Raw genomic sequence first — 72089 nt, 5'->3', positions numbered from 1 at the left:
AGGTTGCAGTGAGAATTGGTAGCCAGGTCAGAGGTCACCTTCAAGGCCACAGCCTGAGTGGAAGGTGAATTTCCCTTTCCCCTGTTAGGGGGCTCTTACTGAAATAAAGAAGGGAAAGTATGAGGAGAAATTGAAGAGACATTCAGCATACAAGGGGGATCAATTTTTGGCTCAAATTTTGGGTGCTTCTCAGGAAAAGATGAACTCCCCTGTTTTCAAGCTGTACTTTTTGAAGGAAAAGAGATTGATTTAGTGAGTCATTTTTGAAATCCACTGAAACATGCATTGGTAGGCTCAGAACTGTGCGGTGGATTGATCCCGACTTAATGCAGTTCAACAATGCTTGTTGAAGCAATCACCGTTAAAAGGATACACTAGCAGTGCTGAAAAGCTGAAGGCCAAATGGGTTTCAACTTTCCTCAGCACTGAGCCAGAAACTCCTCATTTGTTTTCCTTTTCTGAGAATCACTCATGCTATTCAGACAAGGTGACAATCATGCCCGAAGAAGCTCTGTTAAGCCAATTTACATCAGGTGTGCGGGTGCAGATTTTAGAGGAAAGCTATGACTGATGAGAGATTGTTTTCCCAGCTCAACAGAGCTTTCCAGGGACTAAATAACTGAACTATTCTTTCAAAAGAGTCAGGAGGGGACTCTAGTTCCCCTTCTACCACTCACAGGCTGTGGGACCTTGGCCTGTTATTAACCTGATGGGTCTTCACTTATACGATGGTGGAATGCAGGCTGAAATCTGGGGGCCAATGTGAGTTACGATTCTGTTGGTTTCTGAATTTTTTTCTGTTGGTGGCCAGTTGGTGTGCATATGTGGATGATTTTAGCCTTTCTCTGGGTCTGGCTTTATGATGTCACTAACAAGCCCTGGTGGCCACAGCAGTCTGACTGCCAGGTCTGGCCTTGGCATCTGAAGACAAACCCAGGCTTCAGCTCCCTTGCCTCTCACTACTGATAGATGACCAGAGCTATCCTCTGATTCCTTATTAAAAGAAAGAAAGTGAAGAACACCTTGTTTTGGAATTAAAAATAGATCTTGGACTTCTTGTTTCTAAGTATTGAATATTTCAATACAGTAGTATAATGTTTCTATTAATTCTTAAAAAGAATTACCAGACTCAGCTCGTTACTTTTAGATAGGCTATCAAGGCTGTGTGTATCATTGGCTTTGTGTAATGCACCCTTTGTTCTCAGCCATTTTATTACTTTGGGTGAAGATGGACAAGGGAGACTATTTGCTTCCTTTACTACATTGGGTTGTGTGGCTTGTGAAGAGGGAGACTTATTTTAGAACTCCTGTTCTAAAAGAGTTAACAAGAGAGTTGGAGATAAGACATATGAATAAGAAAGAGTTAGAAAAGGAGCTTCATCATCAGTAAATATGAGGCTCCCAGGTGTGGAGATCCTGGGTCAAGACTGGATGGAATATGGAAATACACTTTATAGCCTGTCTCATTACGTATGGTATAGAATTTGTTTGCAAAGCTTTGGTTTCCTCTGCCACTCTGCCTGTTGAGAGTATCTGTGGTCTGTCAGAGCAGTTCAGTCTAGAAGTCCCTACATTTTTATTCTTCATGGCCCTCTCTGGATAAGAGGAGGTGCTCTTTCTACAAATCACCAGTTACTTCAGAGGGGAGCTGTATATTCTTAATTCCTTATTTAATTATCTCTCTTCCCAAATTTCTGGGAGCCCTACGCAGGCAGGGGTCAGGTCTATTTTGCTTACTATAATTTTCTCAATAACTGGCACTTATTAACTGAAAAAAATTGATAATTAAAATAATAATAATTTGCCACTCTTGGGAGACTAAAGTTTACAGTATGGGTTTAATGTTTTTCTTCTACTTGGCTACTCTAGTTACAGTCTACTCTCCCATGGTAGATGTGGAACATATTAGATGCTATTTATTAATTCAATGGAAAATGATTTTGCATTATTATTTCTGTATGTCAAGAATAGTTCTGGGTTCTGAGTTTAGAGGGGTAAACAAGACAGAAAAGATTCTTGCTGTTCCAGGATGTACATGCCATAGAAACAGAAAGTAAATCATAAAGACACATGCATGAGTATGTTCATTGCAGCACTATTCACAATAGCATAGACATGGAAACAACCAGAATGCCCAATAATGACAGATTAAATAAAGAAAATGTGGTACATATACTATATGGAATACTATGCAGCCATCAAAAAGAACAAGATCATGTCCTTTGCATGAACATAGATGGAGCTGGAGGCCATTATCCTTGGCAAACTAGCATAGGAACAGAAAAGCAAATACTGCATGTTGAGAGCACAAGGACATACAGAGGGGAATGATAGACATTGGGGGTTACTTGTGGGTGGAGGAATTAAAAATAGATGGGAGGATGGGAGGAGGGAGAGGATCAGGAAAAATAATGGGTACTAGGATTAATACCCAGTTGACAAAATAATCTGTACAACAAACTCCTATGACTCAAGTTTACCTATGTAACAAACCTGCACATGTACCCCTGAACTTAAAACAAAAGTTGAATAGAGAATAAAATAAAAAATAAAGAAATGAAAAAGATGATTTCAGATAGTATTGCTTACAATTAAATAAATGGCAGCAAGATCATCTAGAGATTGGGGGTGTCTGGAAGGCCCAAGGAGGGACAGTTTTAGCTTCTCCCTGAGTGATTAAAAGGAGCCAGCAGGAAAACGGCAGTGGGGGAAGGAGATAGTCTGGGCAAAGACAAAAGCCCAGATATAGGGACAGGCTTGGGTTATTTGAGGACTGGAGAAAAGGCTAGGGTTTCTGGGAGTAAATGAGTGAGAGTGGGTTTAATAAGACAAAGCTAAAGCGGGAGGCAGAAGTCTGATCATTTAGAGGGCATATAGGCCACATCCACTGGCCAGAGTTCTGGCAGGAAACCAAAGACATAATCAAATTGGGTAACCTGGAGAGTATTTTGACGTGGGCCGTGTTTTAGGAAAAGCAACAGTTAGTGCAGTATCCCGGAGTTGGGGATGGGAAATGGGCAAGGGAAGGAGTCAGTTTCTGACCGTGGAGGGAGGCAGCCAAACTGGAGTGAACCACCAAAAAGGAGGCTGGGAAAAACCAGACCTTTATTTACTCCATGTTCTGGAACTCCCATAAGGTACCTCCCACTGGCCAAGCCAACCAGAAACAGGAATGCAGAGGAGCCCATTGATGCAGACCTGTGGGCTAGCCTAACGGGGTGTGGAGAAGAATCCAGCTCATTCTGCTGACAGGTTTGAAGTTTAATCCTAAGAATAATGGAAAGCCCAAAATCCCCATTGGGAAATTTTGACAACGGGAGTGGCATGAACTAGTGTGTGCTTTGAGTATCATGCTCTGGCTGCTGTGTGGAGACCTGAATGTATGAAACAGAAGTGGAAGCAGGCTGCCCTGTCAGGAGGCCCTGCGGTGTCCGTTGCTGTCACCTGTCCTCCACACATGGAATTCAGCCACTGTAGACTGGCTCGTGGCCCTCCCTGACATGGTAAAGTCAGCTGACCATTTGCTCAGGACCACACATGGGTGTTCCCTGCGGGGGTGTTGTTGGAAGTTCCCTAGTATGATATGGTGAGGGTGAGTGGATGTGAGTCTCACAGGTGTGCAGAGGTTTTCAGTTTGGTCTGAAATGGAGGCTGGGTTGACTAGCTAAGGATGGCTCTCTGATGTAAAACCGCATCAAGTGCTTGAGTGTTGCTATGTGAAGCAGGTTCTATGGTAATGACTGGCAGTGTTCTTTAGGAGGAGCATGGCTTGTATGGCTTCCTCTTGTGCTGTACGGAATATTTGCAAGGCCCAAATTGCATCTGAAACTTTCTAAGAAAGCTTCATGATAGGTTGGTCATACTGGGAAGAAAGTATGTATTTATGTCTATGTACATGTGTGTGTATGTGTGTGTGTGTGTGTGTGTGTATTTATGGGGAGTGAGTAGGGAAAGGGAGGGAGAGGGGAAAAGGAAAATGAGAGGAAGTGAGAGGTTTTGAAAACATTTTGATGGGCCCAGCTTGTCTTCTAAAATATCTTTCAGAAAATGATCTAAGATCCATTCTACCAAATTTAGGATAAAGGTGAAAGTCCTGAAACTGAAAGAACCCAAAACTTTCTCTTCTTTTTGTGTTTCTTGTGTTGAGCTTATCAGCCTGAGACGTTGAGATGCTGTATATACTTTCTGAGGCATCTATAGTTCTGACTCTGAGCGAGGGTCACACTAAAAGTCTATAGAAAGAGTGTGGATGTTGAGTCAAAACCAGATTTATCTTTTGACTTCATCTCACATATAGGGCTATGTAACATGATTGGATGGTTGAAGCTGGAATAGTATATTCCTATTTTCTGTCAACTATACTTTTGATAGCATGGTAGGAACAGGAATGAATGATTTTAGTTTTCCAGTAATTATAAGATGTTTTTAAAACATAATTTTGCAGTTTGAAATTGCTAAGGAATAAATCAAATGTTACTGTTGGATAATATTTTAATACTCTTTTAAAAGTATATTGATCTAAATTGTTCAGAAATCATTGAATTATTAGTTAGTATTCAAGGGATGACTATCACATAATGAGATGGCTTTTAACAAACTCATTAAGACGCATTCAATTGACAAAAAATAAATTGAATGTGGACTATTTGTAAGGCAAGTGAGGAAAACTAAAATGTGTAAGACATAGTCTCTGCCCCCAAGGAGCTTATGTATTGCAATCATTTTTTCATTTCAGTATAATCAGTTGGGAAGCTATCATCTTTTTGCAATGAGATCACTCCTGCTAAACACATAGGAGCTTCTTTGGAATTGTCTTCAGATCTAGTTTAACACATTTGCATGTGTGCATGCATGCACACATACACTCATGGTCAGTCTCAGTTTTTTAGGACAGGGGTCAGCAAAATTTGGTCTGTGGGTGAAATCCAGCCTACTGGCTGTTTGGCATGGCCCCAGAGCTAAGAATGATTTTTACATTTTTAGATGATTGAAAAAAAAACAACAGAGGAAGAGCAATATACGGGGACACATAAAAATTACGTGAAATTCAAATTTTAGTGTTAATAATGTTTATTGGGACATAGCAGTATTTACTCATTTGTGTGTATGAGATAAATAGGTGGGACTTAATTAAACTATTAATTATTTTTTAATAAACTTCTTAATTTTTACTGTTCTCCCTTACCTTTGCCTTTGCTATTGAATTCCCAAATTAACTCAAACTGTATGAATGGCGTTTAAGTGGCCACCACCTTCTGCCCCACCAGTTAGTTACTACCCAATTGTTCCTCCTCATGAGAGAATGAAGTCTGGGCGCGGTGGCTCACACCTTTAATCCCAGCACTTTGGGAGGCCAGGGTGGGCAGATCGCCTGAGGTCAGGAGTTTGAGACCACCCTGGCCAACATGGTGAAACCCCGTCTCTGCTAGAAATACAAAAATTAGCCGGGCGTCATGGTGCACACCTGTAATCCCAGCTACTTGGGAGGCTGAGGCAGGAGAATCGCTTGAACCTGGGAGGTGGAGGCTGCAGTGAGCTGAGATTGTGCCACTGCACTCCAGCTTAGGTGACAGAGCAAGACTCTGTTTCAAAAAAAAAAGAAAAGAAAAGAAAAGAGAAAATTGCCAAGGTATGCTGTGTTAGTCAGGGTTCTCTACAGGGACAGAATAGGATAGATGTATGTATAAAGGAAAGTTTATTAAGGAGAATTGACTCACACAGTTACAAGGTGAAGTTCCACAATAGGCCACCTGCAAACTGAGGAGCAAGGAAGCCAGTCCGAGTCCCAAAACCTCAAAAATAGGGAAGCTGACAGTGCAGCCTTTAGTCTGTGGTCAAAGGTCCAGAGTCCTAAAGCTAAAGGACTTGGAGTCCCATGTGTAAGGGAAGGAACCATCCAGCATGGGAGAAAGATGTAGGCCAGAAGATAAAGCTGTCTAGTCTTTCCACATTATTCTGCCTGCTTTTATTCTGGGTGCTCTGGCAGCTGATTAGATGGTGCCCACCCAGACTGAGGGTGGGTCTTCCTCTCCCAGTCCACTGACTCAAATGTTAATCTCCTTTGGCAACACCCTCACAGACACACCCAGGAAAAATACTTTGCATCCTTCAATTGAATCAAGCTGACACTCAGTACTAACTATCACAAGTCCACCTCTTGTCAACTTCAACCCATACACATCTCCTGAAATCATACATAATCTTCGAATAAAGACAGTAAGGTCATAATTTTGCCTAATATAATACAGCTATCCTTCATACAACTGGAAGCCCACTAATCCTTAACCTAAATGCTATTACATAAAATTAACAACACGTACATTGTGATATAAAGTCAATAAGTCTTATGTCACATGATAAAGGAAAAAGAAATAAAATGATATTTTCATATTACAAGTGTATACATGCACAAACATGTTCTTAACAAAATAAAGAGGAAATACTCATGACAATTACAGTCCTTGTTTCTGCAGCTGGTCATGTGGTCATAGCTGGTATTAATGACTACCTTCTTCTACTACGCATTCTGTATTCCCTTTGCCTTCAGCAAGCATCTCAGCAGGATGTGGTTTTTTACCTGATGGAGTGACCCAAACTTTCATCCTGAAGGTTTTGAGCCATTTGTAGTCCTGCCTGGATTGGGCTGATGTAGTTTCCCATTGACCTTAATCACAGGGTATTGTAATACTAAGAGATGCCCTAAGGGATCTCCTGTATTCCACACATACTCTTCCTTACCTCCTTTGTGGCGTAGTAGACTGATTTCATCTTGATAGTCCTGGTCAACCACCTTAGCCAACACTGTAACTCCCTTCTTAGCCTGTTGACTTAGAGGTAGGAGGAGCCCAAAGTGGCCAGGTGGCAATCTTAACTTCCAGTATAATGGAAGCATTGTTGTGTCTCCTGGTGGCAACATTCCTCCCTCTGGAGCTAAGACCTCTAGGCCAGCAGAACGTAATATTGTGGGAACAGGAAGCAAAATTTTGCCAGTGGGTCACTAGGGGAGATGGTGAGTGGTGCCACTTCCACTTCCACCCCTTGATTCCTTGACCCGTGAACCCTGGCTATGGGAGAAACAGTACCAGATATTGGATGCTGATGCAGAGCATAAACGGCTTTCTGGAGAACTTTGCCCCAGGCCTGCAAAGTATTGTCTCCTAGTTGGCATTGTACTTGTGACTTTAAAAGGCCATTCCACTGTTTTATCAATACAGCTGCTTCAGGATGATGGGGAACATGGTAAGACCAGTGAATTCCATGAGCATGAGCCCACTACCACACTTCTTTAGCTGTAAAGTAAGTGTCTTGGTCAGAGGCAATGCTGTGTGGAATACCATGACGGTGGATAAGGCATTCTGTGAGTCCATGAATGGTAGTCTTGGCAGAAGCACTGCGTGCAGGATATGGAAACCCATATCCAGAGTAAGTGTTTATTCTGGTGAGGACAAACTGCTGCCCTTTCTATGATGGATGAGGTCTAATATAATCAACCTGCCACCAAGTAGCTGGCTGATCACCCCGAAGAATGATGCCATATCAATGGCTCAGTGTTGGTCTGTGCTGCTGCTGGCAAATTGGGTGCTCAGCACTGGCCGTAGCCAGGTCAGCCTTGGTGAGTGGAAATCCACGTTGCTGAGCCCAGGCTTAATCTCCGTCCCTGCCATCATGGCCACTTTGTTCATGGACCCATTGGGCATTGGGTGATAACAGGGGTTGCTGGGGAAGAGGCTGAGTGGTGTCCACAGAACGAGTCATCCTATTCACTTGATTACTAAAATCCTCCTCTGCTGAGTTCACCCTTTGGTGAGCAATCACATGAGATACAAATATCTTCACAGTTTTTGACCACTCAGAGGGGTCCATCCACATACCTCTTCCCCAAATTTCTTTGTCACCAATTTTCCAGTCATGATTCTTCCAATTCCCTGACCATCCAGCCAAACCATTGGCTACAGCCCATTAATCAGTATATAATCGCACATCTGGCCATTTCACCTTCCAAGCAAAGTGCACAATCAGGTGCACTGTTTGAAGTTCTGCCCGCTGGGAAGAAGATTCCCCTTCTCTACTGTCCTTCAGGGATGTCCTAGAAAGGAGCTATAGTGCTGCAGCTGTCCACTTTCAGGTGGTGCCTGCATATCATGCAGAGCCATCTGTAAATCAGGACCTAGTCTTCTCTTCCTCTGTCAACCGATCATAGGGAACTCCCCATGAGGCCATTGGTGCAGGCTGAGGGAGAGAAGGCAGTGTGGCAGGAGTGGAGACCATGGGCATTTGAGCCACTTCGTCATGTAACTTACTTGTGCCCTCAGGACCTGCGTGAGCCCAATCACGTATACAGCACTTCCATTTGATAATGGAATGCTGCTGTGCACAACCCACTTTATGGCTAGATTGGGTCAGAAAGCACCCAGTTCATGATAGGCAAGTTCAGGTCACACAGTGACTTGATGACCCATAGTCAAACATTCAGTTTCTACCAAAGCCCAGTAACAGGCCAAGAGCTGTCTCTCTAGAGGAGAGTAGTTATCTGCAGAAGATGGCAGGGCCTTTATCCAAAATCCTAGAGATATCTGCTATGATTCACCTATGGTGGCCTACCAAAGGTTCCAAACAACATCCCTATTTGGCACTGACACCTCAAGCCCCATTGGATCTGCTGGATCATATGGCCCAAGTGGCAGAGCAGCTCGCACAGCAGCCTGGACCTGCTGCAGAGCCTTCTTCTGTTCTGGACCCCAGTCAAAACTGGAAGCCTTTCAGGTCACTTGATAAATGGGCCAGAGTAACACACCTAAATGAGGAATGTGTTTTTTCCAAAATCCGAATAGGCCCACTAGGCGTTGGGCCTCTTTCTTGGTTGTAGGAGGGGCTAAATGCAGCAACTTATCCTTCACCTTAGAAGGAATATCTGGACAGGCCCCACACCACTGGACCCCTAGAAATTTTGCTGAGGTAGAAGCTCCCTGAAGTTTATTCGGATTTATTTTCCATCATCTGCCAAGCAAATATTTCACCAGTAAGTCCAGTGTGTTTCCTACTTCTTGCTCACTGGGTCCAATCAGCGTAATGTCATCAATGTAATGGACCAGTGTAATATCTTGTGGAAGGGAAAAGTGATCAAGTTCTCTCCAAACAAGATTATGACACAAAGCCAGAGAGTTGATATACCCCTGAGGTAGGACAGCAAAGATATATTGCTGGCTTTGCCAGCGGAAGGCGAATTGCTTCTGGTGGGCCTTATGGACAGGAATGGAGAAAAAGTCATTTGCCAAATCAATGGCTGCATACCAGGTACCAGGAGATGTGTTAATTTGCTCAAGCAATGAAACCACATCTAGAACAATACTTTGCATCCTTCAGTCAAGTTGACACTCAATATTAATCATCACATACCCCCTTATCCATACCTGCGTGTGTCTATAGGAACATTCTGGAAGGCAGCGGCTTTGGTAAAGCCTGATCCCTGGGTCATAGCCCAGCTTAATGGCATGATGACTGCAGTTAATTAACCCATCCATTTAAGAGACAGAAGCAAGAAGCACATTTCTGAGCTCCAGACAGTTTTGAGCATCAGAATAGTTTTAGAAAGAGTAAGATATTTTGAAATTATACAGTGATCTCTATTAAAGTGATAACAGCTGGTACCAACTTCGCAAATCATGGAATTTTTTAAGAAAGATCAACCGCACACTTGTGAAACCCCGCCAGACTAATATCATCAGGGATTATAGCAGAAGCACTTACTACTGTCAAGTCAACACATAGCCTAGTTGACCTTTTATAAATGGATGAAAATAAGTTTAGCAAACCCCAGCAAGATATATTGAAAGATAGGCTGGAGGTGAATGGTAGGAGGTCTGAGCAATTTCACTAACCCAGCCAATCAGCAGTAATTGGTAAAGTGCCTTCTCCCCTGAGAGCCTGGGGAGATGTGTGGCTGCCCATTGGTGAGCTGGTGATTGCTTGGAGGGTTTTTATCGACTCTCTTTGCTGCTTTTTGGGTGTATTTCTCCCACGAGCTTTAACGATAATGCCCATGAATCTGAACCTCATGACTGGTAAATGTTCTCTGGCCTTGACAATAAGTGTTTCAGCTTTGCTTCAATGTTTGTTTTCTGCCAGTGCTGTGGCCTGGATGCCCTGCAGTATCTATCTTGCAGCCTGAGGCCATTACTGGGCAGCACGTTGCCATTTTCTCCAGCATTATTTCTTTTAAATATTTCTCACTGAAAATGAGCCACTTTGAGATGATTACACCATAGTCATCTGTGGGAGCCATAAGCAATTTTGTCAGTGTGTGTCTAATTTCGGTCTCCCGTTCTTTGTCCTATGTAAGGCACATCTACAGGGCCCATCTTTCTCCGGTATTTGGATACAATTCTTTAACCAGTGATTTTACTTTTTCCTCTGCTCACTCCCAGCTAAAAATCATCATTTACTTAGATCCCATGGTATGAAACATGTTTCACAAGTGTGAACCTAAGCTTGGTACTTTAACTGAGCACACATCTCACAGAAATCCCTGAGTGGCCTCCCAGGAGACTGAAATCTAAGGGCAACAGGATCAAGCCCTCACAATGAAATGGGACGCAGGCTTGCCCATCTTTCTCTGTGGCTAAGTAATGAGGCTTGTTATTTACAGTGCCCTCTTTACTTGCTGACTCTGTTAGCGTTTTTCTTTTCAATTTGGATCTCGGCCCACATGGTGCCCCTCTCACGAGGCACGTGCCATTTTGATTTTAAAGTAATAGGAAGAATGCTCCAGCGCTGCTTGTTGGTGATACAACTCTCAAACTGTCCACAGATTGCCAAGTAAGTGAAATGTTTTGACAGAGAGAAATATGTGTTGTCAACATTGCTTTACCCATGGTTGAGAAGAAAAATTGAAACGACTTCGGCAGGGTTCAGACGTTGATGACTGGAATGATCTCCTTGAAACAAATGACTACAGACCATTTTGTTTTCCTTTACGCCTCATTCTTCTCTAATGAAATGCCCAATTACAAGCATAGCTTATGTGCTTAAAAGAAAAAGCTTAGAAAGGATTCTTGGATGGAGCAGTGCCCGCAGTAATCCTTCACCACAGGAGAAAATCATAGTATCTTTGTAAGGAAACAATATCATGTTGTGACTTCCAGTGGCCTGCATGGCAGTTTTAGAGGAGACCCAAAATGAATGTAACCTTTTTAAGATAGAAAGGTTGTGTGTGTATTTCTGTGTGTGCCTCTGTGTGTGTGTGTGTGTGTGTGTTTGTGAGTGACAGACAGACAGAGAGAAACATGATTTATTTGTGATATGTCAAATGGCAGATACTGGTTGGAAATAGAAAAGAAAAAAGAGTTCCCAGTAGAGTGATACATTTAGGACAACTTGTGAATTTGTCTCTGGGATTAAGCGGAGTATGGAACTATGCAGCTGTGTGTTGTTCCTAGCAAAATGAGGTTCCCTCTGTTTCTCTGGCAGGCAAGTTCCTATCGAAAGCTTATTGGGAGTGGGAACTCAGACAGCTTGCAGAGCCCTGCTGACCATTATCTTCACGTTCAGGTCTGCGTTGTGGGAGCTACTCTCTATTTTCTTGCTTAGTGAACACTCTTGACAAAAGAAAATGTTGACAGCTTTGCCTTTCTTGAGAATCACTAAGGAAACATTTCATCTTGTCAGTCTCCTTTCATGTGCTGTGCAGGAGAAGAGAAAGGGAATATTGCTTTGGATCATAACCTTGACTTTCAACATGCATTTAACAATTAATATTTTCTTGAGCACCTACTATGTGCTAGAGTATTTGCTAGTCATTACCAGTCAGACAAAGATGAATGGAGCTAAGTCCCTATTCTTAGAGAGCTTAGCACATTCTCATTTTAAAATCAGTTGCCTCATTAGAAGGGCTATAAAAGGGATACAGATAAAGTAATAAGGGAATTTGTATCATTTGGACTTCCTCACATGACTCACTCCATGGCTTCTGGAACTAGGCAGATCTGAGTTTGAACATTATTACCCATGACATTGGCTGGCACAGTGTATTTTAAGCTATGTCTCCATTTCTGTCAGTTTTTAAATGAGGATAGTGACACCTACCTTGCAGGGCTGTTGGGATGAGTAAATGAGATACTGTGTTTACAGTGTAAAGCAGTGCTTGGCACAGGTGAGTCCACCCGGAATGGCAGCTTCCTTCCTACCTCCTTTATGCCACGCTGCATCCCCTGTCAGTCATACAGATGCCTCTCACAAACCTGCCTGCACCTTACAAGTGAACCACAAGCATTAAGATGGCTTCTTGAGGCTGGGTGTGGTGGCTCCCTCCTGTAATCCTAGCACTTTGGGAGACCAAGGTGGGTGGATCACTCGAGCCTAGGAGTTCAAGAATAGCCTGGGCAATATGGCAAAATCTCAGCTCAACCAAAAAAAAAAAAAAAAAAAAAATTAGCCAGGCGTATTGGTGTGTACCTGTAGTCCCAGGTACTCGAGGCTGAGGCAGCAGGATTGCTTGAGCCTGGGAGGCGGAGGTTGCAGTGAGCCGAGATGACAACACTGCTCTCCAGCCTGGGTAAAAAAATAAAAAATAAAAATAAAAATAAAAATAAAAATAAATGGCTTCTTCAACTGTGTTGTGGCTCTGGCATGTAAAGAAATCTAACACATGGTAGTGACCATATAATAGTGAGGATGTTTTTTAAAACTAATTTTCCAAAATTTACATGCAAATGATTCTTGGCTTCTTTAAAGAATGATAATACATGAGAGGCGTTAGTCAGAGGCTGCCCACCAATATTCCGGCCTTTCTCCTGCCAAAAACCTGGCACGGTTCTACTCCTCCAACACTTTGGAAGTTGGATATGCCATGTGACTTTATTTAACTAATGGAATGTGAGCAGAAGTGACTTGTGTCACTCCCAGGAGAAAGCTTTAAAAGATCCACTTACACTACCACCACCATCATGGAAGCAAATGTTGAGATGGGGCTTGTGTCAGCCTAGACCTGTGCGATATCACAAGGAGTAGAGTCCTTGTGATAATCCATGTGAAAAATACAGCAGGGGTGAGAAATGGATTTTTTTTTTTTTGCATTGTACCACTGAGATTTTGCAGTCTTTTGTTCATGGTCTGCCTAGATTAACATAGGAGATTATACACCTATTTCAACAATTCTGTTTTTGCTTAAAACATTGAAGTGATTCTTCTGGTGGTATTGCTGTCAGGGGCAGCATTTGACAACCACACTCTCAGTGTAAAGCCATACTTGCTTTCTGCCCTATAGTAGTATTGCCAGGCTTGACCCTCTGTTTTATTCATTAGATTTGACTCTGCATCTGGTGAAAAGAATAGATTGGACATCATTGAGCCTATTGGGATGAATACACCCTTCAGAAACAGTGGCAGGCAGAGGCTGGGCAGCGGGGGATATGAAGGCAGTTTACCCAGGGTGCAGGCAATAAGAAGATATATTGTCTATAGAAATGTTTAAAGAAATAGAACTGATTAAGATACAGTATCTTTTGTATTACCATCACAAGTCTATAATTCTAAACAATTTTAGGGAGAAAATACTCCTCCCTTCCCCACTCCTGTTTTCCCCCCTCCTTGCGCAACTACTCAGAAAGCATTTGCAATGAGATTTCAAAACTTGAAAAACAGAACTGTGAATTAGAATGTGTTGTGTTATTATGGCAAGTGTTTTGAAATGGATAGCTTTCACGTGGAATATTTATTTAAAAGAAAAAAGAAAAATTATTCTATTTTAGGGTTGTTCTTGGCACATTAATTTGGACATTGGCTTAGGAATATGTAGCTAGTCATATGAACGTTTATGTAAATCTTTCTGTCTAAATTGTTATATCCATGAGGGCGGGGCTGGGCCTCGTTCATCCTTAGGTGTTCATGGGGTCTGGCCAGTACTGTAGTCCGGTACACATAATTGCCCCCCCATATATATATAGACTCAAACTAGGCTGGCAGTGAAATGATATATTTCTTTTGCTTTTTTTTCAGTTATGTGTATGAGAAGCAGGGCGATATCTCCGGCCCACTTCTTTGACAGGTTCTCTTGTTGTTGATGCTGAGAAACTCCAGGAGCCTGCTATTTGGAGAGAGAAATGTGTTCCAGCTGCTGGTGCTAACAAAGATCTGAGGTTATACACACAGGACCTATCACCCACACCCACCCGATTGGGAGGGGTTGCCTCTCCCTGTGTCCACACATATGCCTTGAGTTGCTCTTCAGTGAATATCACTTTTCCTTTCATGTTTTTTCTACATGCTATTATCTGTATGAAATGAAGACCAAGAAAGGATGGGAAGAAGGGGAAGAAAAATTTTGATTTATCTCAGAAACTGTACTCCGAAGTGAGAGTCCTGGTTGCAGGTAGGATTTTGTTGGTGATCATTAGAGGGATGGGGGCTGAAAGAACAATTTGAATGTTGCCTATTACTCCAGGCTGGGCTGGGAGTGGGAAATATGAAGGCAATTTGCCCAGGGTGCAGGCAATAAGAAGATATATTACTTATAGAAATATGAATGAATATAACACTTGTAAAGATTATATAGTTGGGATTGGCCCACAATAGTTGATAATAACGAGAAGTTCTTGGAGACCAGATCATAGTGAACTCGGCCTTAGGGAAATAATTATCGTCTTGAACTCTGATTGTTTTATGGGTAAGTTATGGTATTGAGAGGTGTGTGAGGGGATGCTTAGGCCAGAAGGAGTCTTTTTACCATTTTGAATGTCCACCTTAATGTTTCCTGGGTGAAGTTCCAAGATTTGAAGGGAGCATGCACAGCCTCTGGCCTGTATGGAGTCCATCCCATCTTCCAAGGGTACTTGTAGGTGGAGATTAGTCTTGGGTAGGCCATCTTGTGAATTGGAGCCAGTGTTCAGTGCTGGACAGATGTCAACTGGAACTTTCAGATATAGCCCAAGTTCTGGGACTATGAGAAGCCAAACAACCCAGGAATTTTCCTTTGTACTATTTTCCAGAAAAGGGTAGAGTCATTTTTGAGCTCCTGGGGTAAGATGGTAGAACGCAGAGAAACTAGAAAGTATCTACATTTCTCTATTGCAAGCTCTGTACATCTAGATTTGACAGTAAGAATTTGGTTGACTGATATGTAAGTGCTTTTGCACTTACAGACGTGACATGAGATTCAAATGAAAGGGACACAAATGTTTGGTTTTGCTTTTACTCCTTGAGAAGAAATCCTGGACTTTACAAGTACCCTTTCTAGAAAGAACAACTGAGTGAGAAACCCTAAACTGATACTGAATAAAGCAAGTATGTCTCACAGAATATCTGATTTAAAAAAAAATTCCTGCTTTAGGAAATGTGTGTGTGTGTGTATATGTATATATATACACACACATATACATATATATACATATATGTATACACACACAATCATACATATATAGATTATCATCTATATATGTATCTATATATATTTCTTGGTTGTCTTATATTAAGCTTTGATAGATAAGTGGACTTAGGGACCATAATTACCACCATTTTCCTTATAGAACGTCTTTGAGTAACTTAGACTCTGATCTCTTTTGTTTTTGTCCATTTGCCATTTGTTATTCAGACAATACAACCCCAAGCATGACCTTGGGCACGTTACTTAACAGTTTTAAGCCTGTCATCTATAAAATGTCAGGGTTGGACCCAGTGACTTCTGAGGTCCCCACTTGCACCAGAAGTCTCTGATTTGGTTGCATGGGGAGACAGCTGTCACAGTTGAAGCCATGTGTGCCTCTCCCACATCATTCCCTTTCTAGAGCTTGCATTTTCCTTAGTGCCTGAGAAATACCATTTTATAGATGCATGCCTTAGAATGCTATTTTCTCTTTTCATTGTAAAGGAAGGTTTTAGACTTGGCAACAAACGTTCTGGATAGAATGGACAATTAAAAACATGATTGAAACATGATTTTTAGGTATCCACGTTATTTCACAAGCTCATTCCTTTCATCTCTACTTTGTCAAGGATTTAGGCAGCTTGTTTCTTTGACTTTCATCACACATCTTTTTTTCTTCCTGTTCAAAATAAGCTCTGTTTCCTTTTTCCTGGCTAGATGAAAGCCTGTGGACTCTGTGCTTCCTGATATCAACCCAACGGTGGTGGTAGAGGGGTTCACATCACTCCAGATAGTCAGTTTCAAAGAATAATAGTTTGGAGACTGTGGGATGAAAAACCAGCTTGAGTTTTCCTCTTCAGATCTCTCCAATACACACTGTCTGTGTATTATTTCAGAACACCCATTCAAAAGTAGACTGTTTCCTTCCCTGACTTGGCACCAAATCAAGAAGTGGCATATAATGTATTGTTGTGTTTATTATGCATCATTTTGCTGCTGACACTGTGGCCATCAAATATTGGAAAATTTACAACCACAGAGGTCCAGCCATCATGCCTGAAGTGAAGGACAAAGTACTCTGTTATTCATCTTCAGCTCTGGCCCTTTATGATCCGACAGTGAGCTATATACTTATCAAAGTCAAAATAACCTTCACTTTAGAAAACATAGTTGTCCTTAATTGCCAGAATAGGAATGCATAAACAGCCTCTCTCTTGATAATGGAATGGAGGCTGAATTGATGTCAGTTTTAAGTATTTTGTAATTTTCCAATTGTGGTGCGCTCAATTAAGTTTTAATTCACAAATTATGCATGTATTATACTGGCAAAGAGAAAAAATATTTGTAGTTTTAAACTATACAATCTGAATATGTTATACACATTTGTGCTGTGTTTTTGTTTTTTTTTTTCCTCTGAGTCAAAGCTATGGCTGGTAGTCCTATTTCTATGCCCTGGTATATAGCAGTTTAGAGCTTGGATGCTGAAACTGGAAAGATGTAAGTTTGAATCCTTGGCTATCCCTGGAACACAGGCAAATGCCTTAGTTTATTCCTCTGTAAAATAGTAATAATCATAATAGTACCTACCTTCTAGACAGGAGTATTAAGAATTAAGTGAGATTGTGTATGTTGAAAGATGCTTAGCTCAGTGCCTGGTACATTATGAAAACTCAAGGAATATTTGCCATGATTGTTATTACTCCTTTCTTTCTATTATTGTTAAAAACAGCAGTCCATAAAAAACATGTATTTCCAAGACCTTCATATCAAAGAGGCAGGAATGAAATGTTACTAGCATTTTATAAATATATACGTATGTTATGGTACTAGGTGGCTTTTGGGAGACATGTAGTTATAAGAGTGAGACAGAGATGACTCAGAAACCAGAAGGCAGCATTGAAAATAGTTCTTACTTGAAAAGGCATTTGTTTAATATGCTTACTCAAGATATATCTTACACAAGATATAAGATATATCTTAGAATTAGTTAAATCTATATAGTGGCTATATGAGCATTTAAAGTTACAGATGTTTATTTGGAAATAAGCAAGTTTTAATATGTGAATAGTAACCCCATGTCTACAAGTTGCAGTGTGGCCAAATGTAAATGGCAGAACAAATTTAGGAAATGAGCTCTAGCTCTATTTTGGGAAAGACAAGGGGAATCTCTGGAATTTGGTCTTTGTTCCTAGGCTAAGACCTGGAGGTGATTTTAATTGACAAGTATCTTCTGAGCAGTAAAATCAGGATGACAGCATTTGCTTTCCTGGGTGGTAAAAAATCCTCTCTAAAAATGGTGGGTGAGTTGCTGGTGAATGAAGAAATGGGCTTGAGAAATGCTGGGAAATAAAATGACTGGCAACTTTAGTTTCAGAGCAATAGGCCTGTGAGTTTTCTTTATTGTTATTTTTGCTGTTCTTTCTGGTGTCATTGTAAAATTAAGTATAGACAAATGAACTGTTAATGGTCTAGAATTTCAGACCAATAGTCTGCCCAGAAACCACAAGACAAGCAATAGGGGACTCTATTTGATATGAAAATTACAGTAGGATTATTTTTATCTCTTCCTTTCCCCTGTTTCTTCTTTACCTCTTTAATAACGACAGGTAAAACTGATACCAAAAAACAAAAGTCTTACCCAAATCCATTGTAAAGTTCTCATTCAGGTGTGTATTACATAAAAATTGCTTAGCTTTCACAAGAACCACCATTCTGAGAAGAAGAACCATGATGCATATTAATAGGTGAAGAGAGCTTCCTTGGGAAGGACCATAAACCTTGGAGGCCATAAACTCTGGAATTGGATTCCAGAATGAAAGAGCTATGAAAGCCCAGAGGGCAGGGTAAGTATGTGTTGGGACAAGTAAATAAAATGTTTTGTCCTGAATTGCAAAGTACAGTCAATTAATTGTCTACTGGGCTCTGCCACCTCCACCCCTGTTTCCTTCTTGTAGCCTACTTGTTGCTTTCTGAGTGTGACCCTGTAATTAATGAAGACTATAAAATTTAATGAAATGGGGTAAAATTTTGGCTGGATAATTTTTCTTTAGTTTCATTATAAATTTTAAAGGGATGTCCTTGGCCAGTGTTTTGAACTGAACAAGAAACTGTCATCAAATTAATGTGTTCACCTTCAGAGGTGCGGCTCTCTCCAGAAGGTCATGCCTTGTGGACATAGCTGTCTTGTGGGGCTGTAGGTGAAGCCCCACTCTGGCTTTTTCTACGTATACCCAAGAAGCCTAGAAGCAGTTGAAAATCAGCAATATGAAAGTCAGCTTTCCAAATGGCCTCCTTCTTTCCTGACATTGCAATCTTAAAATGCCTTTGTCTTTCACAATCTTCATAAGGTCACGAAGGAGTGTTTGTTACCAGATTTATAGCTCTGATATGTTCACATACACACTGGGTCCCCACTAGAGGTTCTGCCAAGCTTTGGGGGCCCCACATAGGCCTCCCACAGTTCAGTCGCCGCACACATGTTTTCTGAGAGAACTCGGAGCTGCTGTCTATGTGCTCATTTTCAGTCTATAAATCCTCCGCACTCCTGTGACTGTTTGCTAGGCCTCCAGCCAGTACTATATTGTATGTGTGAATGCCACATTTCCCGAGAGAGCTGAGCAATCCTGCCTGGTTGGTGTGGACAAACCCCCAGGTGCTGAATGGGGATGGGCTTTAGCTTGTACAATGCTTTCCTTTGACCAGTGTTCCAGGGAAGAGCCCAGGCTCTTTGTGTACAGATGCATTGAACTGTCCCAACAGTGGGTATATGAACGTTCTGCTTTACCTGCAGAAGAGGGTGATGTGTTTAATTTGCTTAGGGTTTAATTAAGCTGCAGACACTTAAAAAAATTCGTTAGAATGACTGGGCTTCCCACGGTTGGCAGTAACACCGTGAAGTCATTTTCTCTAGAAAGTCAAGGCGTTGCTTTAATAAAGAGTTGACAGTTTTGGATGAGTCCTTGGAGACAGAAGAGAGAAAGGCCACATATTAGTTTTAATCACATGACTCATTTTTCCACTGAGATTTTAACAATTAGTAAACTCTTCACATTTAATATTCTGAAAGCAGAACAAGCCAGTAGGGAACTTGGGGTTGAAGGGGAAGAAATAGACCATGCCAATTTGTCCCATCAACAATGTAGGACAGGAAAGTTAGTGAAGTAGAGGTGAGGGGTGCTAATCAAGGGGAAAATGAGGCATCCCTGCTTTGAATTCCTCACTTAGACATAGAGATGGTACCTGTACAAGCTCAGGAGGGCAAAAGGAGGGCGGAAGGGAAAAGGGTCTCCAGGATAGATCCTGGACCTATAAATAGAGCTTATTACTCTTGAGTAAAACAATAGAGCTCCCCTCCTACTTCATTCAACAAGTCCTTATAGATTTCTTGCTCTATGACAGAGATTGTGTCCTGGAGATCCTGGCTGGTCATTTTCAGTCACGTCTGCATCTTTATTAAATGTTTCCATCGGTCCACATGTGCTAGGTGCTCCAAGAGAGTTAACTGGAGCCAGCAGTGGCCTCCTTGAATTTTGCAGAAAAGACGAGATGGATATACTTCTATTTCAGTGTTCAGTGTTTAGAAATGAGCAGTCTTGCATTGTTATGCAAATTCCAAGGTAATAGAATGTTTATAAATTACAATAGCTGCAATTACAGGAAAATTTGTTGGCACTTAGTTATGTTATTGTGTTCACTGAAGATTATAGCTTGTTACTTTCTGTTCTAATATACTTTACCCACTTAAGTCTTGAAATAGAAATGAAATGCTGGTGTATCATTTTGCAAGAAAGATATATATGTTTCTTATATTGCATTAGACAGGTTAATATGTTTTTGCATTTTATAACAGGGAACTTTATTAGCATGATGAAATTAATGCATGCAGGGCAATATCTTCTGAACTAGTTGTTACCAGTAGATAAAGTCTGATGTGGTAATTGCTAACTGAATGTTGGATCAGGGTTATTACTGAAGTAAAATCATTCACTGTGGGATGATCAGAGCTACAATATTGTGAATGACAAAAGAGCCATAGCCACTCTCTGGTTTTAATTAGCTAAAGAGGTGTCCTGGGTGGTTTCGAAAGGCTTGTCTTATCAATATTGTTACTTAGAAATGATTTACAATATTCTTACAGGGTCTGCTAATGTTTCTATCATTAAAGTCTATCATTTCCATTATGAACTCTGTTGTTGAAGGCTTTGCAGGCATGGCTTAAATATTTATTTCAATACCATATGTGTGTTTGTGTGTGTGTGTGTGTGTGTGTGTGTGTTGTGTTTGTGTCTGTGTGTCTGTTTACAACATTTTCTAAGGTCTTGAAATTCCAGGAGTGGCTGTTTATGGATGTACCATTATTGATCTTATTTATTCATATGACAGTGCCCAGCTTCAGTCCCATGAAGAGATATAAGCCTAATTTTTTCAGAGGAAATGACTTCTCTGCTTTATCCATTGATTTTTTAAAAAATGTTTGAAAGTGAGTTTTGATTACCTGAAAATCTGCATGAGCAGATCTGATGTAATATACCTTCTGCCATTTAATTATTTGGTTTGTTCTAACAGTAATGCTTCAAATGTTAATAAAATTTCCAGAAATGTTTATTATCTGAGGTGGTCCTAAGTGAAATGTTCATATTTTCAATTCCTGAATAAATACAAACGGAAACATTTTTGAAGGAAAAAAACGTTCTTTAAGAGGTTACTGCTTACATTACAATGACTACATGCCTGAGAAACGTGTTTGCCAAGTAATATAATCATGTTTCCTGGTCCCTGCATTTACACCATTACATCGTTTCCCAGGTGCGACTGAAGGACTATGGCTATGGTAGCTGCCCAGGAAGACTGGCCATCCGATTCATGCTTGTGCAGTCCTTGGACTTTTAGATCTACCAGGTACCCACAACTCACGAAGGTCTTTTTCTAGGGAAGTGATAAACTTTCACAGAAGTTTTGTTTTGAATCTGAAGGGACCATATGAATTACCTATTCTTATTTATGGCACACAAATGAGAAAAATGAGACCAAAAGAGGTTTAGTGTTTGTCTAGAGACGAGTATCTAGTTATTCAAAAGACCATGAATCAGAATGCAGCCTTGCCTCGCAGTATTTCTTTGTGATAACTGCTTGCCTTGCCTTGTTATTGCATAGATAGGAAGGTTTCTAGTGGTTTTCAGAGCTCTGAAGGCCATTAGAGATTCTTTTGCTCTGTTGCTAGCTTTCCTTGATACTGACATAGTGTTACCATAAAATCTCCTGTTTTTCTTCCTGGTTCTCAGGTAGAATCCTCTCCCAGAAAAGGAATCTTATTGGCAGTATATTGAATTTTAATGTGTATATTTTCATATAATTTTTTTTTCACATTTGGAGAAGCAATAGAACATGACTCATTTATTTTTCTTAAAATAGATACTGTGTTAAAATGATTCTATGAAAAAATCTGAAAGAATACATATGAGGGAATATATACCATATTTAGAACTACAGTGGTGAGCTAATTTCCAGTTAACAGAAGATATGAAACCAAATTTTCATTTTGAAACAAGTTAACTCTAATTACTAAATTCAAAATTTATTTTCATAAAAGATTTAAAACATCTGAGTAAGAAATACTTTTATTCTTTTTAAATATATTTATGCTTCCAAATGTCAGCTATTGCAAAATATGCCTTCCCATTAAATCTCTTATTTACAGTTACTAGAAGTCACACATGTTTCAGACCAGTCACAAGAAAGTTTTTGAAGAAGCGTCACTCAAAGGTTTTTTATCAGTTGTAATAGGGACAGATATAGCATGTGCATGAGTGTAATGCTAGCTTCTGTAAAAACACTTAATGTGCATAGTGGTCCAAAGATTATAGAAATGTATTCCTCATTCAATAAAGTCCAAAATAGATATCCTTGGCTTATGACTAGCCTTCTTCCAAGTAGTGAGTCAGAAAACCTAGTCTTTTTCCATCTTGCAGTTCTGTCATCTTCAATATGTGGCTTCCCATGTCTGTGTGCACACTCTGTGGAAAGAGTGGTTGGAGAAGTCACATTGACTCCTCAACCACATTGGGCCCATTGCCTCACACACATCCCATTGGCAAGAATGTGTCACAGGGTCCCACAGGGACTCAGGAATGTCAGTTTTGGCTGGGCAGCTGCTACTCATTAACAACTCTGTATTTTGGAAGGGGGAGAAACAATTTGGCAGAGTCAGTTTCCTCTGCCGTAATAACTCACCCACAATCGACACTCAAGACACATGATAGTTAAAGACTAGTATTAGAAATGAAGGTTTGGATAACTTCGTTCCGAAAGTGCAGACATCCGTATTCATTCATATGACAGGTTTTGGCAATGGCTAAGAGTGGATTGACTCAGATGGACAGCCTAGGCAGTCTAATTGTGTAGTGTCCATTCAAACTGATCATTTTTAAATATTTGTTTAATAACTACTTAGCATGGGTGATGAAAATTATTTACTTTTAAAAATGTACACTTATTTATGTTCAAAATATGAGCCTTACTATATATAATATCCACAGTAGATAGCCTGATGGAAGACTTATATATGATACATATAAATTTGATGGCATATATTGAAGTATATATATTATATACATACTTACTTTTATATATATCTATAATAAAGTAAATTAAATAATTAATTAACTCAGTCCAAGGTCAAAATTCCACACCTCCATTATTCAGTTATGGAATTTGAGCAGGTTGTGACTGCCAGTTTACTTGACTCTCAGTGGGATGAACTGTCAGCCTTCAGGGATGGTGGCTTTCTGCAGGAAGGTACAATTTACATCACAGAAACCTCAGACATAATGGGCCCAAAGGAGCTGAGAAAAGATTTTCTTGCCACTTAAAGGCACTATCAATTTGAGTGCAAGCATTTTCATTCCAATTTAGTAGTTACTATAAAAAGGATGTTGGAAATCCAAAAATAACTTGTACCATAGTTCCATTTCATCCCAATGACATGTTAACGTCAAGATTGCCCACCAGTTATTCCAGTTTGGAACTTCGTCACTCTTTGCCAAATTATTCCATAGGTTTGCAACTTGACAGGATTCACTAATGGCTTCTGGAGAGGTATATTACTTCTAGTACTTACAGAACTAATCAATGCCTGAAAGAACTATGAATCTGTCTCTACATAGCAAAGTGATGCCTGGAAGATGTTTTGATGTCACAGTTCTCTTGAGGTCATAGGGTGCCTAAAGTTGTATTATGTTGGCTGTTTACATTCCCTAAAGCAATGCTCCTTAACTGTGGTGGTACATTGGAGGACCTTGTATAAAGAACTGATGCCCACCCCTCTTCCTGCCCCAGTGGCTCTGATTATCCTGAGATGAGACCTGGACATTGATAGTTTTGTTTGTTTGTTTGTTTTTTAGTTATCTTCTTTTAAAAAATTCCGCAGGAAATTCAGCAGAGATTGAACATCCCTGACCCACAGTGATGGCTTCTTGTACTATTGTTTAATGGAAGGAGATCCTTTTAGCAGAAATCACTCATGATTTAGCAGTCTAGGAGCCATCATGAGAAAAGAGTTGGAGTGGATGGTTTTGATGCAGATGGTCTCAATACGATGGCTAAGAGTATCTCTCAGATGTTCTGCTCTCACCCCTGGGGACTAACTCTAACATCATAGTTTATGTTCAGCCTGACACCAGGGAACATATGAAAAGCAAATACACTCCAGCACTCCAGCAATGTATATATTACCCAAAAATATGAGATATTAGTTATTTCTCTTTAACCAATATGATTTAACTAATATTGAGTGGCCTCTGCTTATGTTATAAGTGAATGCTTCATCATTTAATCATTCATTGTTTCAAAATATTTATTTATCCTTTTGTGTATCAGGCACCAGAACAGTCCTATAAGCCAACACATCAGTGTCTTTATAACCAAAATTTACTGTGGAAACAGGCAAATCATTTTTGTAGAGTTATTGTTTGTACCTCAACATCTTTGAGACAAATGCTTTAAAGCATATTTTTGGATGGATTTTTTAACAAAGGAAGTCTGCCAGTTTTAACTTTTTGGGACGAAATGTATTTATGAATACTGGCTGTAGTTATTCTAGAGTTTCTTTTATAATTACAAAATTCTGCAGTGGTTCTTAACCCTTTGTACTTATGACACACAACTTCCAAATCAGAAATTTCTGGCTCTATACATGAAGGCAATAAAAGATGAACAATGGATAAAAAATCAGTACAGAATTATTTATAATAGAGAAAATTAATGAAGCAAACATACCCTCAGAAGGGGGTTACTTAAATGGTATGGTACATCCATATGACAGAATACTACAGAATGGATTAAAGCTTTTTAAAAGGAAATGGAAAAATGCTCATAATATATCACTTCAGAAAAAGCTGAATGTAAAACAATAGCAGTAGTATGATGCTTTTTAAAATGCATATATATTCACATTGACTGTTTTTCTCCATCCCTGGGCACTTCAGGGTGGTAGCACAGTAAAGGAAAGCAATAGATTGCCTCAGTTGTCCTGAATGCTTACCCAGGCACAGGGAGTCTGAGTATCTGCTTTTCTCAGACCTGAGTTTCCAATTTCTGGTGATTTCTTCCAAATACAATGCTGGAATATCTTGGGCAAAACAATATGGATGTGTAACTAAAAGATGTACCAGCTGGCAATGACTCAAACCAAAGTGATGATAGGTCACCAGCTATTTTACTTAGAAGTCATTTCCACTTACCACATCATTCCAGGTGGCACCAACCCCAGTGAAATCCCACAATAACTTTTTCCCAGGGGAAACTCACTAGACCATATATACTCCCATTCCTTATTAGTGTTTTTCTCATTTGTGGTTGGTTTTTCTCTTATTTAACATAAGGTGGTGGTTCTCAGAATAGAGCTCCCTGGACCTGTAGCATCAGCATCACTTGTGAATTTTAACATTTAAAAATTTTTACTAGTTAGTAATGAGGTCTTTCTTTCCTTTTGAATTCTCCTAATACTGTTTTCACTCAAAAATGTACAGGATTATGATAGCTAGAATGTACATAGCTCTTAATTTATGTTGGACACTTCTCTAAGTGCCTTCCAAATTTTAACTTATTTAATCTTCATAATCACCATATGAAATAGGAACTACTATTTCCCTATTTTACAGAAAAGGAAAATTGAACACCAGGAAGATGAGTAACTCATCCAAGGTCATACAACTCTAAACATGCTCATAGGAGAAATACTGGAAGCAAATATAAAATATTAGCAGTGATTATATCTGGTTATTTCCAGGTATAGGACCACAGATGGCTTTACATTTTTTTATGTGCTTTTCTATATTTTCCAAAAACAGATACATATTACAGTTGTTGTCAGAAAAACATCCAAAATGTTATTGAAAAGAACTATGACAGACATTTCAGAGAAGACCAGGAGTAAGGGCGTACCAGAACAGAAGAATAAAGAGCTGTAATTGAAAAAACTTCTTCCTCATGACTGGATTCTGGAAACTACTGAGCAACTGAGGAAATGAAGAGCCCCAGGCGTGGGTGCAGGGAGCATCCAAACTGGAAATCCAGGGAGGGCATGACATTGAGCAATCTGATCTTTCTAATGTCTTAACAGGTTTTGCAACTTATTATCTTTGTAGGTAGCTGTGGATAAGGGCATTTTATCACAGTATTTCCAGGAGACATTTGATAGAACAGAGCCCAGCTCTCTGTATCCAGGGTATAAAAAGCTTCGCCATAAAATAATGCCCTGACTCATCTTTAATTAGGTGTGCAGTGTGGGAAAGAAATTAGTGTCTTCCTGTGTATGGGAGGTATGGAGAAACAGCTATAAGTTTTCCAAATAGTCCATTATTAACAATCTGCACTGAATCGATTGGTACCCACAGCTCAGTCAGTGCTTAAACAAGCTGGACGATAGCTGAAGTAATTATGTGGGGTAAATTATTGCCATTGTAAAATGTAATCAATGTTTTATTTCAACAAAAAGAGATCTTTTTCTTGATTTCTCTTTTCACCCCACCTTTCCTCAGCTTTATCTCCTTGCCAGAGGTCTGGAAGAAAGATTTTTTTGTTTTCTCTCCCATATTGGCAAGAGTGCTTCAGCCCCATCTGAACATAGCAAGACAGGACACATCTTGTAAAGGTTTTCCATTTTAATATTCCTTAATGACCAATAATGAATTCTTTATAGTGAATCTGCTGTTCTCATGAAAACAATTTAGATGGTTAAAAAAATCAATCATTAATGAGCAGTAAATGACAGCTCCCCAACAACACAGCTGTATTTTTGTAAAAGTGATTAAACATTGTCTGCATTCATAATTGCATGCTTAATAAAAATGTTGAGCACTGAGTCAAGCATTGTTGCTAATGATGACAGATTACGATGCTACAAATGCTTTGGAGTTATGGGGCTAAATTTTCAAAGGCAGTCCCTGGAACAGAATGCACACAGACCCACTAAGTATTCAATTTGCATGGGCCATTACCAGGTTTGTGCATGGCATTTGGGAGCTTTGCAGTTGAGACTCTTTTGAAAATCTGGCCCATTATGACAGAAAGCATCTGTAATTAACAGTAACTGATCTCCCTCTGCCCAGCCTTGGTAAAAGGTATAAAATGCTCTGTGTGTGGTTTCTTGGAGCCCAACACCCCTTTGATGAAAAGCCCTGAAGCCTGAAAGGAAGGCAAAAGGAGTCCGTAGGGGCTTAATTCAGCCTTACAGGCAGGTGTGTAAATCTTATCAGCAGGTAAGAGAAAGCAGGCAAGTCATACAGAAGAGGACTTGGTGAAGTCTCATCTCTGAGCTCCTTTCACATATTACTTGCCCCTCTCATTTTGGCTATAAATTTGCTTGCTAAACCTTGGAATTCCTGGATTATTATTCATAGGATTCATAGGACTAACTAAAATCTGAGATTGTCCCATGGCCCAGTGTGGATTGTTAACTGTGTTGAGGTATGAATTTCAATCTTTAGGAAGCTATGAGCAGTGTGAGTCACTCAGTGATTGAGCAAGCTCCATCTGCTGCTCAGTTTGTCTGTACTCTGATCAGGTATGAGGCAATTCCATCTATGAAGCTATGCATAGCTATAATTTCTGAGAAAAATTGCATGCTTTTAGAAAATTTATGAATTTCCTCAAATTTTTTCTTGGAAATATCTTGTATCTGTCTGGGATGTTGAGGATCTGTTGTACTGTTTGATGACATTATATCTTGTGCTGTTATTTATTGCATTTTATATAGATATCTTATTTTGGTGATACCTTAGCTTAGAGAACAGGGATCATTTGTATTATGCCTTTGACTTCTTCATAGCATCTCACTCACTGCTGTTTTTTCTGGATCAGCCATCCCTTGTCTGAGCAGAGGATTATAGAGTCTCATAGTCTGCAAATCAGACTGGCATATGGTTAAGAACATGGTTTTAAGATGCCTCGTTTGAAATACCACTCTGTCACCCAGTAGTGACATTCTACATCTCTTAAGAGCCTTGCTTTTTCTCATCAGTAAAATAAGAATAAAATTAGTAGTTACATGTGAGAGTTTTTTTTGTGAGGATTCAGTGAGATAAGTATATGAAACTCTTAGCAGAGTGACTAGGACTTAGTATGTGCTTGATAAAAGTTCGTTGTTCTTGTCTTCGGTTGTTAAGGCCACAGCAGTTAAGTTCTGTAGCTGAAGCCAGAATCTCTTTAGCTGGGCTGAGTCATTCTCCACAGAACTAAGGGGCAATAAGGTGCTGCCTTTAGTCCACATGATCAATGACTGTAGCAGGCAAATGGTAACCTATATATTATGGGCTGAAATGTGTTCCTCTTACACCTAGGAAGTTACATGCATATCATATAGAGGAGAAAGAGAGAACACCAGCTCAGTCAGACAGGTCAACCCAGAGGCATGACATGTGTCACAGTCAGAGGGTCCTACAACCCTAGTCCTACCATCAGAAATCACATACAGAGCTGCTACTGTAGGGCCACATTCAGGACTGGGTTTGACATGTTGATGGGGCAGAACATTTTGGAGCCTATGCTGGCAATAGAGAGTCAAGCATCTGACTTCTTCCAGGGACTTCTGCTCTCTTAGGGGGCCCTTTCTGTTTCCAGCTCAAGCTGCTTGTGCCTCAGTCTATAGGCAGTGGAATCTTTCTTAATTAAATAGCAGAGTCTGCATATAATTTAAACATTGTACAGGCTCTGGTACTGCCCTGCCCCCTCTTCCCCTTAGGGTGTTTGTCCTCTAAAGACTTAGGGCCCTCATCACAGTCCACAGTCAAACAATGTGTGCAGAATGAAGGTGAACGATGAAGGGAGAATGGACTCGTGTTTTTGGTTTAGTTCTTTTCTCTTCTACCCCAGTACCCTTTGGATCCTTTAACGTAAAAAGTATAAGAGAATTAAAACTAAAGGCAGAAATGCAGGTGTTACAAATTTTAAATAATCTCATGAACGTCCAAGACTTTTAAATCATTTAAAAAATGAAGTGGTAGTGGAGGGTGTGTGGCTTCTGGGATTTAATGAAGAATTTGAAATTATAATTTTCATACCTGTCTTTGATTTAATGCCAAATGTCTTCATCTGACAAATGAAAACTATCTGATTATTACCTACTTTCTCTTTCCAGATGAAGAGTAGTAGCTGCTAAATTATTGTCAAATATTTTAGAAATATGAAATGCTGTACAACAATAGTAATTTCCATGGTAATGGGCAAGAACCAGGTCTTTATACCCCATTACCACAAGTGATTAACAAGAAGATTAGAAGATTAGGCAGGATAGTCTGTCTTTGGGGGCCATTGTGGAGACTGGCAAATGCCTAGGTTTGCAAATCTCCTTTTTCTCTGATTGATAATAGAGTAACCTCATGTGTTGTTATATGTGGATATTGCTGCACGAGACAGAACTCATGATTTGCTGCAACCCAATAGTAACTCTGCTCTTTGAGTAGCCCAGGCAATGTCCCTCCTTAGCCCACTGCTCCCACCTCATTTATCCTGCTCCCTGCTACTTCTTGCCTTTTTTTCATATTGTCTCCCAAGCTAAGAATGGGCCCTTTGTTGTTCTTAGTTATGGCAAATTCCACACAGAGAACCCATCTCCAAACAGTTCAATCTTGTGCTACAACCTCTAATGTGGCAACAAAACCTATAAGACTAACCATGGACCTGGGGCCAATTTTTTAAAACTCTGAGGCTCAGCTTCCTGATCTTCAAAAAAAAAAAAAAAATGAATGTGATATTTACTGCTCAGGATTAATATAAGACTAAATAAAATAATGTGAACAATTAAGGGTCAGTAAATTTTCTGAGTCTATGGACTCTCTTTGACTAATGGGACCTTTGATGACACCTTCTTTGTTTGAATTCACATTATATTTACAAGATTTCAATGTGTGACACATACCTCAATGCTTGAACAAGAAGTTTCATGTTATCCTCTTACTGTGTTACATGTATAAAAAGCCCACATCCTGTGTTTCTCAAATTGCCTTCTGGAGAGCAGAGGAGACATTTTAATTGAACATCTACTGGGAATCTAAGTAAGGCATAGAATCAGATTTTTAGACCTAGAAGGGAAAGCAGGGATGTGTTGAATTTTCCAGATGGCCACCACGATAACTCCTATCCTTCGTGCTTTCCTACGATGTCAGGAACCTGATCAGAAAGTGAAGTCAAATTCTTCTCCCTTGAATCTGACTGAACTTGTAAATGCTTTAACCAGTAGAGTGGAGGGGATACTATATGATTTCCAAGGTTATAGAATGCAATGCTCTTTCTGTCCTGTCAAACAGAATCATCACATTTTGGAGTTCTCAGTCCCATGTACAAAGTCCAACTATCTGAGGCCACCATGCTCTGAGGATGTCCAGGCCACCTGGAGAGGCTACCAGATATGTGTATGAAGAAGTCGTCTTGAAAGTGGATCTTCCAGCCCAAGTTATTCTAGCTACAGCTGTTTGAGTCTCCTCGTGCAAGCCCCAGACATCATGGAATGGAGAAGAGCTGAGCCACTGTGTCCTCTCCAAATTCTCAATCCACAAAACTCATGAAAATAATAAAATGATTGTGTCTTTGTGCTACTAAATTTAGGGAAATTTGTTATTCAGCAAAGATAATTAGAACAAGAGACCACAATTTGACTATCATGTTTCAGAAATGACACAGATCCAGAGAGGTTAAATAAATCATTTTATTCAAATGAAGACTTAGTGGTAGAGTTATTCTTAAGTACTGGCTTTAAGATCCATGCGCAATTCACTACTACATCATGTACCTTCTTAGCTCTTGACATCAGCCCTGAATATTTGCATAGTTAAGACTTGACTTTAGGCTTCTGTACTCAAGGGGCACACATTCTAAGAAGTATTATACTCATATAGTAAGCTATGAGGAAATTAATTACATTATAAGCCTAGCAGAGAGGATTCTGCTGCAGACTTTAGGTAGTGAGAGATATTGGAAACTCCCAGAGAAAGGACAGAGATGAAGAAATGGAAATAGAGAAAAAGTGAGAGTTCTGCAGAGATTGAAGCCTTGCAGGGGAGGGAGGGGTAAGCAGCAGAGCATGGGGGTAAAAGTCATGAGACACTGGTGGAAAAAGAAGGGTTGAAGTTGCTTGAACTCTATTCAGGCAAACAACTGTGCGCCGACAAGAAGAAGGCTGATGAGCAGCTTTAGACTGTCTATAGCTAAAGGGGAAGTGAGAGGCAGGCAGCATATGGAGCAGGAAAGAACAGAGGGAGCCAGCATGTGGGGAGAGAGAAAGTTGAGGAGAGAGATGGGGAGCCCAAGCAAAGAAATAGGAAAACAGTTGGTCCTAAGTGTCCAAAGAAATTAGGAAGATTGGAGACACTGGGAGATGATGAGAGAAATAAAATAAAACCACAAAAAAGTTCAAGGAAAACATTTGGAATGCAAATGAAAACAGTAAAGTGTGTGTAGAAGAAACGGAAAAAAATGGAGGTTGAACTACATTTGAGGTGAAAACAGTAATTGATTCAATTTTTGATAAAAGAAAACAGTTTGGATGAGAGTTTAAGCAGCATGTCACATTTTGAGTTACCTGGTTACTAAGAGGCCACATTGTATTTCGAAGATGTTTCTAAAAGTGGAGTTTGATTTGTCTTTTTATTGTAAGAGAAATTATACATACAGAAACTGAAAAAATGGATGGGCTAGGAATTGGATTTTCCTAGACTCCTAGAAGAAAAAAAAAATAGCATTAAGGAGTGAAAGTCTCTAACTATAAGGAGGCAATAAATTCAATAGAGGAGTGCATATGACCAATGGCTGTATTTGAGACCAAAGAAGACCAGAATGGTAATTTGTCCATTGACATCCTGGAGCTCCCTCCAATATGTAGAGACCTTCTAGCCTTTATATTTATTAGTACTTTAAGCCTGAAATATTGATAGTGACAAAGAACAAGATGGTAATGATGATGTTGGCGGTGGTAAGGATAATGTTTTCTATAAGCTGGACATTGTTCTAAATATATATATATATTTGTCAAACACTTTGACAAATATAAATATATTTGTCAAATACATATTTGTAAATATATAAGTATATATTTATAAATATATGAATATATATATAAATTTATATTTAGAAGAATATATACATATATACTGAAATATATATAAACACAGTATATATATTTCAGTATATATATACAGAGTATATGTATATTTCAGCATATATACACACAGTATATATATTTCAGTATACATACAAAGTATATACATTTCAGTATATATATACACAGTATATATATTTCAGTATATATACACAGTACATACATATTTCAGTATATATACACACAGTATATATATATTTCAGTATATATATACACAGTATATATATATTTCAGTATATATACACAGTATCTATATTTCAGTATATATATACACAGTATATATATATTTCAGTATATATATACACAGTATATATAGATTTCAGTATATATATACACAGTATATATAGATTTCAGTATATATATACACAGTATATATAGATTTCAGTATATATATACACAGTATATATAGATTTCAGTACATATATACACAGTATATATAGATTTCAGTACATATATACACAGTATATATAGATTTCAGTACACATATACACAGTATATATATTTCAGTATATATACACTATATATATTTCAGTATAAATATACAATATATATATTTCAGTATATATATACACTATATATGTTTCAGTATATATATACACTATATATATTTCAGTATATATATACAGTATATATATTTCAGTATATATATACACAGTACATGTATATTTCAGTATATATATACACAGTACATGTATATTTCAGTATATATATACAGAGTACATATATCAGTATATATACACAGTACATATATATTTCAGTATATATGTACATAGTACATACATATTTCCGTATATATACACAGTATATATATAGTTCAGTAAATATACACACTATATAGTTCAGTATATATACAAAGTATGTATATAATTCAGTATATATAGACAGTATGCATATATACACAGTATGCATATATACACACAGCATGCATATATACACAGTATATACATATACACCGTGTATATACATATACACCGTGCATATACATATACACCGTGTATATACATATACACCGTGCATATACATACACACCATGCATATACATATACACCATGTATATACATATACACTGTGCATATTCATATACACCTTGTATATACATATACACCATATATACATATAAACTGTGTATATACATATATACTGTGTATATGTATATAAGCGATGTACATAAATATACTGTGTATATGTATATATACTGTGTATATGCAGATTGTGTATATATATACCGTCTATATATATACTGTGTTATGTACTGTTTATATGTATATATATACCGTGTATATATATACTGTGTGTATATATATACCGTGTATATATATACTGTGTGTATATATATACCGTGTGTATATATACTGTGTGTATATATACCGTGTGTATATATACTGTGTGTATATATACTGTGTGTATATATACTGTGTGTATATATACTGTGTGTATATATACTGTGTGTATATATACTGTGTACATCTATACTGTGTGTATATAAACTGTGTACATATATACTGTGTGTATATATACTGTGTGTATATACACGGTGTATATATATATACTGTGTGTATATACACGGTGTATATATATATACTGTGTGTATATATACTGTGTAAATATATATACTGTGTGTATATACACTGTGTAAATATATATACTGTGTATATATCTACTGTGTATATATATACTGTGTATATAGACTGTGTATATATATACTGTGTATATATATAGACTGTGTATATATAGACTGTGTATATATATACTGTGTATATGTATAGATTGTGTATATATACTGTGTGTATACATACTGTCTGTATATATACTGTGTGTATATATACTGTGTGTATATATACTGTGCATATATACTGTGTGTATACATACTGTGTATATATCTACTGTGTATATATACTGTGTATATATATACTCTGCGTATATACTGTATATATACATACTGTGTATATATATACTGTATATATATACTGTGTATATACATACTGTATATATATAATGTGTATATAGATACTGTATATATAATGTGTATATATACTATATATACTGTGTATATATACATTATATATACTGTGTGTATATACATTATATATACTGTGTGTATATATACTGTGTATATATACTATATATACTGTGTATATATACTATATATATACTGTGTATATATACTGTATATATATACTGTGTATATATACTGTATATATATACTGTGTATATATACTGTATATATATACTGTGTATATATACTGTATATATATACTGTGTATATATACTGTATATATATACTGTGTATATATACTGTATATATATACTGTGTATATATACTGTGTATATATACTGTGTATATATACTGTGTATATATAATGTGTATATGTACTGTGTATATATAATGTGTATATGTACTGTGTGTATATATAATGTGTATATATATACTGTGTGTACATATAATGTGTATATATATACTGTGTGTATATACTGTGTATATATACTGTGTATATATGTACTGTATATATACTGTCTATATATGTACTGTGTATATACATACTGTGTATATATGTACCGTGTATATACATACTGTGTATATATGTACCGTGTATATACATACTGTGTATATATGTACTGTGTATATACATACTGTGTATATATATACTGTGTATATACATACTGTGTATATACATACTGTGTATATATATACTGTGTATATACATACTGTGTATATATACTGTGTGTATGTATACTGTGCGTATATATACTGTGTGTATGTATACTGTGTATATATATATACTGTGTGTATATATACTGTGTATATATATACTGTGTGTATATATACTGTATATATATATACTGTGTGTATATATACTGTGTATATATATACTGTGTGTATATATACTGTGTATATATATATATACTGTGTGTATATATACTGTATATATATATACTGTGTGTATATATACTGTGTGTATATACTGTGTGTATATATACTGTGTGTATATATACTGTGCGTATAAATACTGTGTACATATATACTGTGTATATATACTGTGTACATATATACTGTGTGTGTATATATACTGTGTACATATATACTGTGTGTATATATATACTGTGTACATATATACTGTGTGTATATATATACTGTGTATATATATACCGTGTGTATATATATACTTTGTATATATATACTGTGTATTTACATACTATGTATATATACTGTGTATATATATACTGTGTATATATACTGTGTATGTATATACATACTGTGTATATATACTGTGTATGTATATATATACTGTGTGTATATATACTGTGTGTGTGTATATATACTGTGTGTATGTATACTGTGTGTATATATACTGTGTGTATATATACTGTGTATATATATACTGTATATAGATACTGTCTATATATACTGTGTGTGTATATATACTGTGTGTATATATATACTGTGTGTATATATACTGTGTATATATATACTGCGTGTATATATATACTCTGTTTATATACTGTGTGTATATATACTGTGTGTATATATACTGTGTGTATGTATACTGTGCATGTACATATACTGTGTGTATATACACTGTGTATGTGTATATACTGTGTATATACACTGTGTATGTGTATATACTGTGTGTATATACACTGTGTATGTGTATATACTGTGTGTATATACACTGTGTATGTGTATATACTGTGTGTATATATACACTGTGTATGTGTATATACTGTGTGTATATATACACTGTGTATGTGTATATACTGTGTGTATATATACACTGTGTATGTGTATATACTGTGTGTATATATACACTGTGTATGTGTATATACTGTGTGTATATATACACTGTGTATGTGTATATACTGTGTGTATATATACACTGTGTATGTGTATATACTGTGTGTATATATACACTGTGTATGTGTATATACTGTGTGTATATATACACTGTGTATGTGTATATACTGTGTGTATATATACACTGTGTATGTGTATATACTGTGTGTATATATACACTGTGTATGTGTATATGCTGTGTGTATATATACACTGTGTGTATATGCTGTGTGTATATATACACTGTGTGTATATGCTGTGTGTATATATACACTGTGTGTATATGCTGTGTGTATATATACACTGTGTACATATACGCTGTGTGTATATATACTGTGTGTATATATACGCTGTGTGTATATATTCTGTGTGTATGTATATACTGTGTGTATATATTCTGTGTGTATGTATATACTGTGTGTATATATACTGTGTATGTATATACTGTGTGTATATATACTGTGTGCATGTATATATTGTATATATATACTGTTTGTATTTATATACTGTGTATATATGCTGTGTATGTATATACTGTGTATATATATACTGTGTATGCATATACTGTGTATATATATACTGTGTATGTATATACTGTGTATATATACTGTGTGTATGTATATTCTGTGTATATATATAGTGTGTGTATGTATATTCTGTGTATATATATACTGTGTGTATGTATATTCTGTGTATATATATACTGTGTGTATGTATATACTCTGTGTATGGATATACCATGTGTATATATACTGTCTGTATGTATATACTGTGTATATATATACTGTGTGTATGTATGTACTGTGTATATATATACTGTTTTTATGTATGTACTGTGTCTATATATATACTGTGTGTATGTATACTGTGTATATATATACTGTGTATTTATATATACTGTGTATATATACTGTGTATGTATATGTACTGTGTGTATATATCTATACTGTGTATATATGTACTGTGTGTATATATATACTATGTGTACATACTGTGTGTATATATACTGTGTGTATATACTGTGTGTATATATATACTGTGGATATATATATATACTGTGTGTATATATATACTGTGGATATATATATACAGTGTGTGTATATATATACTGTGGATATATATATACAGTGTGTGTATATATATACTGTGGATATATATATACAGTGTGTGTATATATATACTGTGGATATATATAGTGTGTGTATATATATACTGTGTATATATACTGTGTGTATATATATACTGTGTGTATATGTACTGTGTGTATACATATGCTGTATGTGTATATATACTGCGTGTATATATACTGCGTGTGTATATATAATGTGTGTATATATATGCTGTGTATATATATACTGTGTATATATAGTGTGTATGTATATGCTGTGTATATATACCACGTTTATATATATACTGCGTGTATATTTATATACCGTGTGTATATATACTGCGTATATATATACCGTGTGTATATAAATACTGCGTATATATATACCGTGTGTATAGAAATACTGCGTATATATATATACCGTGTGTATATATATACTGCGTATATATATATACCGTGTGTATATATATACTGCGTATATATATACCGTGTGTATATATATACTGCGTATATATACCGTGTGTATATATATATACTGCGTATATGTATATACCGTGTGTGTATATATATACTGTGTATATATATACCGTGTGTATATATATTCTGTATATATATTTTGTATATATGTACTGTGTGTATATACACTGTGTATATATATACTGTGTGTATATATACGCTGTGCATATATATACTGTGTGTATATATATGCTGTGCGTATATATACTGTGTGTATATATATGCTGTGCGTATATATACTGTGTATATATATGCTTTGTATATATACTGTGTGTATATATGTGCTGTGTATATATACTGTGTGTATATATATGCTGTGTATATATATGCTGTGTATATATGTACTGTGTGTATGTATATATGCTGTGTATATATATACTGTGTGTATGTATATATGCTGTTTATATATACTGTGTGTATGTATTTATGCTTTGTATATATGTACTGTGTGTATGTATATATGCTGTGTATATATATACTGTGTGTATGTATAGATGCTGTGTATATATATACTGTGTGTATATATAGATGCTGTGTATATATATACTGTGTGTATGTTTATAGGCTGTGTATATATATATTCTATATGTATGTGTAGATGCTGTGTATATATATACTGTGTGTATGTATATATGCTGTATATATATATACTGTGTATGTATATATGCTGTGTATATATGCTGTGTATATATATACTGTGTATATATATGCTGTGTGTATATATACTGTGTGTCTATATACTGTGTATATATATACTGTGTGTATATATACTGTGTGTATATGTGTACTGTGTATATATATACTGTGTATATACACTGTGCATATATATACTGTGTATATATATACACTGTGCATATATATACTGTGTGTATATACACTGTGCATATATATACTGTGTGTATATATATACACTGTGCATATATATACTGTGTGTATATATATACACTGTGCATATATATACTGTGTGTATATATACACTGTGCATATATATACTGTGTGTATATATATACACTGTGTGTATATATACTGTGTGTATATATACACACAGTGTATATATATACTGTGTGTATATATATACACTGTGTGTATATATACTGTGTGTATATATATACACTGTGTGTATATATACTGTGTGTATATATATACACTGTGTGTATATATACTGTGTGTATATATATACACTGTGTATATATATACTGTGTGTATATATATACTGTGTGTTTATATATACGCTGTGTATATATACTGTGTGTTTATATATACGCTGTGTGTATATATACTGTGTGTATATATATACGCTGTGTGTATATATAGTGTGTGTATATATATACGCTGTGTTTATATATACTGTGTGTATATATATACACTGTTTATATACTGTGTGTATATGTATACACTGTGTGTATATATACTGTGTGTATATATACACACAGTGTACTGTGTGTATATATATACTGTGTATATATATACTGTGTGTATATATATACTGTGTATATATATACTGTGTGTATATATATACTGTGTGTATATATATACTGTGTGTATATATACTGTGTGTATATATATACTGTGTGTATATATACTGTGTGTATATATATACTGTGTGTATATATACTGTGTGTATATATATACTGTGTGTATATATACTGTGTGTATATATATACTGTGTATATATATACTGTGTGTATATATATACTGTGTGTATATATATATACACTGTGTACTCTGTGTATATATATACACTGTGTATATATATACTGATTTAATTTTCCAACAATTATTTCAACTTAGCTAAGTACCTTTAATTATGACCATTTTATGGATGAGGATACTGAGGCACAGTTCTCTTTCTTTGTCTTCATTATATCTCTGTCTATGTCTTTCTATGTAATTGGGAAAAATTAGAAAGAAAACCTATATGATGGCCAGTAATAAACAGCTGTCTCCAAGATCCTGGTCATCCTCAGAACCTTGTCAGCCCTACTTACCAAGAGTCTGCTTAGCAGTGAATCACATGTGTATCCCCATGTCCCATATTCCTGATGTATTTGCTTATTAATGGAAGGATTGCTATTAATTGAATGGTTGTTATTTCTGATTGTGAGAGAGCAGAACATTGTAAGCCCACGTAAAAACCGGGTTTTATTCTTCGGTGGCTATCTGGTATAAAGGACAGAATAGGAAACTTGTATTTGAGCATGGCTTTGAGTTGAGTCTTGGCTCCAGTTCTTACTGTCCATTTGACTTGGCAAAACTTATTTATCATTGTTTTATTCATTTCTAACATGGAGATAATAGCATTCCCTTTGCAGGGTCATTGTGAAGATTAACTGAAATGAGAGATATAATGGGCCTGGGAAAGTGCTTGGGAATTAGAGGTTCAATACTTGTTACTTATACTTTATTATAGGACTGACAGTTGGTGATTACAGATACTCAATATTAATCAAATAAAATGTTGATAAGGCTTTTGTAGGTGAGGCTTAAAATTTCCTTAAGTGTGCTATTATTATACATATATAATAAGTTTATATATGTGCAATTATATACATATTTAATTATACACATATAATTATACATGCATATAATACGTATATACATATAATAGGAATTTATATATGTATAATTATATGTATTTATAATTATATACATGTACATGTATAATTATTAGAATAATTAATAGAAAATTATGTATGTATAATTTTTTTCCTGTTTTCATGTGCACATGGACTATACATCTCCATTATAAAATGACCCCTGGAAGAAATACTGGAAAATTGTTATGAAATTTAGGCGAATAAGTAAAACACACCTTAAAGTGAAAAGTGTAAAAATATTTTAATTTCAGAAACCCTTCTGTGATAGACAGAATAATTACTTTCCAAAGATATCCACTCCTAATTTCTGGAATCTGTGAATATGTTAACTTACATGGCAAAAAAGGTCTTGCAGATGTGATTAAGTTAAGGTCCTTGAGATGGGGAGATAATCTGGACTATCTGAGTGGTGCCAATCTAATCACATGGGCCCCTAAAATCAGAGAAGTCCTTAGACTGTGGCCAGAGAAAGAGATATGATGACGGAAGAATGGTCAGAGAGATGCAACTTTGCTGGCTTTGCAGATGGAAGAAGGAGCTATGTGAATGGCCTCTAGAAGCTGGAAAAGGAAAGGAAATACTGTGTATTCTCCCCTAGATATGTAGACTGTCTCCCCTGCTAACACCTAGATTGTAGCCCAGTGAGACCCATGTTGGACTTCTGATCTACAGAATTATAAAGTAATCAATGTGTTGTTTTAAGCCACTGTTTGTGGCAACTCAAGATGCCTGTTGGGAAGCGTCTTCACTCTGCTCATGTGATGGTTAATACTGAGTGTCAACTTGATTGGATTGAAGGATACAAAGTATTAATTCTGGGTGCATCTGTGTGGGTGTTGCCAAAAGAGATTAAGATTTGAGTCAGTGGGCTGGGGAAGGCAGATTCACACTTAATCTGGTGGGCACAATCTAATCAGCTTCCAGCGAATATAAAGCAGGCAGAAAAATGTGAAAAGGAGCGAGACTGGCCTAGCTTCCCAGCCTCCATCTTCCTCCTGTGCTGGATGTTTCCTGCCCTCAAACAATGGACTCCAAGTTCTTCAGTTTTGGGGCTCTGACTGGCTCTCCTTGCTCCTCAGCTTTTAGACAGCTTATTGTGGGACCTTGTGATCGTGTAAGTTAATACTTAATAAACTTTATAAATATATATACATGTATATATGTATATGTGTGTGTGTATATATATCCTATTAGTTATTAACTGACATGATCTGTCATGTAAGTTCTGTCCCTCTAGGAGAACCTTAACACAGGTCATTTCTTAGCTTGTATGAGAAGGGCCTCCCTCCTAATAGAGTCCTTGTGAAGATGTTATTGCTGCCTCTCTTTGGAGTGTCTTCATAATGACCTTATTTTCCCATGGCTGCCCCTTCTTGACTCACAGATGAATTCTTCACAGTCATATTTGCCCTCTTGTCACAGTTGATTTGAATAAAGGAGGTTACTTGGCCCAGTGTGGGCTAATCAGAATCTCTTTCCCAGGACTTTGGATTTGGTGGAGGGGGTGTTAGTTTCAGCCTCTACACATGGCTTGAACTGAGATTCTATAAACCAGGGCGCTGGGTGGTGGCCATAGGCAAGGAGAATGTAACAATCCCTGAGGCAGATAGAGCAGAGCAGAGCAGGGGATCTAAGAACCAAGATCAAGAGAGTGGGTGGCCTTGTTCCTACTGGCAACAAAATTTTTACTCCTACTAGGGCTCAGGCACCTTCGTGTCCCAGATTCCACAAGATAGCATTATTCCATTATGAAAACCATGCTATTTTCCCTTAACCATGCTAAGAGGGTTTCTGTTACTTGCAAACAAAAGAGCCTGGACTAAGACACCTACTGTGATGGGGGTGAATCAAGAGGATGGAAAAGAGACTATATTAATCTCATCTTGGGTCCTCATTCATGCCTCATTTCAAGGAGGCAAATAGAAATTCAGAAAATTTTATTATCCAACAGGACAGGGAGCATTTTGTACATCTTTGACTGTAGCTGGAGCTGCTGGCAGGCCTGCCTTTGTTGGAGTTGAGATCCCTGGCCATATAATGCTCCTTTAGGCTCTAAGGTATCTAATTCTCACATTCAAAATTAATCTTGGCAGAGGAGTATTTTTAAATCAGAATTTTGCAATTCCAGCTGACCTATCTTCAGCAAACTTAAACATGAATGTATAGCACCCCATTCAGCTTTCATGCTTTTCAGTAGTTACTTAATTTTGAAAATATATCTGGTGAATATTGTGGTTTCTTGCAGTAGAGCTTGAAACCAGAAGCGATGGCTTTCCTAATTATCATTAACTTATAGAGTTTCAAAAGAAATAATAAAAACTATGTAATCCAACTCTTTAATTATACAGACAAGGAAATACGCTAAGTAGTGTTAGATGGCTCATTCTGCGGTCCTTCACTGGGTCCATTTGTGTATTTATATGAAGAATTCCCAAACTTAAAAATTTAGAGAATAGGTTATCAGTTAGAGAACACAGAAATCTTTGGATTAAAATATTTGTGTGAATACCAAGTACTTTTTATAATGCAAAGAAAATGTTTTTGCCTGTCTCTTTATGAATTGAAATTGTTTCTGTAATGCCAAGTGTGCCCAAAGAAATATAATTCTTTTGATGGATTGGATGTTATTAATAGGAAGTTAGATAACTCTGAAGATAAAGTTTCCATGCACCCATTAATCTTTTTCTCCTTCCCTTCCTCCTTTCTTTCCTTCCTCCTCTCTCTCTCTTCTTACCATCTTTTCTTCCTTCAAGTTATTATTCACTGAGTACCTGCCATGTGACTAACAATTTCTGAAAGCTGGAGATGCAATAGTAAATGATACACCCTCATGGAGTCCTCCTCTTGTGGAGACTCTGCCTTCATGGTGCTTACATTTGACTTGAGGAAAATAGAAAATAGATATGTAAATACATATATAAGATTATTATGGTTAATAATACAGTGCTATGAAGAAAATAAAACATAGTAATGTGAGAGAATAATGGGCTAGGGCGACAGAGTGTGTTTTCTTAGAGTAAGAAGGTAACATTTAGTTGATCTACTTATTCTACCCATTTATCATCTACATATTCTCTATATTCTGTGATTACATAAGACAACAGACGACTCTAACCCACAGAAAACAGTGATTAAGTTGCTTTCCCTGATGACAGAGTTCATGATTTTAAATCCAGTTTTTTTCTGTTGCCTCTATTGCCACCTCAAAAGAGGATTGAATTGAAAACTTGTTCTCAAATAATTTGTATTCAACTTGGGGAGAGAAAACACAAATTGTGGGGCAATAAGTCAAAGTACTGATTGGTTTCTTCTCCTTTTGCACAATCCTTAACAAATCCTTCCATTTGTATCTCAAGGACTTCTCTGATGGGTTCTGCTCTCTCCCCTGGATCGCCCACACATGGACATGAGACCAATCAGAAACATATCCTGTGAAAACACAACCATTTTTCTGGGAAGCTGCTGGTCAGTGTAAGAGAAAGATTCAGATACACACTTTTGGCATTAATTTTCCCAAATTGAGGGGCTAGACTGTAAAACCTTAACTGTTTCTGCATTGGACACCTTCTGTCACCAGTTCTAACTGTAAGGAAACTGAGTCACTGCTTACTTACTGGTCTCATCACAAAATGTTGAATATCACCAATTACCAGGAATCTTCTCTTCTCAAGCATGTGGAAGAAAGGTCTATAGTAAAGGTCTGTTCAGATCTGATCTATTCTGTCTATTGGCCCAGGGGCACGTAAAACCTACAAATAGAAGGGTGGAAGTCTCAGGAACTAGACAGATGGTGACATGAAGGGGAAGCTTTGATTATGAACAGGATGGGCAGAATATCTTTTGAAATAATCTCATTGTATTGTGTATTGTCCTGTTGGCTATCTGTTGCCACCATAATGTCTCATACCAAATCTCCCCACAAAACAGCAGCTTAAAACAATAAGCATTTATTTAGTCTGTTGGTGAGTTACACTGAACTTAATTGAATAATTTTGGTCTCAGCTGGGCTCACTCATATGTCTGGTGTTGGGCTTTTGGCTGGTATAAGGTTGCTCTTGCTGGAGCTCCCCAGCTCTTCACATGCTTCTCATACAGTAGGCCAGCCCATGAATGTTCTCATGGCAATTGTAGAAGCACAAGAGTAAGCAAGGTCAGTTTGCAAATCCTTCTCAAGTAAGCATCTTATAGGCCAAACAAGTCTCATGACCAATTCAAGTCAGTGTGGACAGGAACTGCAGATTTACATGGTAAAGGACATAGATTCAAGGAAAGTTGAAGAATTGGCACCATTAATCAGTAACATCCACCTTATTCAGGGTTGAAATGTTAATGGTTAGTTATTTACCAAATAGTCTAGGCATAGTTTAAAGGGTACATTGGAATGATGAGAAACTGGAGGCAGGAATTACAGACAGGAACCTGTGAGGGGGACAAGGGCGATGCCTCAATCTGGGTGACTGGGGAAACGGGAAGTGGAGGGGTGGGAGACAGCTTGGTTGGATGCGGAGGTGGAGAGGAGATGAGAAGAAAAGATTGCATCTGGAGTCAGCGACCTGGAGGGGCAAGTAACCCACCCATGCCTTGTAGGTGCAAGTCTGGAAATTACTTGTGTAAGAAAAGAGAAGCTTGGTGACATGGGGAGGTCAGGTATGTGGGAGAAGGAGCAGCAAGAATACAACATGGTGGGGGTGGTGTTTGATTAGAATTGCAAGGCAGGTGGAGGATAACGGCTATGAGTGCTGGATGGGGGCATAAGCTTGGGCATATTTCAGCTTGTAGACAATAATTTGGATCCTCCATGTTGGAGAATTTGAAATTTCCCAGGGCTCTAAGGAGAGTGTGTATGTGTTACTGGTTAGTCTCTAGTGGTCTCTAGACTGGAGCCTTATCAAAGTGTCATGCTCTTGGAGACCCCTAGGTAGGTGGGAGCATTATGGCATGCCCAGATCATAACTCCCTCCCCCCACCACAGTTGCCAGGCCCTGCTGCAGGTTTAATCAGCTACCAAGTTGGTTTTATTTTTATCCCCAGTCTCCTGCTCCAGCTGATATTCAGGTACTCTCTGACTGCCTTTTTTTTTTTTTCAGTCCCATCTGATTCAATGAACAATTGCAAAACCTGGCAATCAGGATGAAGCCAAGCATTCTGAATCTTAATTTATTTTTCTGTTTTTCCAATAAAAAGGTCTTCTAAAGACTCACAAAGTGGAAAATATTTTGAATTACTTTCTTTGACTGACTGTGCTTGAATTTCTCAGGATCACCATTGATAACATTTAGAATGATTTCTTGGACACGGCACTAGGCTTAAAATAGTTTGAAGGCTTCTGGGGCAACTCCCTGATATGAGAAGTGATTTGTTACCTGTGTTAAGGAAGAATCAGATGTCATGTTATACAAGGTTAATGAGCAACAACTGTTGTGTAGCTTGAGTGTAGCCGGTACCTCATACCCTAGTTTCTCCTTGCTCCAGAGAGAGCCACAGTGTTGTAGGTAAAATAGAAGTTATTAAATACAGATATTATTTTTTCTAGGTCTTAGGTGTGCCCAATCCATCTTTGTCTCCTTTGTCCTTGTGAGGCAACTCCTGCCATTTGAAATTATCTGAGTCTTTGCGAAGGGCCAAGTTGTTTCTGCGGTGTCAAGGAGACCAGAAAATAGAACCTAGACAGCAAAACAAACCCTTTGTGGGAGTGGGTATATGTTTGAATGTGGAAAATCTGAAACCACAAAGATTTCCTGCTCCTTCCTGGAGCTGACTTCTGGGTTTTGCGAGGAGGCTGTTGGATGGCTGACGTATTTCTCCTCTCTCCAGTCTAACATTTAAGGAGCCATTATATAATCACTAGTCATGAAATAACTGTGGTTGTGTGGCAGTATTTCACAAAGTATGGTCTGTGGGCCTGAGGCATCAGAAGCACTTATGTAAAAATTACTGGGTCTGGGTCCTGGAAATCTACATTTTTAAAATTTAGTATTCATCCCAGGTGATCTCATATTCCCTGATGGATGAGAATATACTATCCTTAGGGGCAAATTACATTTATTTGTTATTATTTGTATACTTTGGAAGACTATATAGCAGCAGGATCAAATAATGTTTGAAAATATTATGCTTGTTTGTGGCTGTGTAAAACAATTTAAGCTGGCTCCTGACTTTAAGGGTATTATCTCACAGCCGTTTTTTGTTTCATGATTGGTTATGTTAGTAGGGAATGACAAAAATAACTAGCTATTCACTTATAATTCATGCTCTGCTTTTCATAGTGTAGAGTTGTTCATGTGAAGTGGCTGCACAGCCATGTACCACATGGCCACTGGCATCCAGGAATGGCCTGTGACTAGTGCTCCCAGTAGAATGAAACTGAAGTGATGTGTGTCCATTTTTTTCCTCTTTTCCTGGGTGCAGAGGCCCAAGTGAAGGATAGATGAAACCTGGATCTTTGAATTACCGTATATCTACAGTACCTGTTTTGAGGTTTCCCTTGGGTTAGAAGTAAGTCTTCATGGTGCTGAGCCATGGAGATTTGAGGTATCAACAGCTTTTGTCACCCAGATAACTCAGGGGGATTGGGCTATTACTTACAGGTTCTAGATGGTAACTATGTCCTTTTCCAGCTCAAATTTTAAAATGCATGTGTTTTACATACATCTAGTTCTCTTTTGAGAAGTAGGAATCATCTCTTAGAGGAAAGAGCACCATTCCCAGAATTAGGGAAGTAGGTTCAAGTCTCCCAGTTCTGCCACTTACTGGCTGTGCAGTTTTAGACAAATCATTCAATTGCTCTGAGCCTCAGCTTTTTCTGTTATTTAGTGAGATACTAATACTGTATGATTTGCCTTCGAAGGTATGTTTGTGGAAGTTAATTTAGGGGAATGCCTGTGAAAACACTTTGTAATTTATAAAGTTCTAGTATACAAATGCAAGAGATGACTTGTTTCTTTTTTTTTATAGAGTTAGTGCTAAATGCTATTTCTGGCTTTAATACTTTCATCAGCTTCCTAAGTCTCAGCTTTTTCCTCTAGAAAATAGGGATTTTCTTGGACTACTGTGGTGATAAAATGAGACAATGTATGTGATGGTGAAGATCCCAAGACCCAACATATTTCAGGAACTCAGAGGAATGTTAATTTTCTTCCCTGAAGTGCTGTGTGCTCAAGGGAGGCAATTTAGGGAGAGTCCATGTAGGATGAGGATAAATATGAACAGTGTTCTCCTGTTGCTTATATTTTACTCACCTCTGTTGATTGGTGGGGTGATTTTCACTGTATCTTCTATCCTGTCCTTCCCAGAGCTTGATCATGACCACACATCAGTGGGAAAGATGGCTGCAGACGACCTAAGGGCTTGTTTGTGATGTTGTGGGCTTCTATTTCTTCTCCTACGAAGATGGAAACTGGAGTCAGTGTGAGTCTGATGGAGCACTTACTGGAGGTGCTGGCCAGTCAGTTCCCTGATGTTCAGACACCTGGCGTTCTGGAGTGCTTTGTCAAGAGTAGTTATTCCCCTTGGAACACTTTGTCTTCTTTTCTCTGTTTCATCTTCACTTGGCTTATTCTTTGCCCCAGAGTCCTTTTTACTTGGAGTGTCCTCAAGCTAATTTACTTACTACAAGTTCAAGACTTGAAAAACTGGTTCTATAATACGTTTTTAACAAAGGGAATGATAACTTCTTCAGTTTATTTGTATACTGTACTGCCCTTTTCAAAGTGCTTTCACTGGAGTTACTTTGTTTGCTCATTGTAGGTTTCATAGTCTTCCAGCAGCCACTCTTCCTTTTGCTTATCCAAGGTGCATTTATTGGGCAGGTAAAGCTGCTGGGAGGATGAGGTAGATGGGGTAGGGAACAGAGAGCTAATATTTATTAATCATGCATTTTTGCCAAGCTACTTTTAATGGAGTTTGGTTAACTTAATTCTCTCAGTTTTTCTGAGGTATCTCTAGTGCCTAGCTAATACTTACGGGTGTTTAAAGGCTTAGCAACTGTAACGTTCAACAGAGTTTAAAAAACTTGTTCAAAGTCAAAAAGCTATTTGGTGATGGAGATGGGATTTAAATCCAGGTCTCTTTGTTTCCGAAGCCCTTGCTCTTTTCCTAATGTTACTATCTCTAGGAAATCGATCCAGGAACATAAATAGTTGTTCTCCAATTAGCCTACACATTCAGTTATTTGGGGAGCAAAGACACCAACATTTGAGTAGTAAGACAAGGAAAACTTCCTTTTTTCTCTCTCCTTTCCTCCCTTTCTTTCTGCCGCAACATTTTTTGAGTGTCTACCATGTAGCTTCCAGTGTTCCATGCTCTGAGATGCAACATCCCCATCTTGCAGCTAATATTCTAATGGGCGAGACAGATAAGTAATTTAATGTGAAGTATTGATAACTGCTCAGAGGAGCAGTGAAGCAGAGGATGATAGTGATGTGTGGTCAGGGAAGACCTCCCTGGGTAGGTGACATTTGAGCAGAAACCTGAGTGAAAAGAAAGCCTGCCATTGGCAGGGGTTGGGGTGTAGACAGCAGGTGGGAGCTGGCTTAGTGTTTTGTGAGTTCAGAGTATGCCTTGGTTGGAGTAAGCACTAGGAGGGTGATGAAGTGAGGCTGGAAAGTTCAGTAAAAGCTTGTGAATACTTTAGATTTTATTATGAATGAGGGTGGAAGCCATTCAAGAATTTTGAGCAAAGAAATGATAGTATTTGACTTACCATTTAAAAAGACTAACTGTGGGTATTATGTGTGGGTAAGATTACAGGGGGCAAAAGCCTAAGCTGGGACCCCAATTCAGAATCGATGGCAGTTGTCCACATATGATGATCGTGAATGGTATCAAAAATGAGTACTTCAACAACATTGCATTCTTTTACTTTCAGTTCTTATCTTTGGATTTTTTATTTCAATTCCTTATAAATATCTTCAAATTTATTAAATTCATACTGAGTTCAAGAGATGGAGAAAAATCCCATTTGTGTCTTTATCTCTTTCTTTAAGCCTTTTCCTACAATCTATATTTTTTCTTTTTCTTTTTTTACCTAAACCAAATTACACATTGTTCCACTTATCTAAACAGTAGGAGACAGGAATCAATTGCTTTGGTTTTCTGATAGCACAAACCTAGCTGCAGATCCGAAACAGAATGAACTGGCGTTAGAGTGATAGCAGGGCAGCCTGCCAACAGCACCCTTTCTCAGTGACAGCTAGCCGGTGCTGGGAATGGTCTGCACAAAGGCCTGAGTTTGTAATCAACTGCAAACTTGGACTCTTTCTATTTGGATAGCACTTGCTCTTCTCCAGCTGAAGTGGGTGATTGCATTGGGACTATTATCTATCAAATGCCATGAAGAGCTATTAATATAGGTGGAATAATTGAAGAAACAGACTTGTTGGAAAATGTAACTACTTTACACATCATTGTAAATTGTTTTCCAGGCTATACTGGTCTCCCTTCAGCCGTGAAAACATTCGGATGTTAAAAAAAAGGATGCGTCTTGAATACTTAACCATAAAAGTAAATGAGATTGCTTTAGACTGCTTTGTTAACACTGGAACCATCCACACATGGAAATTATTACCTACCCTGTGTTTGTTTGAATGTTGGTAGATATTGTCGTGCCAGCTCTGATGTCTGTTAGTCTAATGTGTACTTCTGTGCAAACAAGTGAACAGCTCAATATCATTTTTCAGGAACATTCTTTCATTAAAGAATGAATCTTTTCTAAATACCATTACTACTATTTTACATTTTCTCTCTAATTTATGAAGGAGTTTTGAAGCTGGATTGCGTTCATGTATAATGACTCTCACATTGCTCTGAGGGGTGAGTTGTGGGAGTGATAGAGCATCTGAAAGCTGGGTCTTAGGTACATCTGGGAAGAGTTTTAAGCAGGTCAGCTGCCTTCTTTACAGTGATTTCTCCATATGGATGGCACTTTGTATAAAAATCTATCTGTCCAAATTCTTCTTTCTATTCAAGGTCAAGCTCAAATCTCACCTACTTTAAGCAGTTATACTTGAGTAATTTAGTACATATAATCACTCTCCCTTCTCAGTGAAGAGGTATGAGAATAGGTATTTTCTTAGCAACTACTGTGATGGATTGTCACATCTCATCTAATGTTTACACAGCTACTCAGTGAGGTGGGCATTATTGGGAAATTAGCTGAGGTATGTATGCTCACACAGCTGGGAAGTGGAAGAGTCAGGATGTGAATTCACATCTGTCTAACACTAAAACTCTTTCTACCATACCTTGTGACTTCATAGAACTTTCAATGTGGACAGAGCATGATACATATACTTTAACATTTCTTTTTATACTGTTTCTTTGTACTTGTAGTTGTTTCATATATGGGTTTTCTATTTCTAGCAATGTTTTAATGTCCTTGAAGACAGTTAGACAGTTCTGAGAGATACAAAGAAGACATGGCCCCTGCCTTATTGTAGGTTAATATAGAGTATAGACCTGAAAAGAAAGATATCTCCAAATCCATTATAAGAGGTCTGATGGTGGCGGGGCATAGTGGGTCACGCCTATAATCCTAGCAATTTAGGAGGCAGAGGTAGGAGAATCACTTATGCCTAGGAGTTCAAGAATAGCCTGGATAACATAGTGAGACCTTGTTTGCTCAACAAATTTTAACAGATAAAACAATTAGCCAAACATAGTGGTGGTGCATGCCTGTAGTCCCAACTACTCAGGAGGCCGAGATGGGAGGATCACTTGAGCCCAGAAGTTTGAGATTACTCTGAGCTGTGATGGCACCACTGCACTCCAGCCTGGATGACAAAGGTCTGATGGAAGGAAGTCTATGGAGGATACCGAGGCAACACAAAGGAGGAGATGGTCTCTTCTACCTGTGGAGACTGGGGTAAGAGTGTGTGGGAGTGGAAGAGAAAACACTCCAGGCAACAAGAAGGCATTGGAGGTATGAAACAGCCAGGTGTGGTGCATAAAGGCAAAAAAGCTAAGATTGGTTGGATCATGCATTAAAATGGCAGGACTAGGGGGTTAAAGAGAAGAGGCTAGAGAGAGAGAGAGTTGGGAAGAAGGCAGGAAATGGGTTTCTTTAGTGCTTACTGAGTTTGAATTTTGTTCATTTCTATGCCATCAAATGCTTTTAATCAGGGAAGCAATATAATCCAAACAAAGAATTTTGATTAAGTCTGTATACAGCAGGGATGGATACTATTTGAAAGGTGTTTGAGTAGTAGACAGGTGGGCAGTTGAGAGACTTTTGCAGTTGTCCTGGCAAGAGATGATGAAGGTCTGGATTAGATGAGGAGCAGTGGGAATGGAAGGTAGTCCCTACAGTCAAACTCAGTGTATTGTTCTACTGTCAACTACCTTGAATACTTCTTGTGGGCAGGAATCATTTCATATTTTCAGTTAATGTCACAGTTCAATTCCAAGCACATGAATCCCCCTTTTAAATTTCCCCTTTTTAGTGCATTTACTAAAAAAATTCTGCAAAGGATCTGAGTTGGTATGACTTCAAAGCATACAAATGTTTTTGCGTTTGAACTGTTCTATGGTAGGAAGTGAAATTTAGCCCTGTTTCCTGCAATATCCCCATGTGGGCAGAGTTACTATCATCATTATTTGGTTTTGGAAGCAGTGATTCACAGATGAAAATAACCTTGGAATTCGAAAGAAAAATCGGGAGGAAAATCAGAAGTATTACCAAAATAATTTTTTCTTCTATCAGGACTCTAGCTATTTATGTTTTCATATAAGTAAAACTGAAATATAGTAGCAAGTGTTAAAGCAATTTAAGTGTTTCAAGCTCTTAACTGAGTGTCCTTGAAGCCTATAATGTTTGTGGTAGGTAGTTCCATTGCTGTAAATCTGTGTTGACAAGTGCAAATTTATACTAACAAATTAATAACACAAGTAAGAAAAACAAATCCCAGCTCTGAAAACATTGTATTAGCTATAGAACTAATAATATCAAGAAAAAAAAACTGATCAAATGCTTTCTGACCATTTTCTCTCTTGATTAGACTGAGCTGTGTATAGATGAAATTACAACACTTGGTATTTTCCTCACCTGTGTTTTTCACTTGTGGAATTTATTCATCACATCTGTCTATGATTTGTATATCTAGAGAAAGGTTTTAAAGGTGAACTAAAAACTTAAATATACAGCTATGACAAGGCTTCACATTCTGTCTCTGCACTGTGACACTTTAAACCTCCACAAGTTATTTATCATCCAGTTTCCAGTTTCTAGGTTTCTTCTTTAGACCTGTGATAGCTTAGTAAGTGAATATTTTCTTGTTTTACGTCCTCCATACTAGATCTCTTGAATCTCCTTGAAAGAAGGGATTATATCTTGTTCAGCTTCAATCAGTTTTTATTAATAGTAGAATGTTTTGGCATCTAATAGGGTCATTTAATCAATACTGGTTGAATAAGAACAGATGTCCCCTCTTTTAGAAAAGGGAATAGTTGTTTTTGAGGTGAACAGATGTCCACTCTTTTAGAAAAGGGAATAGTTGTTTTGGGTGAAAAATGTAGGTATTAGTAAACTGAATCGACAGAGATCATTGAGAAAGTGGGAAAATGCCTGGCATGATGTATGATATGTTGAATTTTATGTTTACTGAGTTAGGCAAAAACACCGTTAAAACCATTTTGATGTGGATCTTAAGGTTTTTTGACTTCTGAAGTTCTAGATGAGGAATACTTCTTTTTAAAAAATAATATCACTTAAAATTCAGATTTGTAAGAACAACTGCTTATACTTATTTCCTAAAAAGAGAAACCCTACAAAACCTTAATTATATGTATAGATAGCTATACTCTGATGGTTCACATGCATATCTCACAGGTTATGTTGTTACCTCTATGTCTGGTAGGTAGAGGTGAAACAGCTAGGACACCAATCATCCCCTCGATCAACTGGACTACACTATCTTTTCAGGCTGTCTGGACTACAGTCTCCATCCTCTCCTCCTGCTCCATGTGCAGTCTGCCTGTGCTAGTTTCCTACTGCTGCGGTAACAAATGATCACAAACACACTGGCTTAAAACAACACCCACAGTTCTGTATGTCAGAATCTTTGTAGGTTTAATAGGGTTCTCTGCTCAGGGTCTCCCAAGGGCCATATCAAGGTTTCCGTCAGGCTGGACTCTTTCTGGAGGTTCTGGGGATGAATCAGTTTCCAAGCCTATTCAGATTGTTGGCAGAAGGATCTTTTTTTTTTTTGCAGTGTGGAACTGAGATTCCCATTTCCTTACTGGCTGTCAGCTAGGGTCCACTGTCTGCTACAAGGGCCCCCTGAGTCCCTTCTCATGTGCCCCCCTCCATCTTTCATCCAGCAGTGTTACACTGAATTCTTCCTCTGCTCTGACTCTTTCTGACTTTCCCTTTGCCTTCCTCCCTGTCATAAGCCAGAAAACGTTGTCTGGTTTTAAGGGCTCATGTGATTATATTGCGCCTACCAAGATAAACCAGTATAATCTTCCCATCTTAAAGTCAACTGACAAGTGGCCTTAATTACATCTGCAAAATCCCTTTTGTCATGTAACAAACATACTCCTGTGTGATATCCTGTAGTCACAGTTTCTGGGGGGTAGGGCAGGGCATTTTTAAGAGGCTGCCTTAGAAATCCGTCTATTGCACCCCCTAAAAAACAAACAAACAAACAACAACAAGAAAAACTTTGCCAGATAGAGGCCAGTCAGTCTTCCGTAGAGGGTATCTATAGCTAACAGTCCATTAGCAAAATGCTGTCACTTTGTGTAATGCCCCTGTGAATTCCTCTTAGGTCTATGTTTCAGAGTAGTTCCTGGAATTGAGACTTTCTATTATATTTTATTAATATCAAAATAAATTACCTAGCTAACAATAAGAGGACTAAAACTTAGGGCACATTTTCTGTGAATATATGAACTTTTTCATGCACAGAAGGTATCAGTTAATTTTATGGTCCCTCAGCTATGTTACTGGTACTTATAACACCATGTGCCATGTAAATACCTTTGAAAATGTCATACCATGGTGTAGCACTGAATAAGAACATGAATGCAGATGACTGTCCAATCCCAGGCAATAGAATTAGGTGGTGGAAATTACCACTTGTGGATAAAGCTTGTTTTTTTTTTTTTTTAATCACAAGCTAGGACAGTTTTCAGGAACAATTCATATTTTATGAAGAACTGTCACTGAATATCCACCATCATCATCAGCTTCCAGGTGACAGTCAAGAGAAGTTGTTTGACTTTTAGTAACTAATTCAATAAGGAAATTAAAAAAACCCAACAATTGTGATCACATAAGAAGTGCAGATTAAACACTTGAAATTATACTATCAGTACTAAAGTTGCTATATAGAAAAAGATTTGAAAGTATGGGTTAAAAAGTGTGGCATCATGATGGTATGATGGCCAAAAGTGATGATGAAGAATCTTTAGACTTTTGAAATGGAAGAGCATTTCTACTCAAACTGATTTTTTTAATGTAAAAGGCATCTTCTAGATTTATTTTTATTATAAGTGAGACAGAGCTAATTTATATATAAAATATCCACACTGCTCTTTATGAATGGTTTTCTGTTCATTTTCAAATTAGGAGTTTTATTACTGATCGAACTGATCTTCATACTGAAGAATAAAAGGGTTACTAGTTGTTTAGTATTTATCAGTTAGTTTTAAATTTAATTGTGTATCCATTCCCCCAAAAGGTCTTGTTAAGTTGCTGTGTCTTACAGTTGATGGGAACTGAGAAGTGAATAAGAGAACACAGAGCCACACATTAAAAGTGCCTAAAAACAGATACAGGTAGTATCTGTATGAAATATTTGACACAAAGAAATTTATACTATTTTATACATTATACATTCCCCCCCCGCCACTCACCCCATTGTCTGTTTTTCTGGCTTGTTTGTTTTTAGGGTATGTACTTTGGAATGAGAAAGGAATTTTATAACAGTAAAGAAGGTATTATACTGATTTATTAAAATTTAAAAATAAACTGTAAGTGGTATAATATGGATGATTGGATACTGACCTGAGAAGCAATTTCCATATGTAACTTTTAATGACATCAGTATTATGACCATTGGTGAGATACTGTATTCTGCAGACATTTTTCTCTCTCCAACATTGGAGATGATGGAATCTTCTCTACATCTTCCTGCATGAGACTACTTGTAAGAACAAAGGTGGTTGGTGCTTATTTAATGCACCGAGTTCTTTTGTAGGGAACCTTTAAATCACTATTTTGATTTAATTCTGAATCAGTTTTATTCTTGAACCGGGAAATCATATTTTAACATGAACTTGCAAATAGTTCAGTGCTTCACTCCCAATTCCTATTTCAGCATCCTTCACTGAAGCACGAAGCAGAATCAAGCTGTTGCTATGAAGCTTGTTTCAAGAGCTCAGAAATACTCCAGGGACTCCTTTACTACTGCTTTTCAAAGAGGCCTTTTTTTCTCTCTTCTCCTTTTCCTGCAAAGAGGGTTATATCCAGTACTCAAGGACATGGTAAGGCCAACAAGGACTGGAGGAATCTCCAGGACTATGATCTCTTGAATTGTGAAATGTGACATTCTGATTGCTAGCCTGCCTTTCTTCCCACTCCACCAAATTGTAATACTTCTTTTCATGCTACAGTTTTGTAAAACTTTACTGTGTAATAGAAATTGTCTATTCATTTTTAAAGAACTACACTCCCAGAGCAATTGACATTTGTTTTGTTTTAAGTCTTCTGTGTAAAGGTTCATCAAATTCTCATTAAAGTAACATTTTTGGAGTATATTGTCTGTTCAAAGATCTTAATTGACATAAAAATTTTCTAATTAATGGGCATCAAAAAGTGTCTTAATCTGTCAGTAAAGTTGACTTTTACTTCAAATATATCATGTTTAATTTTTTTTCCTCTGTAAGGTAGGAGCCAAAGGTTAAATACTTTTAAAAAGCTTTAAAAAGCCTGTATTGATATTACTACTACTAATTATAGATAGGGATGTAGGTCCAAAATTAGTACATGGATTTAATGCATTTTCAGTAAAGTTAGGAATAAAAATAACATCACATATTTCATTTTATTTGAGGTAGCCAAGAATAGCTATTTTCCTTTAGAAACTTCAACAGAAGGAAGCTTTTCAACTTCACAGCATTCTTAGGGAAATATAACTGTCGTGTTTCATAGAGGACATGGAGTAAGAGAAAATAAGCTATTTTTTTTAAGGAGGCAAAAGGAGGCAGACTTTTCAATTATATTTATGTTCATTCCAATAGATCATAAGATTTTCTTCTGAAAAGAATATTAATCTCATTCTACATGGATTATCAGCCTAAGACATGAGTACATGCTGTGGAAACAGAAATATGTATGAAGGGATGTATGAAACCACAGAATAAATGGAATCCACATTCTTGAAGTAGCTACAACTCTACTTGAGGGTAAGTAATTCAGTATTTTAAAATGCAAAAAAGTATATATTATGAGGTAGAAACTAAATCTTCATTTTTAGGATAAAACATTTGAATTCAAAGGGACTTTCAGCATGTCGGGAAGCAATTCTGACACAGGAATAATGTATTTTATCGTCCTCTGAAGCAAAGGCTTTTTCAGTGGCAAAGCTTAAGAATGCTGATCTGCATGATGGGAAAATTTAGTGTTGGCAGAAGAAATTAACTAATATGTTTTTCTATTGTCTGAAAAGGAAAATAATGCTTGGCTTCAGGTATTTGGAAATACTGCACATTCGGGCTAAGAATGAGATGACCATTTTCTCATTTTCAACTAATTATTTCAAGATACCAAAACAAAACAAACAAATGCCATTGGTGAGTACCTGCTATATACAAAATGAGCTGTATGTAGTGAAGTGGCCAGGAAAGGCAGAGTTCACAGCCATAGGTAGGGCAGGCCCTGACCACCCTTTAGGGGAGCAAGAAAGGTAAACCAGGTGGATGAAATATATCCTATAGCATATTGTAATTGGTAAGTGGATGCAAGTGGTTTCTTAGCAAGTCAGAGGCATTGGGCTGTCTAAAAGAGGTAAGAAGATTATACTGACAGAGAGGTGGAGCAAACAATGAGGTGTCTGGGAGGAAGCATCTGAAGAGCTGCAAGGAGGTCTGATTTATAGTAGAAAAACTGAGTCCCCAGGAACTGGGGAAGTGACTGGCAAGAAGAGGACAGGGCTTCTAGTCTAGAGGAATCAAGGCATAGGACATATTGCTTACCTAGAGATTCAGTCAGGGGTATGGGATCCAGCCTGGGTATAGTTTTTGGAAGGCTGCTTACTTGATTGGGTTGGAGTGGGACTAACAGCAAGTGTGATTTGATGCTGACCCTTCAGTACTGGCCTGCGTAGCTTAAAACAGTTACCCTGTCTAAGAAGGAGATTGATTCCAGAACCCAGAATAAAGCAGAGAATGCAGATGGTGGTCACATGGGTTCAGGTAAGGAGTAAGGAAAGTCACTGGCCCTTCTCCAAGTGCTGTGCAGGTGCAAAAGTTATTTAATTTTCTGTTTCTCTCTTGAATGAATATGTTACCTATTTGGTGGTATAACACGTAAACTCATTCATATTAAATGTCAATACATGCTTTAATGTTTTAATCAATGAATGTACTAAATAATTTAAATTTACAAGGGATTTTGGAAACAGATCCAACTTTAAGCATGGCAGGAAATTGATATTTGGACAAGGAATGTTAGCACATTCTTAGATCATACTCAGATTTAAGGTAAGACTACTCTATTTTTCAAACCAATCTAGGTATATAAAACCAAATCTAGTTAGAATGAGAATACTAAATTAAACATAAGTTTGTTATTCAGATATTCCATGTAGAACTGTGGGATGAAGTGCAATCAGCTGTGACTAGTTGGAATAAGGACCTGCCTTATCCCATGGAGAGTTAGAGAATCTGTTCCAACAAGGACAGAAGGTCCAGTTGGGAAGAGCTCTGGAAAACAAAACTCTCTGACAGCGCTCTTGAAAGCTCTGCTGGCAGTAAGTATGTACTTGCTTATGCTAGATTCGAGCTTAGTGTGGGAATCAGGATCTGAACACAACTCACCCCCTTCCCTGTCCCATTCAGTTGACGCTCTTGGGGTGTAGCATGCTGCTTGCTGCACGTGAGTCTGTGTTTTGCTCATGCCTGGCAATAGCTGCTTGGAGCCTCACCTCTGGAAGCTGATGATTTCAAGTATCCAGACCTGTCATGATGCTGTCCAGGAGGGGAGTCAGGCTGTCATCATCTATTAGACAGCCCCCAGCTGATACACACAAGGCCAGTTACTGAGTGCCCTTTTCTCTCAAGCTTTTGATTTGCATCTCTTGGTAGGAATTGGGATAAGACACACGTTCAGAATCCAAATTGAGGCATTCAGTTGCTCTCCTATGCATTTGGTTTAATTTGTTTATTCATTATCTTGTAGTTTGGGCAGAATTTGCAAAGATTTTACAATTTCATGAACTTGCATGGAACCATTGCTTTCTTTAGTATGACTTTTCCATGGGTCATAAAAACTGAGTGGCTGGGCACTGTCTCCTCATATTCATTGACAAGAAATTTAAGTAAACTGGATGAAGCTAATCTTTCTTACTTGGGACCCAGTTTGAGTCTTCAGCAGAAGAATATAAGGCCTGCCTCTGAAGTGCTCCTCTTGCCATAAATCAGGTACATGACCATACCTTTATGAGAAACTAAGACAGATCCTGACCTTTACATCATGGAGTTTTGGGGTTTTACCTAAATCACTTCTTGCTGTTACTCTGCTGTTGACTTTTTGTCACTATTGTAATAACTAGGCTTCAATCTTGTGGAAAATTTTGACAAAATGATTTTTGTCTTCTGCTCTTCTGGGTGCTCCTATCTTTTTTTTTTTTTTTGTCTATATACTCACTCACTCTCCCAGCACTGGGGCCCAGTATGATTATGTAGTGGGTATTTATAGGTGTCACTTACCCACTTTGCCTTCTTCAGTAACCGCATCCCATGCCTTCCCCACTTGCAGGGATGGAACACATGACCCAGTTCTGTCATTCATGTTTCACAAGCCCTTGTCATTGGTTTAAGGCTAGGCATGTGACACAGGCAGGTTCTATCAGAGTCAGAAGGAGAGCACTTTTGTAGGATCTACCAAGAAACCCATGCTTTAGTTTATGCAGGCTAAGATAGAAGAAGCTGCGTGATCTAGAGCTTCAGCAACCATTTCTATGACATTGAAGGTAACTGTTAAAAAATGAAGCCAATATACAGAGGAGAGTAGAGCCAAGCAGAGGAGGACAGATGGAGAACATTTGGTAACATCATTTGGGTCCTTTCATGCAGCCATGTCTTAAGCCAACTCCGAGCCAATTTATTTTCTACTTTGCTTAAACAAATTTGCATTGAATTTTCTGTATCTTCAATTTTGCAAAAGGCTTAACTAATGCACCCTGCCAGTGATTAGAGTCTTGGCTGAGAGTTTCAAAAAAACATGGCTGGGCTTGGCTAATTGCTGACAGCCTGCTTGATACCACCTGTGGCCTGGTTCTCTGACCATCCCCACCTTCATATTTTCTGTGCTGGGTTTATCCCTATTGTGACATCCTGATATTTCATATTCAACCCTGATGCTCTTTTGCAATCTGGATAAAATTCCAAGACATAGTAACTATGTTGCCCCCCATGAGTATTTTAAAAAGGCTTAATGACTCAACCAATAAATTGTCTCTTTAATAACTCAAAGAAGTTTCAAGGATTTTCACGTAACTAACCCTGGGATACATAAATGTATTAAGGTCAGTGGCTCATTAGTTTTTCCTTTTCTATTGTGGATGTTGTTTTATCATTTTACCTTCTTTGATAGTGGCCTTTATGACATTCTACTTGGCTGGCAGGCAACACAGTAATTGCTTTTAAATATAAGAGATGATGAAAGGGATTTCTGTAATAGATTTTATTATAATGGGATCAGAATGGCAGGCAGGGCAGAGAAGAAGTTAAAGGCAAGGCAGCCGCATTGTTCTCATTGCCTATAGGTAAGCATTTCGTGGTTTTCTGAGAAACTAAAGATGACCTGAGAAGTAGGACTTAAAGAAAGCATATTGAGCTCAGTAAACTCTTAAGACTCTGGTGATAAGATGAACAAAGACAGGCCTAAGGATATTCTCCTATAGACCACGGACTTTGTGAAAATGGGTGTTGGTTCTGGGAGTTGGGCCGAGATTCAATCTATGTACCGGACTGAAGGACAACTTTAAACCTTATAGGAATACTAAAAATGCCCTGTAGGGGCAGTTTCTATTCTACTCCATGTGTTAAAAGTGCCTCTTTTAATCCTAGTTAGACTGTTTTAATTGGAATGATCTTTCCTCAAATTCTTCCTCTTTATGGTTTTTTTTTCGATCCTGAGTGCATAAAGAGTCTTCATGGGTTAAAACAAAACAAAACAAAACTCCTTACAGCGAATTGAGAAGCAACTGAAGTCTTCTTCATTCCCTGACCTCTTTCCTGATTGCTTCCACCTCTTTCTCTTGCCCTATACCAAGGTCTTCTCTGCTTTTTGATTCTGATCCATTATGTAAAACATTTCAGCCTCAGTGAAAACAAAGCTAGGAAAGAAGCTTGCAATATGGGGGGCAGAGGGGTTCCTGGGTAAGTGGGGTGGCAAGGGCTTGATATTCTTAATGGATAAAGTCTTAATAGACAATATGAAATATAAAGAGTTTTGAGAAAAGGATGGTCATTGTGATTTGAATAGAGAAAATAAGGATTTTTTTAATTTTTGCTTTTTGGAATATTTGCATATATATACATAGAATGGATATCTGTGGTTGAGTCCCAAGTCTAAACACAAAATTCATTTATGTTTCATATATATCTTATACACAAAGCCTGAAGGTAATTTTATTCAATATTTTAAATAATTTTGTGCATTTATCACATGAGGTCGGGTGTTGACTTTTCTACTTGTGGCATCATGTTGGCACTCAAAACATTTTGGATTTAGGAGTATTTCAGATTTTGAAGCATTTCAGATATAGGATTTCAAATTAGGGATGCTTAACCTGTACTAGGAAGATGGGCCAGGTAGAGACGAGAGTCTACCTTTGTTTAATCTAGCTAAAGATTTGTCAATTTTGTTTATCTTTTAAAAAATACAAATTTTTTGTTGATCTGCTAGATTGTGATTTTTAGTCTCAGTTTTGTTCTTTTGAAAAGATAAACCAAATTGACAAACCTTTAGCTAGATTAATAAAAAAAGAGAGATTACCCAAATAAGTAAAATCAGAGAAGAAAAAGGAAACATAATAACTCAGACCACAGAAATACAAAGAACCATTAGAGACTATTATGAAGAACTGTACACCAACAGACTGGAAAACCTGGAAGAAATGGGTAAATTCTGGTAAACATACAGCTTACTAAGATTGAACCATAAAGGAGTAGAAAACTTCAGCAACAGTAACAACAAAAAAATAAGCAACAAGATCAAAACCATAACAAAAAAAAACTCCCATCAAAGAAAAGCCTAGGATCCGATGGCTTCACTGATGAGTTCTATCAAGCATTTAAAGAACTAATACCAATTCTACTCAACTCTTCCAAAAAATTGAAGAGGAAGGAATATTTCCAAAATCATTCTACAAGGTGAGCATTACCCTGATACCAAAACCAGACACAGATGCAACAAAAAAAGAAAACTACAGGTCAGTATCATTGATGAACACAGATGCACAAATCCTCAACAAAATACTAGCAATCCAAATCCAGCAACACATTTGATAATGTTTGGACATGTGTTCCCCCCAAATCTCATGGTGAAATGTGACCTCTATTGTTGGAGGCGGGGTATAGTGGGAGGTATTGATCATAGGGTGGATTCTTCCTGAATGGCTTAGTGCCCTCACTTTGGTGAGGAGTGAGTTCTTGCTCAGTTAGTTCACTCAATATCTGGTTGTTAAAAATAGTCAGGGATCTCCCATTTTTCTCTCTCACTCCCACTCTTGCCATGTGAGGCACCTGCTCCCTCTTTGCCTTCCACCATGACTGGAAGCTTCCTGAGGCCCTCACCAGAAGCAGATGCCAGTGCCATACTTCCTGTACAGCAGGCAGAACCATAATCCAATTAATCTTTTACCTTATAAATGACCCAGCTTTAGGTATTTCTTTATTGCAATGCAACAAAACAAAACAAACAAAACAAAGAAACAGACTAATACAACATTAAAAACATCATTCACGATGATCAAGTGGTATTCGGCCCAGAAATACAAGAATAATTCAACATATGCAAATCAATAACTGTAACACATTACATTAACAGAACCAAAAACAAAAACCATATGATCATTTCAATAGATGCTAAAAAGCATTTGATAAATTTTAACATCGCCTTATGAACAAAAATCCTCAACAAACTAGGTATAGAAAAAACATACCTCAGAATAATAAAGACCACATGTGACAAATCCACAGCTAACATAGTACCAAAAAGGGGAAAATGGAAAGCTTTTCCTCTAAGATCTGGAGTGAGATAAGCATGCCCACTTGCACCACTTTTATTCAACGTAATACCCGAAGTCCTAACCAGAGCAATTAGGAAATAGAAAGAAATAAAGGGCATCCAAATTGTAAAGAAGGAAGTCAAATTAATATTGTTAAAATGAAAATACAAACCAAAGCAACTTACAGAGTCAATGCAATCCCTATCAAAATACTAATGACATGCTTCATAGAAATAGGAAAAACAAAAGAATTATATGGAACCACAAAAGACCCTGAATAGTTAAGGCAATCTTGAGCAAAAATAGTGAAGTGGAGGCATCATACTACCTGGCTTCAAAATATAATACTAAGCTATAGTAACCAAATCAGCCTGGTACTGGTATAAAAACAGACACACAGACCAGACCAATGGAATAGATTAGAAAACCCAGATACAAATCCTTACATTTATAGCCAACTCATTTTCAAGATGCCAAGAACATACAATAGGGCCAAAGGACAGGCTATTCAATAAATGGTGCTGGGAAATCTGGCTAACCATATACAGAAGAGTGAGACTGGACCCTTAGCTCTCAGAATATATAAAAATCAAATCAAAATGCATTAAAGACTTAAATTTAAGACCCCAAACTATGAAACTACTAGAAGAAAACACTGAAGAAATGCTCCAGTGCATTAACGTGGGCAGATTTTTTTTGAGTAAGACCTCAAAAGCCCAGACAACTAACCAAAGCAAAAATAGACCAATGGGATTATGTCAAGCTGAAAAGCTTCTGCACAGCAAAGGAATCAATCAACAAAGTGAAGAGACAGTCCACAGGAGGGAGAAAATATTTGCAAACTACCCGTGTGACAAGAGATTAATAACCAGAATATATAAGGAGTTAAAACACCTCAACAGAAGAAAACAAAGAATCCTATTTAAAAGCAGTCAAACATATCTGAACAGATATTTTTATTTATTTATTTATTTATTTTTGAGAAGGAGTCTTGCTCTGTCACCCAGGCTGGAGTGCAGCGGCACGATCTTGGCTCACTGCAACCTCTCTCTCCTGGGTTCAATCGATTCTCCTGCCTCAGCCTCCCAAGTAGCTGGGATTACAGGTGGGTGCCACCAAGCCTGACTAATTTTTGTATTTTTAGTAGAGTCAAGGTTTCACCATGTTGGCCAGGCTGGTCTCGAACTCCTGACCTCAAGTGATCTGCTCACCTCGGTCTCCCAAAGTGCTAGGGTTACAGGCCACCACTGTGCCCGGCCAGAAGAGACATTTTTAAAAAGAAGACATTCAAATGACAAACAAGTGTATGAAAAAATGCTCCATATCACTCATCATCAGAGAAATGCAAATCAAAACTACAATGAGATATCATCTCGCCCCAGTTAAAATGGCTTTTATCCAAAAGACTGAGGCAATGGAGAAAGGGGAACCCTTATACACTATTGTTGGAAGTGTAAATTAGCACAGCCACCATGAAATGGGGGTTTTCCAGAAAAGTAAAAATTGAACTACTATATGATCCAGCAATTTCATCACTGGCTACATATTCAAAGGAAAGGAAATCAATATATTGAAGCACTATCTGTACTCTCATGTTTATTATAGTCAAAACATGGAGGCAACCTAAGTGTCAATCAATGGATGAATGGGTAAAAAAAATGTGGTTTATATGTATATACAATGGAATATTATTCAGCCATAAAAAGAATAAAATCCTGTAATTTGCAGCAGCAGCATGGACGGAACTGAAGGTCATTATGTTAAGTGAAATAAGCCAAACACAGAAAGACAAATATCAGATGTTCTCACTCACATGTGGGAGCTAAAAGAGTGATTTCATGAAGATTAAGAGTAGATTGGTGGTTACCAGAGGATGGGAAGGGTGCGGGGAGGGGAGAGGAAAAAGAGAGTTTGATTAATGGATACAATTATACAGTTTGGTAGAAGAAATAAAACTTAGTGTTTGATAGATCTGTAGAGTGACAATAGTTTACAACAATCTATTATGTATTTCAAAATATCTAGAAGAAAATAATTCAACTGTTTCTAGCATAAAGATAAATTTTTAGGTAATGGATATCTTAGTTTAACTGAATTGATCTTTATATATATTACACGAATGTATTAAATTATCACAGGTACCCTGAAAATGTCTACATCTATTATGTATCAATTAAAAAATTAAAGTAAAAAAAGAGCATCTGAGAAGTGTAGTTTTTCAGCTTCTTGCCTTGACACCCAAAATAAAGTCGGAGTTTTGTAACTAAGCAAGCAGGAGCGAATGGTTCATGGAGAGTCATTTTTAGTCTCTGTTATGACAATCTTTAAAACCCATGACTGCTCTTCAGGAGATGAACTAAGTTGTTAGGTTTATAAAGAATATAAATGTTCTTATTTTCAATGTATGAATTGGTTATGGAGAGGCTTAGAAAGAATATTCTAAGATATCCTTTCTTCTACTAAGATACTCTTAATTCTTTTCTAAGATATTCTGTATTTTATTCTTTCTGACTATAACAACCTAGGTACAAAAGAATGAAAATTGTAATTTCTGAGAAAGGGTTTATATCATTTGCTTATATATGTATATATTCTATATTTAATATTATAATATATAATATTCCTCTGAGTGTATAATGGGTGAATGGATATTGGAAAAGCACCTAATAATATCTCTACTACAGAAGTATAAATTATATTTGTTTTTATTTAAATATACAAGACTCTAATGATTCTATGGTTGTATTATATATTATAATATTATATATTATAAATTGTAATTATTAATTATAATATATTGTATATTATATATTATTATATAATATACATATATTATATGTATGTATATTATTATATAACATACATATATGTATATTATTATATAATATACATGTATGCACATAATTATATAATATACATATATGTATGTATATTATTATATATTATTATATAATATACATATATTATATGTATGTATATTATTATATATTATATAATATACATATATTATATGTATTTATATTATTATATATTATATAATATACATATAATATATGTATGTATATTATTATATATTATTTAATATACATATATGTATGTATATTATTATATATTATATGATATACATATATATGATATGTATGTATATTATTATATATTATATGATATACATATATTATATGTATGTATATTATTATATATTATATAATATACATATATTATATGTATGTATATTATTATATATTATATAATATGCATATATTATATGTATGTATATTATATATTATATAATATACATATATTATATGTATGTATATTATTATATATTATATAATATACATATATTATATGTATGTATATTATTATATATTATATAATATACATATATTATATGTATGTATATTATTATATATTATATAATATACATATATTATATGTATGTATATTATTATATATTATATAATATACATATATTATATGTATGTATATTATTATATATTATATAATATACATATATTATATGTATGTATATTATTATATATTATATAATATACATACATCTATGTATGTATATTATTATATATTATATAATACATGTATATTATATGTATGTATATTATTATATATTATATAATATACATATATTATATGTATGTATATTATTATATATTATATAATATACGATATTATATGTATGTATATTATTATATATTATATAATATATGTATATTATATGTATACATATTATGTAATATACATATATGTATGTATATTATTATATATTATATAATGTACATATATTATATGTATGTATATTATTATATATTATATTCTATAATTATATATAATATATAATATTATAATTATATATTATAATTATATATAATATAATTATAATATATTATATAATATATAATATAATATATAATATAATATATGATATATATCATATATTATATCATATAATAATATATAATATATGATATATGTCATATATTATATCATGTAATAATATATAATATATTATATTATATAATAATATAATATATATAATTATAGAATATAATATATTATACAATTATATATATAATATAATATATAATAATATATAATATATAATACAATTATAATATATGATTAATTATAATTTAATTATAATATGTAATATATTATGTATTATATTATACATTATAAATATATAAATAAACTTATAAATTATATTTATAAATATATATTATATAAAATACATAATATACATTATATAATATGTATACATTTTATATAATCATATTTATATAAATATGATTATATAAATAAATATGATTATATCAATATAATTATAACATAGAAAACATATATAATATACAAATATATAAGCTTATATGTTATATCATTTGCAAGAATGGAGAGAAGTAAAAACAAGATTTTAAAGTTTTGGGCGTTTAGCTATGATGTCAGTTGTGAAACGGAATTTAGAAAGGTTTGAGTAGCTCAAAGAAAGAAATGAATTTAATTAATACTGAAAAATTTGAGATAGACTTCAAATATATGCTTATGGTCCTGAACTAAGACAGGGAGGAAGCCATAAATATAGTAACTTATAAGCTACATTTAGAAGTAAAACCAGAGCATTTTTTTGCTAGAGTTGGCCATCTGATTAAGAAGTAAGTCCTATAAAATAAATGAATAAAGGGGAATACTTATAATACAATAGGATATGTTGGGGATTGTAAGAAACAGGAGAATACAGGCCTTTCCTAAAGGGGCAGCTGCTGCTTGGCTGCAGTCAATTATTGCCATCAAATAAATCAGGCGTGGATATTCCACTTTTGTAAGACAGAAATCTAGAGTTTTACATAATCTTCCAGATTTTTAAATCATTATGCAGGCCAAGCAAATATGTCTGCATGTTGGATTTGTCCAGTGGACAACCAGTTTCCAGCTCTTGATCTAGTTCAAGATCTTTATTTTGCTAAAACTGTGAGAAATATAGTGACGTGTTCCCGACCACATAGTTCATCAGTGACAGAGCTGGGACAAGAACCCTACCCCTTCACTTTCAGTTATCTCCCTACTGCACCACATCTGAATTGTTTTTTGATAGAGCCTAGAATATTATGCGGAACTGTTTGGTGGAAAGGAATAATCAATGAAATTAGGCATATTATATTTGTGGTTAACTTCAAAAATGCCTGGCACAGAGTTTAGCATTCAGAAGGTATGGATCAATGTTAGCTCAATCTCTATCAGAATTGTTAAACTCATATAAGGCAATGAATAAAATAGAAGGAAAGGTAAAGAAGAAAAAGAGTCATTATCAAGCCTTGGGGAGCCACATAATTAACAGTGGAATCAAGATAATGAATTAGCAAAGACAGCATCCAAGGAGCAGTCAGAAGCAGCCAGGATTGCTTTGTGAATCTCTCCTTTACCTTTGCCCTAATTACAGCTCTAGGCTGTAAATGTTTTAATTTGAGGATAATTGCTAGCCCTTTAATAAACTTTTTTTTTTCTAATTATACTGCTGCCTTAAACTTACAGCCTTATAAGAAAGTGTGGTCTTCAGAGAACTTTTTCTTCTTCCATTAATAAAAATTAGATAGATTGATTAATTTTGACTTAAATTTCTAAAACTGTTCAGTTATATCTTGAGATTATCCCACCATTAGTGGTTAAGTGTCTCCATTATAAGTAATTATTGTCATTAAAAATAGTTTAACAAGAATAAATGTCCTTTGAAAATCCCCTTTATGGTACGCTTGTGGCCCTGTATGTCAGAAAGATTCGCTGGATTATCCCAGTACCATAGATCACAAGGTAATTTTTGAAGTGACCAATTCTGTTTTTCCTGTTTTAAACAGATTAGGCTTTTATTACCATCTCTGATGTAGGTTTTAGTGTGCATAGTGAAATGCATTTCTGAGACACTGTTTAAAGTTCTGAGGAGAGAAGTCCCTGGCAACGTAAATTTTTGATTTAATGCTCACGTTATAATATTGACTAGTGAACACAATGGAAGGACCTTAGGGATCTGGTGGATTCCCTAGGTAATTTGTCTCAGAACTAACTGCCTTTGCAGTGGATTTTGCTTACAGAAGTAACAACCTATATTTATAACTTGTTCTCCTGGTAATTATCTCAGCAGAACTGAAACACCTACAAGGTTAATGATGCAAAGTTAGGGTCACCAACTGGTAATTCTTAAATATTTGATTGGATTTATCTTTATATAAAATAGCCCAACTGAATGGTGAAGAGAGCTAGAATATGGTCATGAGAAGAAGAAAAAAGAAGTCTGTTTTTTTATCTGTTTAACCATGCCCTTATGCCTTTTTTCTTTTCTTTTTAGTCCCAAGGCACGTAGATAGTACCTATACATCTCATCAAGAACATGGATGGTTCTCTGCTATCAGCTGAAGTGCTGTGACCACAAAACTGAAAATTCCCATTCTGTGTCCTTGCCAATAAAGAATGTCCATCAGAGCACACCCAATATCCTAGCTCCTTATCCAGACAGTGCTTCTCAGTAAGTACACAGAGCCTGATTTTAATGTCTTCACTCAGCCCTGGTTTCCACCATTTTCAGTGAAAGAAAAATTCTAATGAAAGGCTAATAAATGATGTGCAAATGGCTAATATTCTTGCAATTTGCATTGGTTGTCTTTTGGACTCTGTTGAGATTATTTTGGGTAGACCGAACATAGCTCTGTACTGCAAGTCGGGGACAGAAGAGAGAAATATATGACCCCACTGCCTAGATGGGAGTTTCTGGCATTGCAGGGGCAAATATTTCGAAGATCAAAGATATCCTTGATCACAGATTTTTGGAAACAAGTCCAAAGCTCTCAGAGTGGACCAACCCCCACCCCCTGCCCTGCCAAACAAAAACAAAATAATTTTCTCTCTCCTCTCGGTCCTAAGAAATGAGATATCTATTTGGGATGCTGCAGGAAACATTTTCATCAGAAGAAATATCCATAAAGACACATACACAGAATTTTGAAAACATGTAGGTTTTCTTACAAAAACATGAGTGTTCCCTAAATATTATCTAGATTGTTTAGGGATCCTGGACTCAGGTTAAGAATCCCTGGGACTCTGAGGATAATTATGGAAATTTGCCTTGAACTTCTATGTAATTCATGTTCCCCAACTACACCTACCTAATCTTATATATGGACGTTAACAATATTAATGGTAATAACCTGTACTATGTGGCTTTTGTGTCATTCTGCCAATTCAGGAGTTCTATCTCCTGTGAAGTCCTTTCACTTACCCAACTGGTTACATCTAAAGTCCTCAAGATGTTTCAGTTGTGTTTATGAACAAGGCCAGACAGTGGTCATATAGTGACCTCTGGGTACTGATGCCCCCTCTGCTGGATATCTCTAATTCCCCTGTGTACTGACAACTCTGTCAGGAATCCATACCCAGCCTGCACGTCTTTGCCACTTCTGCTGGGGCCTGTGGTGTTCTCCGTTTGCTGATGTGTTGGAGTTTTGGGGGCCAAGGCTGTGTTTCCATAATTTCAATAATTCCAGGAACAATTTTGGAGAAAATGCTTTTCTCCTCTCTGTGGAACTGTTTTCACAAGGAAATAATTAAAATTATTTATCTTTATATAAAAGAAACCATCTAATAAAAAATTAGCCAGTTTCTTATGAGTTCTGATTTGAATGCTTTTAGCAAGACAGGACTTTTGACTTTTATTTCCAATTTCTCCCTCCTTGCCATAGACCCTTGCTGCTGGACTGAAGGGCAAACCCAAGGGACCTCAGATTGCACTCAGAATCCTCAATCTTCTCCCACGGCTGAAGTTTGTCTCTGGCCCAATGGTGTTTGCCTAACTCACACTCCCTTTGGGAGCTCCTCATGCAAATACTGTTCCAGAAGATCTGCACATCAATTTATTGAGACACTCAGAATTGCTGCCCATCAAAGAATGGACTCTGCATAGGTTTAGATTAGGAAACTCAGAAACATCAATACTTAAGCATAATTAGACAACAGTTGGAGCTTAGGCAGACTATTTTGAGGGGATCTTTTGCAGAACTCTTCCAGATCTCTGTGGTGTCCCTTCAAAGACAAACTCTTTATAATTCTACTCTGTCCCACATCGAAGCCAGTGCAGTATTGAAAAATGGCATTAACAAAACTTTAGGCTTTTACTGGAAACAAGCACCTTCTTTATTGTAAATTACTCCATATAGACCTGTAATAAGTTAGAATCAGAATGATCTTTCTGTCATGATTCCATTTTTTATACAACTCACATGCCTCAAACTCCACAGGAGTCAATAAATTATGACTCTGAAATAATACTGAATTTCAAAGCTTAGTATGCAGTGTATGGAAAAAATGCCTCACCATTTTTCTTGCTGTCATTTGAAGGCACAGTAGCAGATGCATCACAACATTGGAGATACATTCTGAAAATGCCAATATCTCCATCAGTTATAGATTTGTCATAATTAATGCTGACGGCTCCTGCTGTACCATTGTATTCTTCACTCACACCATTAGTCCTCTCTTTGACATGCTGGACTGTGTTCAGCCATGTTGGTGTGGCTCTCTCCCCATGGTTCCACATGCCCTCTCCTTCAACTTTCTCCCATGTCCACTGACTAGTCCTCAGACCAAGCAGGGAATTTCCAGACCAGTCCCTTTGTCTCATGAACTTTCTTTCTCTTTGCTTCTTCTCCCCCTCCATGAAAATTACATTTTCTCCCATAAACAGACATGATAATGTTGAAGATATATAACATTTTGAGGGAGTCTTAGAATACTAATTTTTGGGGTCAACTTGGATGTGAAGATAAAATGAAAACTATGCCTTTCCTGCAGTTGATATCATTTTCTCATAAGGCTTGTCCCCTTTAGGTATATGTGTAGGGTGGGGTCAATGTTGGTGGAAGAGGGGAATTCTGAAGTGCCAAAAAATTATTTGTCTCCTTAATGATCTCTTTTGTATGTTATTCTCTTACAGGTAAAAGCTCCATTTTCAGATTTTTGCTACCTCCTCCAGCTCCTTTCTAAGATGGCATGTTGCTATATGTAGGAGGAGGGTCTTCTGTCATTTCATATCATTGGGACAGGGGACTGCATTGTCTGCCAGGTATCCTCTGGATCCTCCCTGTTCTGATAGGCCTGTTGTACACTGAGGTGCCTCTCATACCACCTGGAGTTCTAGAAATAGGTGTTGTCACTGATTGCTGAAATCTGCGATCTGGTCATTTTCTTTTGATTAAGAAATCCCGCCTACTTCAGCATGTCTTGACTCCATGTCTCTGCCAATCCAGCAGGTCTCTGAGTGCCTGGGCATGCTGTCCGCCAGATGTGCAGAACTCCATGATCCCTTGAAGCCATGTGAAGGTGGAGGAAAGCCGGGAGCAGAACCTCAGGCTCATCTATTTTGTCATCTCTCTCTGCCAGGGCACCTTACTCCTGTGCCATGCTGGATGTGGCACGAGTCACATGCCAGGCTGCTCCTAGAAGCTTGCAGGTTTTCTTGGGCTTCCCAAAGGAGGCCAACCACTGCCTGAGTGTCCTTGTGTTCCCCCCACCCCACCATCACCTCTG

At 36.9% G+C, this 72089-nt stretch overlaps 2 long non-coding RNA genes across 2 annotated transcripts in view; one reads left to right on the top strand and one right to left on the bottom strand.

Annotated features, from left to right (window-relative positions):
* The window catches only part of LOC130541538 (uncharacterized), a 5957-nt gene extending 5043 nt beyond the window's left edge, over nt 1-914 (bottom strand). The window contains exon 1 of the long non-coding RNA XR_008955606.1: nt 707-914. This is a non-coding gene — a long non-coding RNA (uncharacterized LOC130541538). The remainder of the gene's footprint in view (nt 1-706) is intronic.
* A 12897-nt stretch (nt 915-13811) lies between these two features.
* LOC117980169 (uncharacterized) lies at nt 13812-30560 on the top strand. Its single transcript, XR_004671341.3, has 3 exons — nt 13812-14365; nt 21161-21253; nt 30157-30560. It is a non-coding gene; the product is annotated as an uncharacterized LOC117980169 (long non-coding RNA).
* Nucleotides 30561-72089: the final 41529 nt, after the last annotated feature.

The sequence above is a fragment of the Pan paniscus genome, chromosome 4 (assembly GCF_029289425.2).
Source record: "Pan paniscus chromosome 4, NHGRI_mPanPan1-v2.0_pri, whole genome shotgun sequence".
Lineage (NCBI taxonomy): Eukaryota > Metazoa > Chordata > Mammalia > Primates > Hominidae > Pan > Pan paniscus.
The sequence above is the reverse complement of the archived record's forward strand: the minus strand, read 5'-3'. Positions and strand labels throughout refer to the sequence as shown.